Here is a 70,336-nt window from a genome sequence, read left to right as displayed (position 1 = left end):
GACAATTGATTTGACTCTGAATGTATCACTGTGACCTTGTTTAAGTTTCTTCCTAAACCCTAAACACAAAAGAGAATAAACTCTTGGTAGGCAGGGGAAGCTCTTGACATGTCTTTAAGAGCAGAGTGCTGCTCTCAGCTACTGCTGCCACTGTGAATTGGCTGTGATAGCAGCCCATGATAAGTTGAATAAATGATGGCTTTCTTCTTTTTGAAGTGGGAGTTGAAAACTCTGCTCCAGTCCCCAGTCACTTGGTGAAGGTAAAATACCTCATATCAGTCTATGAGGACTTGTCAAGACATGCATTTGTAAAAGAAAAATATCAGTAAGAATAGCCCTTTCCCTATTTCTACCATTTAACATATCACATATCATACAGGAACAAATTCAGAAACGTATTTGTGAATAACTGTACAACTGTGTGGTCTACTTGTCTATCAGGTCATAACTCAAGACTGCGTTAGAGAACAGGAACAACTCTCATCTCCTCACATCCTTACAGTAAATGCATTTATTTCTATGTCATTATCTCCTGCATATTATGAAGGAAATGGTCTCCACAATAGTAGTGGTATTTCTACGCTTAAGGTGACATTGTAATGACTCCAGTGTGTAAAATCAATAGCATAAGTTTTCATAGAAATAATTTCCTCTGTATTGTTGCTGATGGAGTCCATTTTTCCTATCTGTGAGTGGTACTGTGAACCCCCTGGTGTGCTGAGTGGACACCTGCCATCCACAGCTGAATCTGCAGTCTGGAGCTTTGAGTCTTTATCTCTGCCTTTACCTGTAATATTTAGCAGCTTGAAGTTTACAACCCCTCATCCAGCAAAACCCATAAAACAAACCAATCAAAAGCCCAGCACAACACTAAGGCTTAGAGAAATCCACTGGCTTTCCTGGGCTATTGATCTTGCCCTCAAGAGCCAGTGCCTTGGAGCCTTTATAAGAAAGATAGAGACACATCTACGCTGGTAAAAAAAACCCCTAAAATTTGAATAGATCTGCTTATTTCTTTAAGGGACATAAATTATCTGGTGATTATTAGCATGTATGGTCATGCAGCCCCGAGTGTGAGCCTGTAGCAATTTGGATTTAGCTAGTCTGAGATATTAAGTCTAAGGAAAATTAAACCTGGCTGGCTGTCAAAAAATGTCATTGGCGCGGGTTCGAATTTTGTCAGCCTGCAGAAAAGCTATTAAGACCAACTGCCTGTGCATCTATGACGTATGTATAGTGGGTATTCAGCACTCCATGCCAAATGACATGTGGACAGCCAATAAACACACTCTGAATGTTTCCATGTGATAACAACAAATTGCAATTGTAGAAAGCATGTTGTGCTCTTATTCACAGGGGCATCCATGGCAAATACTCATTTGCATGAAATTAATATGTGTATAGGGGAAGAAAATGGCTGAGCACTCAAGTTAAACTCATTAGCAAGCCCAGCAGGGGCATTTGTTCCAGAGCTATCAAGGAATCCTAGGCTGCTTTTCATTACGCGTTCCACCCTAATTTTTGACAGTCTCTTTTGTTGGATGCAGAGCATTTAACTACTAGAGATGGGGAGGTTTCAAGCAACATGCTTTTATATTTTGGTACGTTTTTTTGTGCTCTGTTTTACAGACAAGAGAAATTCGTAAAGTGAAAATTGTGTGAATTTGGTCATTCTAAAAAGAGTTTGAGGACAAGTTTTATGATGCCATTGTGGTTATTTATGTGTAATTAGTGCTTTATTGTCACCAAATTATGACCCAAACATGAGCTCTTTAAATTATTCAGCTATCTTTCTTATTCACAAGGCTATGTGCTTTGGTGACAGATCTGTCAATGACAGACCAATAACTTTAGAAATAGTTATGACCTCAATTACACCCATCAGTCTGGTTTATTTGAACATCCAGGTAGATGGTTGCCTTTTAACATAAGTAATGCATTCATTCCTGCTTATAATGATACGTGGATTGTCTGAAGTCCTGAGTTGCCTTTTTGCATCAGGGGTATGTCTATATGAAAGTATAACTGGATCTTGGATTCATTTTGTCACGTCTTGGCCGGCAGCACCCACACATTCCCAGCACATTCTTGTAAGGACAATGTCACTGTGAGAAAAGTGATGGGCAAAGACAACCACCTCTTTGCAGACTCTGATACTCAAAGGATAGATCAAGGGCAACACTGTCTGTAGTTAGTTTTGGCAGCACTCTTGTCTACAGATCAATATTTATCTGTTTATGATGCTATGAAAACAGCATTTCAACTTTTGGTTCTTGTGGCCAAGGATATAGATTTAAATTAAATTAAGTGTAGTTAAATGCAGTATAACATTCAGTTATATAAATCAAATTACATGTGCGCTCTTCCCTGAATGGTCAGTTATATATTAATGAAAAAAAGTTTCATGCAGAGTGCCCTTTGAGCTCTAATCCCCCAAATGTCAACAGTACTCTAATTGGCAAGTAAAAAAGGGCAAGAATTTGTCCTAGTACCTATACCTGCACCTAGTACCTGGATATGTTAATAGAGAAAGAGTGCACTTGAAATATCTTGGCAAAATCAATTAGTTTGCTTGCTTGCAGGGACATCGGAGTTAAACTTTGGTGAACTCTGACATGCATATTTGCCCCGTTGGCCTATAGCAAGCCAGCATGACCTTTTGAGGGCACGGAGATCCAGAGAATTTAAAACAGTTTTATGTTTTAATAGTTTATTAACTGTGTTGCACCATCCACTTTAATATAACCCTGTACTGTCAGAGTACAACCTGCTCGACAAAAGAGGCATGTTCTGCACATGCATGAAACAGGAGTCCGTGGTACAAATAAACTGTGAGAATTTATAGTTTTATTAGCGAGCCTGGGCTAATGGGGCAGTAAGCTGGAGGGAGTAAATGACACAGCACAGAAAATATATGGGCTTGGAGAGCTATCTGTCACTGACATGTTCTGGGCTTGCTAGTATGTTAGCTGGTAGCTCCTCAGTTATAGTAGTTCACCAACTACGAGTAGTCAACCCTAGTAGCATCTACTTTTGTGGAGAAAGTTTGCTGTGCCACTTTCTAGTGTGACCGGGCCCTTACTCTGTACTGCAATTGTGAATTTAAATTGTGGCTACTATGATTACACTGGGACCACGTTTGGTCCCTACACCCATAGCTGTGTCTGCACATTCTGCAATGAGTCAAGTGGATTGTCCGTGTCTACAAAACCATATTAACGTTGGGATATTCAAGAGAAGAGCATCCACTTTGGTATGCAGATGCAGTTCCGGCTTCTTCAACATTTTACTTAACATATATTGGAGTTGTTTACTGCCAAATGTAAATCAGCTGGCAGGAGGGTCAGCACTTTCAATATGAGGCCATAACAACAATTGCCCACCAGCAACTGCATCAGAGTGATTTTGCTTCCCCAGTTGTGGAAATCCTGTTTAATTATCTTGTTGAGGAATTAGAGTAAGATAGAGAACGAGACAGGCAGGCAGATGGGAACAGTCACTGTAGGTGTGTAGTTGTTGTAGTTCAACCATATGGTTGAAGGGAAACTGTCGATTTAGTGTACATTCTCTCTCTCACCATATGGTCACAACATTTGGGTACTGACCACAAGGAAACATTAGCGGTACAAGCAGCTAAAATGTATTGCTTTTCAAGAGGTCATGCTCTGTCAGTAGCTATGTTGGACTCGTTCAGTTAGACCTCTTTTTGCATTGAGCGCCAGATCAAGTGGCATGGGCATCTGATTAAGATGGCTCCTGGATGCGTTAGGTGGAGATATTGTGGATACATCACTTTGGGAGGACACCCCAGGGAAGAACCAGAACACAAAGGAGACTTAACATATCTCTAGTAGCTTGGAGGCATCATGGGAACCCACAGAAAAAGATGGAGAAAAGAAATTTAAGCACTATTTTGCTTGGTTAACCGCCATAAAAATGTATGGACTGGTAAAAATAAAAAAAAAAGGCAAAAATAGCAACAAATAGCAATAGCCATGGTTGTATGTACTTGGAGCTTCTCTACCCGAGTGTAAATATTTGCTCTTATAGCAATTGACTAGTGTGACCAGTTTTATTTAAGCCTTGACTATTGTAAATTGTTCCCTCAAAGGTCATATTCCTTAGGTTGGTGGTGCTATTTACTCCATGCAGTCAGTTAATCAACACAGGCCACAGCAGGGACAACATAACAGGTTTCATGGGAATGTTAAGTTAATCTGCTTAAAAGAGACTGAGGCAACATCAAGGTTGTCAACGCTAAAAAGGGCCTGGGTAAAAATTCAATTGGATGAGATGAGTTGCGACAGTTGATATAGAGAGCCGTTGTGCTGATGAAATGGATTCATTGTGACGGCTGAAGATAATGAGCTTTACTCAATCAGCTTGAGAGGGCATCCAACTGCTGTTTCACTTGCTACCTTGGTGACGTTCAGGGGTATATTGGGGACAGACATTACAGACAGGCAGAGCTGTAGTCCAGCTGTGGTGTGTAGAGAGACCTGCCACAATGTACTGAATGATTTCTCCTCAGGAAACACAGCTCACACTGCTCAGCTCTCCATGGGGACATTTTCATACTGTAACTGAGTAACATGTATTCTCAGGGTACATTTGTTGATTAGTGAAGTTTAAAGTTTAAAGCACTAATCAATATGTTTTATATTAACAATGGATCAAATCACTATGTGAGAATTATCACCCAGCTCAGCTCTATGGAGCCTCATAGCATCTTTCAGCTCATTGTTTTTAGATTTAGCAGCTTTACTATTTTTGTTTAAGCTCACCGCTGTCCTCTCTGTTTCCAGCAGCAATAGCAGTTTCAGTTGAACAAAGTTAATAGAGCATTTAGCCGCTAAAGAGCCAGGGAAAAACATCAAAAATAACACTGGAGAGGCTAAGATGCACACTGCTCATCAGAAACAGAAATTAACATTCACACACCGATGGAACAGCCATTGGGAGCAATTTGGGGTTCAGTATCTTGCCCAAGGACACTTCGACACGCACACCAGAGGAGTCGGGGGATCGAACCACCAATCGTCCAATTAGTGGGAAGCCCGCTCTACCTCCTGAGCCACAGCCTGACAGCTGGGCTGCTTTGTTCAACTAGCGAAATTGTACACTCCTCTGAGCTGCATTAGAAAGTGTGAGTCACAACTACTGTGTGGAGGTTGCTGACTAACAGCAAGATTAATTTCTCAAATGTTTGATGATATGATGTGATTTCTAGCCTTTCTTGTTATACATTACGAACATCACAACAGTCGTGTGATTGAGGAAGGATCATCTTCATTTGTTTTGTCCTTACCACAGATTGTTTACTCAGATTATTTTCTTTGTGTTTAATCAATATATAAATGCATAATATCAACAAAGTGGATCAAACAGTGGTGGGAGGAAACATGAATTCCCATTTTAGGAAGCCTTTTCTCTTTTTTGAGCCTAATTCATTCTGTGGTCACAGGATTATTTGTAACAGCTACTGCCAGCGACTTACATGTTTGCACCATATTTTGGTGTCTTACTAGGTTTGTGGTGCAATAATCATAAGTAATCTGTGCTTGCACTGTCAAACACATTAGCAGCAAAACCCAGAAATTCATTGTCATTGTCACACCTATGTCATTTGGTAGGAAACCCACAAAAATGTGCATTTAGAAAGGATTAAAAGCAGTTGGTTAAGCAATAAACAGTTCAGTATTGCTTATTCTTATTTTGCAACACAGAAGAGCTTCAGGGTAATTCATTTTAGTTCCACATCCACCACTATTTTTGTCCAGAGTGTTCTAGCAGTTTGCAGAGCCAAATAAATTCATGAGAAGATACATTTTAAACATTAGGATTAAATTTCTTTACATGTTACAGAAATGGTAAAATCATCATGAGTACAGAGGGAAGAGCTCCTATATTGTCCCAGGTGACTTAGTGGCAATTTACAATGTCACACGGCTATTTCATGTAAAGAATTTACCGCGTTCTCTTTTATAGTGAGTCAACATGTAGGGCACTCATTCTGGTACACGGTGGCTAAACTCAGTCAGCTGTACACAGTGTGGGTGCACAGGATTAGCAGCAAATACAATACCTTTCACAATGTCCCTGCATCACAGTGTTCTGACAATTCCCTTATAGGGAAGACAGTGTAGAGCAGATCTGTCACAAAAGCTCCCCCCAAAAAAGAAACTGGTGTCCTTGTGTGGGAGGTGCGGCATCAATCTAAGTGAACACAGTATCCAGCACCTTAAGTTAGCTTTGGAGAATATAATACATTGTGGGTACCCTATTTTTCTTGTCTATGAAGATCCGCTATCCAAAGAAAGAAAAGGTTTTATGACATTAAGGGATGAGCCAGTTGGCTGCAGAACCACAGGCACTGTTTTGTTAGAACAAGGTAACACCCTCCATCCCTGGAATTTCTAGACAATCCTCATGCAGTGCACATACATTTATTTGCATACAGTTAGCATGTAAATGTACTTGGTCTCAAATATTTTTTTTCATCCTGAAGGGGTTCATGTTGAATTCAAATCAATCATATCAAATGTATGACCTGGCAGGGCCATAAAAACAGTAGAGAAGTGGCAAAAGCATCACACTTTGTGATTCTTAACACCATAGAGTTGTGATAAAGTATGCCATTTAATTCTTACTGACACGCCTGCTACTGCACCTCATTCGACCTCTTAGGTGCAGTGAAGATCAGGGTAGCTCACAACAAGGGGGCACATTTTGGAAATGAGTTAAAATGTGTTAGGGTTCAAATTTAAAGACCTGGTTCATGGCAAGAATAAACTGTACAATGTTATTAATAGTTACAATACGTGTTCTGTGAAATAAAGGAATGTCAAACAAACAACTTTAAATATTCAAATATGGGCCCCTGGACACAGACATGAAAAAGGCACCCCACCTCCACAGGAGCAAGACAATGGGGGTTTTGTGTCTCACTTCGGGCCGCCTCTGCTCACGTGAGCATCATCTGAGAGATGATCTAATTGTATCTTAAATGGTAGTTATCTCCCTATGATACATGAAACTCTTATCCAGAGCGCTGCGCACCAAACGTAATCAAGCTTTAATTCTGGAGAAATGTTTTAAGGTAATCTAATCCTGACTAAGCTATTCATGCTGAGATAAATGCTACATTTGCAAAAGGGGAAACATATCACTGATTAAGAGGCATTCCTTTTGGGTTTGAATGCCTACATTATTTGTTGCTCTGCTTTTAAAGTATTATGTTTGCTCACGGTGGTCACAGCAAACAATTAGCCTATAAACATCACTGCAAACTGGAAACTGCACTTTTTCACAGAGAAGTAGCAGCGCCATGACAGTGTTACGATCCCCAAGCCTTGCCCCCCCGCCGTTGGCTCCTGGTTTATGAATGAGTGAGTTTTGATGCCTTTTTCCCTTTTGGTGCGACCGCAGGATGCTTGGTGTGTTTTGTTTTTTGTTGTCTGTCTGTGTTCTCCCCTTCTCTCGCACAGTCAGCGATAGGGAGGCGTGTCCAAGAATCCTGGGTCTACTCAGCCTTCTTAAACAGCCTCCAGCCATCCAGATTGTACCTCGCACCCACCAATTTGAGAGCTTGTAGTATTCAACTTGCTTATTGTGTTGGTTTGTTTTCGGTTCCTTAGTAACGTCGTTTCTCTCTGCCTCCAGATTCCTGCGCCTGCCTTTCAGCCTGAGATCCCTGGACCCAGACCCTATTACCTTGTCTGCCCCTCAGCCCCCACCTCTTGTAAAGCTCAGAGTTCACTACCTGCCTGCCGCCCTCCGCGATTGTGCATTACCTCCCACCTTTTGTCCGCAACAATAAACATCCTGAACTGCTTTCTGATGCAGGTCTGCTTCTGGGTTCTGCTTAGGAAATCCTGACAGACAATGATCCATCCTTCATGCTGGGAGGTCATTTGAGGTTTCACAATGTAATAAAATAAAATGTGTGCACAAAATACAGACCTTACTGCCAATGATTTCATGTTTTAGGCATGCATCACAGTGATCCATATTCTTTTATTATGAAAGATAGAGCTTATTAAAAATGTGTTTGTGAGTCCTGTTGTGACAAAACACAGTTACACTGTTATCAACACACACTGCAGCAGCAGTTAGTGGGTAACAACTCAAGAAAATTGAGTTAGGGGGCAAGCTCTAAATGTGTTGATAGCCCTATATGACTTTAGCCAAATGGTAAATGAACTCCCTTAATGTCTCTGGCAAAATGATAACCTTATTTTATCGAGTTTATAAAATCACTTGTGCTCAGGTTCTCTATTATAGTCTGCTTCATCCACTCAAGCTTTGTGCAATAAAAGCAGGCTGTGGGCTTAATGGAAAGAGGCAGGACGGACAGTGGTGTGAAGAGGTTAGACATTTTTTGGAGGGATGTTTGGAGAGTAAAGCCAAAGCCAGTCGGATCTGATATTTCCCCCAGGGGGCAGTTTGAACTTTAGCGTGCATAAACCAGGGACTCATTCATCTTCACTTCAATAAGATCACTTTGCGTGGATAAAGAAAAGATCAGGTTATGTGTTTTAAATAACATTTGCAAAACAAAATTGGAGAATTAAATATAATTCAGGTCACTCACTCCTATGACCATTAAGGTGTTGCAGTCCTTTAAATAAACTCTTCTTTAGGAGGCTCAACATGCTCTACCAATCAGTGTTGGCCAGCACTCTGTTCTTTGCAGTAGAGTGCTGGTGTGAAAACATCAAGGGCAGGGATGCAGACAGGATTAGCAAACTGGTGAAAAAGACATGGCTCTGTTGGAGAGCTGAGCCAGGACACCCTGGAGGATGTGAGCTGAACTGAACTCCATACTAGACAACATAAGATGCACATTTGCACACCAAGCACAGCTCGAAAGCCACAGCTTTGCTTCTTCAGTTTTCACATCTCTCACATTTGCAGTACACATATACTGTATATCTGTATATGTTTTCTCCTACATTCCAACATCAAGCAATTCAGGTGGCGTGGAGACACCAAAGGCATGTTTATATCTAGCCTTGTAGGTTCAATTCATCTAGACAGTTTCCTTTGTTTTGGCAGGGAAGAATGATTCCATTCAAAATCAGGTGTCCATGAAACAATCACACTGAGAAACTAATTCTGAGTGCTCTGCCGGTGTGCTGCTCCTCTTCTACTGGCTTATGGCACTTTAAAACAGTGTGTTTAATGTATACAAAATAGCATTTAAAATGGTATCATGGTACAGACGTACAATAAGAGCAGACATGATGAAAATCATCAAAGAAAGCTAGGAGGTAGCAATAAAGGAAGAATACATGGCTAAAGCAAAGCAAAAGTGACAATGTTAAAGGAATTGACAACAAGACAATAATAATAATAAAATAAATAAAACAATAAGAACATTTAAAACATTAAAAGCAATAATGATTACAATTAGGTCATCTTAAATTTTTTGAAGCAAATTCTAAGTATGTTGGGCACAGAAACAGAACTCAGATCTTAACACTGGGTATTAAGAGCAGGGTGAGCCAACAAATACAAATGCAGATCTCTCGAGATGTGACGATGCACAATATAGGGGTCACTGAAAGAAGACAAGAAGATATTTTAACACTATTTTAAAGAAATATTCAACACTGAAACATATGAGTGGGGGGTTTAGGGGTCTTCCCCCTGAAATGTTTGAGCATTAAACACATAATTCCCTGCATTCTGGAGAAGTTTTCTTCTCCAATTTATGGTGCAAATGTTTTTATTTATATAAAGGGATACACAAAATTCAATGGTGACAATTCAAAATATAAAAATATAATAGAACATAATGCAGTAATAAGTAGTTTGTTTTTTTTTTTGCTTAAGTTACTTTTACTTGAACAGTGCACATTGGTCTTTTACTGTATTTACATTGCATTGCATGTTTTCTTATTGTGCAAATAAACCTTTCTCAAAGCATTTTCATTTCTTAGTTAACATTTATTGTTGCAAGCTATTTTTCAAAACATTTTTAACAACAAATTCTGACATGGGTCAAAATCAGCCATTTCAAAAAGTGTTGGGGACATGTCCTCAGCGACCCAGTGTAAATGACACCTATGACAACCGAGTGCAGTGTGATTTGCTGTCAGTCACCACAGAACTTTTTTAATCTTTCTTTTTTCTTTATGCATCACCACAAAGTATGACAGAATAACAGGTCACCCAAACTATTGGGCAAATCAATTATTTGTCATTCAATCTGACTGACATAAGACATGGAGCTAAATGGCAGCCTGTCTCCAGTGTCCCACGTCTACTACCTTTTGTATAGGATAGAATACAGGCCCACCCAATAATTATTTTCAAATTCATTGAGTTAAAGTGATATTGTCTTTAATTCATCACACATTACCGCAAAATTCCACTCTTACCACGTGTGGATGTAACACCGTCTCCTAGAGGGTTCACTGTTGTCTGCTGCGATTAGGCAACAAAAGCACTTGGGTTTGTGAATCGTAAATGTTAATAAAAAAATCTTACGTCTCAAGTCACTGCTGACCTTTTCTGTATTTGTGCCACATCCTAAAAATAAAAAGTTAAATAATGCTGCAGTCATTATGAATGGACAGTGTATTGCAATGTTGCCTATTTTGGTGGTGAACAAATGAAATACATTGTCAGTGAACATTTTACTGATATGTTAAGTATCAACATGTTTGTGACTTGCCAGGCAACAACACTTCCTCATTCTGTTAACAGAAATGCCATTGAGTCGGCATTATGTTTCCCTTTGAATGTATTTGCTGTTTTGTATTTGGCTGTTACATTAAGCAGGACCCCAGCAACACCAGCAGCATGTGTTGGCAGCTAAACTGAATTTCAATCTTTCAGTACTAAGACTACCTTACATGCCTCGGAAGAGGCCTGGAAACAAGACAATTGGTGTAAGAGGAGGGGAAGGTGCAACAAAAACATTTACTCCAGGAGAAATCAGGGAATAATTACCTGTGTGTGGCTTGAAATGGAACAGTTGAACAGTACACAGATTAGAGTGCATCCTCCAGTGCCCATTAATCAAACACATTGGAATTAACTTTCAATTGACTTTCTTACCCTTCCGAATAAAATAGATGCCACGGCTGAAAAATGGAGTAAGCAAGCAATCTGTGGCTCAAACAGTTTGTCACGCCGGTTGAAAAAAGTAACAGAGGAGCTTCAAAATCCATTTGGGTTTCTAAGTAATAAGAGACAATCTGAAGCCCCAGTAAGACTTTCATTCCTTGAGGATTCTCCATAACAATGGACAGCATATTAAATGACTCAATACCAGGGAAGATGTTTTGTGATTTGTCTTAAGATCCATTTCCCTCCTTTGTCATTTCCTTTTGTTTAAGGCCTCTTTCAATAACACTTTTTTTGTGTGCTGTGGAAGCTCTTTTTATTATAATATATAAGACTCTACACTTGTAAACGCTTTAATGAGCAATGACATTAATTCTACTGTGGCTGTCTGTGACTAAAAGCAAATGTGATGATTCTGTTATTGATTCTGTCACCCCTCCTGAAACTTCTGTCCTTCTTTTATTGCCTTCAATTGCCATTTTATTCTTAAATACCCAGGGAGGCATTTAAAGGTCCAACATTTTCGGAAATATGCTTAAATGCTGTCTTGATGAGAGTTAAATCATAATATCCTTCTCATCACCTCATGTCCAGTAATTATGTGGCTACAGCCAGCAGCCGGTTATCTTTGCTTAGCATAAAACATAGCCTGGCATCACCAGATTAATTTGCAAATACTAGGTACTTTTCAGCTAAACAGTACACTTAATTGTGTTTCTGAAAATAATTGAAAATAGGCAATGGAGTAACTAAATATTGATTCATATTTGATCAGAAGTGCCTACTTTTACAGTTGAACAGATGTGCAGACTGGATGCAGGTCCAGACCTACAACCAATCAGAGCAGTGAAACATGTGACTTTGATTGATTGTGACAAATCTGCAACGATGACGCTCTTCTGTCAGTCATTGTATCAAACCACCATATTAGAAAAACGGTTGTGATTGGCCCGGCTGGATCCACTTCGGGCGGAAATCTGTCTGAGTGAGAGGCTGGCCAGACGAACCTGCCAGAGCAAATGAAACATGAACTATGCAGGTGTGTCTGGTTCCCAGGCTAATAAAGATTGAGAACAGCCCGTGCAGCTTCTTGAAGTCTTTTCCTCTCGGTGAGGTTGACAGGTAATTGGCAGAGAATTCAGGAAGTCGTTGCGCCTGGAGAAGAAATAGTCTGGCACTTAAACCCATGTAAAATTGTGACTTTTGTGTCTGGTCCCACCAGACAATGGCACAGGAAAATGTATCCCTGTGTAATATGGTTCTAGAGTCTTAGTGTTGTAGGGGCTAATCTCAAGGCTAGTTGGTGAACTAGTGAAGCTATTGAGCTATCCGCTAATGGGCTAGCCAGCCTGGGCATGCTAACGCTGTTAAGTCACTATAGCTCCCTGAAGACACATTTGTATTATCATTTGGTCTTGTAACTATCCGCAGACCTTTTGTCTTCTGTGGAGCAGAAAAGTAGATGATAGAACACATCTAATAATAAGGCTTCCTCCATTTTGAACTCTTCAAATCTCCCTTCCCTCATAGGTCAGGAGGTTGTACTCAACCTAAAACAACTTGAGCTTTCAGCATGGTCCATGCAGCGACCCACATGCAATCTTCTCTGCATGTGTGTGCGCACAGTCCGCAACAATTAGACAGACGTTTTTGTTAAATCTTGTACAGTCACTGTAGTATACTGTATGTTTCTACTTGCTTCCTTGTTCTTCTCATCAATTGACCTGGCGACAAATCGACTTTAAATTGATTTTCTTTCCCAAAATATCCCCATTTAAATGCTTGTATGACCTGGCATGATCTGTTTTGGTGTGAATTAATCAAACAAGATATATTTATGGTTAGTAAGCCTTACAGGTGCCAGTAGGGAGATTTTATTACCTTTGGACAGAGCAAGCTGTTTCCTCCTGTTTCCAGTCCTTTTGCTAAACACAACTAATCATCTGTTGGCTGTAGCTTCATACTTAGCACACAGGCATGAAATGGTTATCAATCTGCTCATCTAACTCTCTGCAAGAAAGCTAATAAGCCTTTCCAAAAATGTCAAACTATTCCTTAAAGGTAAAACTAATGTGAAGTGGAGTGTGAGGCATTCATGCAGATTATTCTACATGTATTACAGGAGCTTTTTAATAACATAACAAGCTCACCTACATCGAAAAATTCATATCCGGTAACCACAGATATATTGTTACACTACCATGCCCAATTCTCTAATGTCTACAATCGAATTTGTGGTGGAATAAGTAGGAGAGACTCAGTTCCACAACTTTTTTTGTGTCTGTATGTGTTCATGGTGTCTTATGTTTATTTCCAGTACACAACATGAAATGCACAAGCTCTAATCTCTGCTGATCCTGGCTGCATAATGTCTGCTTGATGGATCACCATCCTGCTCCACTGGCTCACTGGTTACCACCATGGATCACTATCAGGCTACACTCTCATTATGGGTACTGTCATGGACCACTATCTTGTTATGCTGCAAAAACATCAATGACAAGTCAAAGCCACAAACACATGAAATTAGCTTCATTAGCGTGTCTGTTAGTGATTTTACATGATGTTGATGTAATGTACTGTGCCACAATGCCAAATAGACAGTTTTCTGCTCACTGAAATAAATAATAAAAATAATCCTACCTCTCCTTTAGACATTCCACTCTTTCTGCCCTCTAATCAGCCATCAGGGAGTGTGTGTGTGTGTGTGTGTTGAGGGATTTTAAATGGAGAGCAGTGCAAAGAGGAGCGATGACCCACAGTCCTCTGCACCCGCTTCGACCTCAGCCACTGCAATCCCCTGTGGCCTCCCCTCCCTCCGCACACACCTCAGCTACTGCACGGCCTTACATTCATTCACCACCACCGGCCCCCCTCCTCTCTACACCCACCCACATGCCCTCTTCACTGGCAGAGTCACATAATTATTTTCTCTGGGAACTTCTTGCATGCGCCTCTATCTTTAATTACAATTGGGCTTTAATAGGAGGGACCAAGCGTGCTGCTTTGATGTCTGTTCCTGGTCCTCCACTTTTCCCTTTTATTCCCTGGCAAATGGCAGAATGCTTGCATGTCGACCCAACACAGCATCATGTTCTCTCTGGCAGTGATGGGATGTAAAAGCATGGTACCTTTGTCCAAAGCAGATTGCAAATGCTTGAATCTCGGGCTGGGTTACGGGCGGTGACGTTAGCTTAACAATGGTCAGCGTGTTGTTCTGCTCCGAAAGTAAATTCCAGTCTGGCCATCTGCATGCTTTGATCCCCGCTGCCAACTACGACTTTGTTCTTTTGGAGGAAACCCTGGCAGCAGGGATTAGTATGTGTGTGAGGAGAGTGTGGGCATCAGTGTGCCAGTACTGTATGATTTGAGGAGTGTCTTCTCTTAATGCTTGCATGCCGTATGTAAAATAAATTACACTGTGGTGAGATTAGGGGTTTTTTTAATGCCTGGCACAGACAATTTTAGATCAAAGCTGCCAAAGAACATGAATGTTCATAGAAAATACAAATATCCAGCAATAGCAAAACTTTTTTGAAAATAAAATCAATCTAAAGTGAGCCATCACACATGCTCATTTAATCTGCATTTGTATGCTGGACTGTTTGTGCAGACACTGGTTTGTATGCACATGCATGTAGGCTTGTTTGTGTGTGTGTTTGTGTAGACTGATTAGCGGCTAGTTCTGTGATTGCTGCTGTTAGCCTGTGATTAGAGTGTTGGCTGACATGTTGGCTGCTGGTTCTTTTTGGCCACAAATGGACAAGAAACTGGACTGAATCAGCTGTTCTTGAGTCTGCCACCTCCTACTGAGCAAGGCCGACCACTTTCTTTCCCTGAACCATGCCAGCAAACACTTTTCTGTGTAAATAAAGCAACAAAAACGAAAGCTGAAACAATGTCTGGCAGTTTCTAAAAATACATTAATATCCTCCTGGTATCGATTCAAAACATATCAGGCCATGCCACAGTTTAGTGAAACTTTGAAAGTCATTATAACACTGTCTCATTTTTCAGGCTGATTGTTGATGTCTCTTTTAACAACATCCATTTCCACACAAAATTGGTGTGATGCAAACCAAAAATCTGTTTTATACGAGAGTCAGCTGCAGATAAATTTACCTCAAAGGCACAGTTTAATATTTTGGGAAATAAGCTTTTTTTGCTGAGAGTGAGATTGATACCACTCTTTAATGTCTATATCCGAAGTATGTAGCTAGAGCCAGCAGGCCATTAGCTTAGCTTAGCATTAAGACTGGAAGCAAGGGGAAACAGCTAGCCGGTCTCTGTCCAACACTGAAAAATATACTTTCCATTGCCTCTTAAAATTAACATGTAATATCTATTCTTGCACTTCCACTCTGAAGTTGCCAGTCAATAAAGCAGGAAGTCACTGAAACCAACAAAACCAAAACTTTACAACACAACTGGTAGGCAGATCTTGACCTTCGGACAGAGCCAGGCTAGCTGTTTCACGTTTTTGCGCTAAGCTGAGATAACTGTCTCCTCTCATTATCATAATTTTTAGCAATAAAGCAAATATGTTTTTCCCCCCAAAATGTCAAACTATAAACTTTAAGCGAAGTAGAACAGATTTTTTTCACTTTTGGGCATTCTGTGCATCAATATTATTACCATATTACATCATACAGTATATGTGGTGAGCTAGTTCAGTCTTCATGCCCTCCTTAACACGTCTCAACACTGCTTGCAAACATTAGATTTTTGTAGAATAAAGCATACTTTTCTTCCATTTACATTTATTTTTGAAATTACATACAGGACTTTAAACACGTTTCAAAATTCCAGGAAGTCTCCGCAGCAGAAATATGGTATGGGAGTCCTTTGAGATGCAACTAAACAGTGTAGAGAACTGAACAGAGGATTTGTTTGTAATTACAGCGGATTCCGCTTTAAAGAGTTTAGCTTTGACGTTATAGAAATCCTAACAACAGTTCCGTCAGTGCACTTGAGTTGCACACTTGAATGTATTATTGATGTGTACGTATGTGTGCCTCTGTGTGAGCTCAAATGTATGCATTTGTGTGCATTTTAATAATGTTTATCTATTCTTTTATAAATCCATCAGAAGCTGTTTTTCTTTTGATATACCCCCACCCATTATCTCACCCACAAATTGAAAACATAAACTGAAGGAATGCTTACAAGCCATGGGACATCAATCAGTCTACAAACAAGTTGGAGGTGTCAGTAGAGTAATGGCTTTTGTTTGAGAAAGAGTCCGTAGCTGGTGCACACAGGGATTTAAAACAATAATCTTTCCGGCATAATGACTAGGTAATATGGATAGTCCATTTATCTTTGATTAGATTTTTCGATGCAGGGATTCATTCCCTTGGCTCCCTGTTTCATTATTCTTTCTAATTACCTGCACCGATTCGCCCATCAAGCATCGGTACACTGGCAAGATGTAATTGCTTCTGCCATAAATCAAGAAACATTTGGGGGCGTCTCGAGAGCTTCTTCTCCATTAAAACAAACACATTGAGAACCCAAGCTTATGTTCATATTGATAAATCCAATCATTCACTTTGACATTTTGATATTTGATGTGCTCAGTATCTCAGTCTTAACGTTTTGGTAGTTCTTACACTGATAATTCCTGTCGCTGTTTTGTTTGACAGCATGTGTACAGAAGCAGTGCCTGCCTCTTTCTTTCTCTCATTAACATCAAGATTTATCTTGTCCCCACTTCAGAAAAAGGACTTTGCATTTGTGATTGGGATGCCACTGAGTGATGCATTACGGGTACAGCCAGCCACAGTTGTCTGTCAGGGTCAAGGAGCATATTGTGTCTTAATGATGCCCTGGCACTGACACACATTCAGCTGCTGGGCCCCAGTGTTGCCTAATGTATGTTGTACAAAACCAAAAAACGTGTAAAAAATTTCCCCACGCTGAACAGCACCTATTCCAGTCCACAGGGTTATTATTCTAATTTTGTTAAGGCATTAGGCAAATCAACAGCTCCCGCAGCAGCACAGTGGGGAGAAGTGGCTGGAGGTGGAATGTGAATGAGCTAAGTTAAGGCAGACAGAACTGGGGCTTAGCTGTTAGCCTAGGGGTTAAAGTGATAATATATGAACTTAGCTCTGGCAGGCGAGCAGACAGCTCCCACATTAGTGACCAATGAGTGTCTTAGAGTGGGTGCTTTATTCTGAAAGCGACACAGCAAGTCTGCGCGTCAGCTGATCGGGGACAAACATGGATTATTTACTCAGCCACATTAGTACGGCTGTTCCTGCTGCATCAAATTTGCCAGTCGCTTGTTTTTCTTTTCACAGTGGTCACACTAACCTTGATGTAGTTTATGGTGAATAAGATCGTTTGGGTTTATGCCAAAGCGTTGTGAATATTAGGAATGGAGGAGACAATTTGGTCTCTAAGGAAAAAAACAACCTTGCATACTTTTATGAAAGTTGTTTGTGTCCAAAAGACACGCTTTAATAATTTAGCTTTTTAATATTGCATATTTTCATTTATATGCAGTGCTTGGTAATTATCTATTCTAATCGTTACACTGAATACAAACTACTTTACTTTTAAAGAAACCACCATGTCTTTCATTACATTCTGTCAACACACAACAGTACATGTACAATGGCAATTTGTCATGTGGTTAGTTGAAACCTGGATGACAAGTTAAATAAAAACATCACTACCAAAGACAAAAAAGCTGATGAAAAGTGATTTTGATCTCTCACTCTGCTGAAATGCAGTGGTTGTACATGATCTGTTGACTTCTGGCTGTCCTTGCTTAATAGCATCTTGTCTGAACACATTCCCTCTGCCTGGACATGCCGGCCTCTTGTGAACAGTGAAGAGCAGCTTCAGCTGACGAGTCTAGTGTACTAAAATCACTGGAGCGTAGCAAACTAAATGGTCCCCAACAAAGCACTTACTATCTTGGGTTTTACAGTAGTTAATATCCTCTCTGGTGCCAAGACTTCTCTAGGCTCTCACCTACCTGTATTTACAGAATGGTCCGTGTATAGTATATGTTAATTCACTTTTTTAAGCTGCACTAATCAATATGTTTATTTTAAATAGATCAAATTGCTATATGTAAAATTAAAGGCGTCGTCTAGTAGTGATGAACCTACAGAGAATTATTAGCTGGCTCTGCTGTTACTCAACTCTAGCCAGATATTTTTCTCAATTTTCAAATTGGAGTTAGACCTACATTTATCAGGTCTCCTGAAACATGACTCCAAATGAACGCTAATGTTACTCCATATCTGCTGGCTGTGTAAATAAGCAACCGTTTACTAACAAGTTTGCCACTTTTGGAAATGACAAAAAAAGCTAAAGGGAGAAATAAATCTTTTTCTCTCATTTGGTTTCTCTTCTCTGGTACAACATGAGACATGAATACATATAAAGAAGGGGAAACTGCAACCCACATTTGCTTTCCAGCTATAGTGTCTCCTTTTTGTCTTCCGGCATGGGCCCATGTCTTGACCCACACATTGTCCCACATGCTGTACAAGCTAGCAAACATCCACTGTAGGACACGTTCACTGCTAATTTAATTTTGTAGGCTAGATAGCAAGAAAGCTAGTCTAGCACATTGGGCATCTTAAAACCTTAACGGCAAATGTCAAAATGGGTTTGTTTTACATGCTTAATGGTTCCATATTCCAATACTTTAAGAAGGTACTTGTACTCTGCTTGTACTGTAAGCTACAGTTTACAGTACAAGTTTGATTAAGTTGTGAGTGTTTTGGATTTATCTCCAAATGCCTTTGTTCCTTCCTTTCAAAGATAAATAAATATTAGTTTGAGTGTTACTTTGACATTATTTAACCACAAAAAAAGATTGGCTTTATTTCATTTGGACTCTCATAATATTATTATGATGAACAAAACTACTTTAAGGGAATTTGATAACATTATCAACACTGATATTTGTGATTGGCTACAAGAGTGGTAATGTTCCACTCTTGTAGGGAATTTCTATGGAAGCTCCTAGTTTATGCTTCCTGTGAATACATGGTTATAGATATTTCCATCTGCCTTGCAGCAGTTCTAGATGCACACAGTGCTATCAAGCCTGTGTCCTCCCACTGAATATGTTTAAGTGGCTTATGTTGAAACACTGAGTAGGATGACTAAGGTGCAGCTGGCAGTGACCCAGGTTAATATGGTTAAAACACTCGAGTGCCAGTGTCTGCAGTCACAGAGGCATGCAGGGTGCTGAATGCAGAAAACAGAACAGAAGTCTTCAGAGAGTCTTATAGAGGAGCGTAGGGGGCAGTGATACTGTAGCTGCTGTATAAGCAGCTGTGCTGAGGCCTGCATGGCGGCTGAGGTGGCTGTAAGAGTGATTTCCCCACAGTCTGCCTGTTTCTGCAGGCCTTGAATTAAATCAGCACCTTTTGTAATGGGACTCACATGCAGCAGGAATCCTAATGAAACACTGCATACAAAGCCAATCATTTTAAATGTAAATGTCATACAGAGATGAGAAACACAAGAGCTGTAGGGCTGGAGATGAAGTGCATGGGCTACAATCATTAAAACACAAGGGGTTGATGATAGGAAATGCCGTGTACATCCACAACACAGAGAATGATACGATCATTGTGCTGTTTTGTATGATTCAACATAATCCTTGTCTCTCTTACACCCTTAAATGTAGAGACTTTGTGAAAAAACAAAGTTTTAGTGCTCTTCAGCATGTATAGTTTGTGTCTTGATAGATATGATGTTATGCTCTTCCATGAGCACCCTCAACACAACAGTGCACCACTTCTCCTCCAGCTCTGAAACTGATTTCCGAGAGTATTAAAAAGAAAAGCTCTTGAAACTGCTTTCAGTTAACCAGAATCGATTTCATCTTGAAGACGTATACCATCGTCATTTCAGCAGGTAAGACAATGCTTAAAAGATCACGTTTGTACCAGATGTCCTCTGACAAAGAGCTGTGCTGTCTATAAAGGGTTTTACAGTTACAGCCGCTATATCTGATTACAGTGAAGCAGCAAACAAAGTAAGTATAAATCTAAGGTCTTCTGGTCGGTGTGAAGTGGGATCAAAGTGCTTTGGGAAGCCTTGGTCATGCCTGGGTTTGCCTAATCAAGTCCACAGTTAGACCGAATCCTTTTACTTGAGCTATCATTCATTTGGAATCGGAGATGAGGAGTTCAATAGCAGGAGGGGTGTTCTGAATTGAGAGGAGGAAATGATTTGAACTGGCTGGTAATGGATTGAATCACTACTGTAGACTACTGAATGCTGTGGTCCTTACCATGTCCCTTGAGATATTTGTTCTTAACTGTGGGGTTTCTGTGGAGCACTTTACAACAACATAGGCTGCAATGTCAGGTGGATTTTATGTTGATAAAAGTTAAACTTCTGTTTAAAAATGGTCCAAATATAAATTTAAATGAATTTTGTCTCTTTCCCCCAAATTGGTTTGATTAAAAATAGGTTATTTATTCGGTGCAGGACATATTTGTTAGTTCTAGTATGATGGAGTTGAATCTTCCTCCAAGCATGTGATTCATGAAATGATAATTATCCTCCTGAAGTTGACCATGCATGTACAGTATGCAGGAGGAGTTTCATAACATGCAAATTAAAACCTATATGCAACATGGATGTGAGGCACTAGAGCTTTAAGCCCCTGACCGCGGCATCAGAAGAGAGATGGACTCTATTAACCATCGCATTACGGATCAAATGGCAAAAAAAAAAAAATCTGTTAACACATCTTTGCACACGTTTTCACAGTTCACTAACTGATACGGGGAGAAGGCTGCTCTGCCAAGTGGAATTATTTGCTGCTTTCATAGTGGTGCTGTTTATTTTATCCTGCGAGCCCAACACAGCTCCTGAATATTCATGATTGTGCCTCTGAACGTCAGGACGCAGCGGCGGCTTTTTCTCCCTGGCTGAGAGCGGGGAGGCTGGGAGAAGAGACAGCATGCCAGAGTCCGGCTGCGTCTCTCCCACCGCATTTGAGGGCAAATCAGCTCTCAACTCATCTTACTCTGCACCGCACAAGGGAAACAACAATGAACTGACGAAAGACAAACACACAGAGAAAAAGAGAGACAAGGAGGGAGAGAGAGAAAGAGAGAGAGAAACGCCGCCGTGTTTTTGAAGCATGCACATATTTTCTGGACATAAGCTCCTCTGGTTCATATTTGCAGAGCGGGACGGATCGAGTGACCACAACGCTTTTGAAAAAGCAGATGTCACAGCAAAGCAGTGGTAGCAGAAGGACGCTTCGATACAAGCGGTTATTACAGTGCATCTCCTGGAAGATGGACGAGACATATTGGGGCTAAGGAACTGGCGACTTATCACGGTGCAGAGGAGAGATGTTTTGCAACTGCCTCAGGCTGTTCAAGGGGATGAATGCCTTCCCTGGCGTCATTTCTCGCTTGCAATAGGCTATGTAGCTCAAACGACGGCAGAGCGTGTGCAGCTGTACCTCGGCTAGTTGAGTAAAAGCTTCGCTCACCGGCGGAAGCCGAGCACCGTGGCCGCCAGCAACCTTTCCTACCTCCAGTCTCCATGTGACGGATGTGATGCCCCACTAAGAGAAGAAGCGAGCGCAGCCTCCAGAGCTGTCCGCGGTGCTGAACGGATCCGTCAGCTCCCCGGGTCTTCACGAGTTGACCTTCTCTCCCCCTGAGCGGAAAACCATCCTCCTGCAACGCACAGTAAGGTGGCAAAGCAGGCCACCACACATGGACAGCTGCTGGGCTTGACTGAGTCGGCCGGACAATATTCTATTTCATGGCTGTGGCACGCAAAATCAAAACTTTGCTGACCGTCAACATTTTAGTGTTTGTGGGAATTATCCTGTTCTCGGTCTACTGCAGGATCCAGGACCGATCCGAGGAGCTCATCCAGCTAGGGCGTATGTCTGACCAGAGGCTGCGAGCCAGGAATGGCAAAGTTTCCAACTTGGTGGACAGACAGTCTATTCTCCAGAGGCTGGAGAGGCTGGAGGATGTGGTCTACAATCAATTAAACGGTAGGACACGGCTTGATTATTACATGGGCAGGATCTGTGATTTACTGGTTAAGAGGTAATCAATATAATGAGGCAAATAAACACTTTATGTATTGTGGCCATACCTCCTAAAACGACAGCCCGTGTGCAATGTAGAGGAGCGTACTTTGTTATCACTCAAAATTGACCAAACTGTCTTCCAAAATCTAAAAGGTATTCAGGCAGCATGATCTGAAGCATGACTCATAGTCTACATATTTCTCAGCATCGTTTCTTTGGTAAAGCGGTGAAAATTCTGCTTCATTTTACACATGGAACTATGTTAAACGTGTTGGTGAGTAAAGCTCTGCTGCCTTTAAAACACTAACCCTTCTTGTTAAGAAGCTAATGAAGCAGGGTGATGTATTACAGTGCAATACTTGGTGTACGTGCTTATACCGTTTGTGTTGATAGACTTTACTGGGCTGTTACTTTAACGACCTATCAGGCTGTGACACCCCTCACCCGTAATTGACTTGTTGTAAACTTCACATAAACTTATGCTTTAGGTGTTGATGTCTGCAGATCTGTATAGAATCTCACTTAGAGGAAGTCTGTCTCTCAGCAGCAGCTCATTTCACTGGAGGCACTGCTGGTGAAACATGTCGGATTTAACAAGCTGTCTGACTTTTGAAGGAGAGTCTCATGTAATGGCTCTATAACGGAATGACAGACTTGCATGTATTCACATGGCCATTAGTCTGTGGAGCAGATTTGTTCTTTTTCAGCAGAGCCGCAATCTTTAAAATCTGATTCTGTGTTACTCACGGTCCACCGCCTCCAAAGCCACACAATCGCAAAATGTTAAAGATCTGGTACATGGTGCATACAGATAGTTGAAAAGACTTAACTGGATACAGTACATGGAATATTCCAAGTTTATATACAGTATCTGATTATTATGTATATAGAGACATTAGTTACATCAGGGATAAAACGTAATGAAGCAAACCACTTTTTTCCTACCCTCTACCCCTATTTATTTTACCCCTAACACTTCATACTCCCATGCATTCAATTATATTCATTGAATTAGTGTTTAATATACATTGACCATTAAATTAACCAAACAAAATCAGTGGTGAGTCGGTGGGCTTTAAATGAATGACAATTAGGGCTGCAACAGAATTAGTTTCTCATTTAACCGATTAATCGTTTTGTCTCCTAAATGTCAAAATTGTGAAAAAGGCCTGTCAGGGTTTCCCAGTGCCCAAGGCCATGTCTCCTAATGTCTTTTTTTTACCGACCAAAACCCAACAAACATTTGTGCGCAAAACCAGCGTCAGATCGTAATGCATCTGGAGGGGGTTGATCAACTTGTTGATCTAAAGCAACTCAGTGATTGCAAAGTTTGCTTAATTTCAGCCTTTTGAAAAATATAATCTAGTCCAAATAAAACTTCTCACCCACAAGCATTTCAGCAAACTCAAAATAAACTCCACACTATTCACGCAACATTTCATATACAAAAGCTAAAACGTCTTGTTCTCAAGCCAAATAATGAGAAATCAGTATGGTGGAATGTTACTCCTTGGCAAGGTGGTAGCCTACTGATTGATTTCTAATCTATCAGTAAAGTCAGTTTCTATTTACTAGCTTACTGTTCACTCCTGGGGCATTGTGACTTTATCATCAGTATAAATTACAGGCTACTAAAGCTCAGGCTGAAGGAGGCTGTGAGGGATGTGGATTGTGTAGGAGGAGGCAGGTTGTGTTGTTGAATTTCATGCTGGCCACCAGTAGAGGTCACAGATATCTTAATACCCCTTTAACTACAATTCTACACTACAATGCTGAAAGCTCTTAAAACTCCAAATTCAAGAACATACAGAAAAGAAATTGATTGTTGAATTATCTCTATTTCTAACTGATTGTAAGGATCCAGAAAAAATGGTTTGACAGTCCATTTCATTGTTTACTCAATCACATTTTGTTTACTTGTTAAGGATGTTTCACAGGTTTATGGCCACAAAACAGTGCGAATGTGGGCTGTTTCGACACAATCTTTACTATTTTGCCCGACCTTCTGCAACTATTTGAAGGTCACTCTGTCACTTTGAGTTATGCTTGGCATCTGGCATCCAGCCAGCAGGCACCGCCTCTCAAAAAGTACAATACATCCTTTCAGTCACTTAGCTTTTTATAGAGACAATGCAACTGAGCCGGTCAGCCCCGTACAGTTTCCCTGCTGTGGGAAAGAAACACACTGTGTCTGCAAAATCCTTTAAAGTCTGAAGGACAATGTGTCTCGTCAATTTTGAGTGGGTGGATTTTAAAACATGAATTGCAGAGATTTTTTATTTGGCAAAGAGTAATTGGTAATTGACTTTTCTGAGTGTTGGTTGAATGGCATCCACCTTCTCTAAAGCTAGATATACACAGTCAAAATAACTGCATTTTGTGTCATTTGTTTTATGAACAGTAAGTGAACATCATATCAGCTTCATAAAGTATTCTCAAAACTGACTCCTCTTTCGGCACAGTTGAGTCCAAGTAGCTGGGACACAATTTGTAGGTCTTTCACAAGTGGAGAGAGTAACAGTCCATTATGGGTTGAAGAGAAGAACGAGCAATGAACTAAGTGCAAAGCTGGCACAGTGGCCTGGCTCCCAGTTAACAGCGTCTTGAACTTAGGTGTGAGTCTAAAATCCTGAATTCCAAATTGAGCTTCACGTCGCAAATTGCTTAATTCATCAATTCAACAAATTCCAGTTGTGAGCATGAAAAATTCATATTTACAATTCCCAAAACAAGCTCTACAGGCACATGTCTCTTTCTACGCAATTCAAGTGTGAAACAGAAAAAGAAATCAATTGCAGTTACATAATTTTTCTTTGACAGTGGCAATGTGTACCCAGGAGTGCACACAGGCTGGAAACGTTCGCTGGCTGTCACAATCCCTCCATGATTTGTCTTGAGCTCTTTAATGGCATACTTAATCATATCCTCATATCCCAGGTCACTGCCCCTTTTTCTAAATCGTGCACAGACCACAAATTGTATTCTATGACCATTGGGAATAACTATGGCGAGAGGAGAACTCAGTGCGCCAATAACTATTACCATGTCCGGCAGTGATATGAAGTAATTGCCCATTCCCTCTGTTGTTTATTGCCTACCAATGGCATTCCATGGGAGCTGCAGCAAGGTCCAATTAGATTTGAAGGACATAAACAAGTCGCAAAATTCCTCTTTTATGGCCGTCTGATGGATGGTCACCAGACTCCCAACAAGAAAACAACGGTCAAGCTTTATCAGCAGCCCATTTTGCGCAGAAAGGGCAACATGAGGGTTATCAGCCGCACTGCCTCTGCTGTGGATGCCACCGTCTTTGGCTAATCGGATGCGGTGGGTTTAAGCTTGTTCACAAGCTTATGAAGCACTGTTTTGACCTTAAGTACTGCATTAGAACCAGCAAATACCTCCTGACCGGTACTTACCTGCTGAAGCCCTGTGAGTCTGACTAAATTAACACTATGCACAGATAAGATTAGCTGCCATTATTGAGAAAGAGAGAAATGCACAAATTTTAACATTAGTTTGACTGAAAAGGTTTTTTAAGGTTAATGTTCATATGAACTTTTTGAACTAAGCTGTTGATGTTCAATTAGTGCAGAGAAAACATGATTAAAGAATTAATTCACAGTTTGCTAAGCCCTGTCCCTCTCCATTAGTGCTGCTACATCTTCCAAGATTTCTATTTATGCCTGACACATAATGCGGTTTACAATAAGTAGAATAGTGACAGATGTATCGCTTGAAATACTTTGTAATTTTTTAAACAATGGGTCCTTGATTTCAGGCAGAGGTAGACAAGAGCAGGCTTCTCATTTCTGGCTGGTAACAACTCTTGATATAGATTTTATCTGCTTAGCTAGCTAGCGAATTGCTCCATGAGTTGGTTAAAAAGGCCGTCTTAGGACTTTTTTAGCGTACTTGGACTTGATCCAAAGCTTGACAGACCTGCTGTGCCTAGGTAAAGGTGCAAAGGTATGAGTGGATAATCGCTGTTGAGGGGAGCAGTTTAGTGAAGGTAAACTAAGATGGAGATGTAAAGAACAAAATAGGCTAGTACAAGAACATCCAATAAATACAACACCAACTTAATCATTTTCATTCTGATGGTCTTACTATCACATTTAAATTGGAATACACTAACATAAAACTACCTCACTTTATTTTTCATCGCCTCTCTCCTTCTATTCTGTCACTCGAAGCAGAAATGCTCTAAAAATAAGCTTCTTAAAAAACAGATTGCTCTTAGCAAGTGAATGTGCTACTATTCAGTTTACTCCTCTGACCGGCACTGGATGTGTCATTGTTTGAGCTTGGCTGTTGTCCCTCAGCTCATGGTCCTACTGATGCTCGTCATCAGCCATGCATGTCACTCCCGGCCTTCTCCCGGTGCGTAGGTGCTGATTGGGTGGCAGCCTCACAGGCCCAGCTGCAGCACCAGATATGCTTCTTATCTATAATGCTCAATTATGGCAAAGAAACCAACGTTGTTTATATGCTAAGCCTGCTGGGGCAAAGACTTGATGAGAAAGGAGAAATGTCACACTCTCTCTCTCTTCCAAGCTGACACACACTTGATGCTCCGACTGTATCTTAATGATACATATCGCGGTGTGCCTACATATTGTTGTGCAGTGTGTAATGGCGGCGGCTGCAGGGACGCCACATCACAGCACGGTGAAGCCTGACAAAATGAAATATATTCTAATAATGATATGGAGATGAGGCTCTGGTCGACAAAACAGTTTCAGAAACAGATAAGAATCAATTCTGCTCAGCCTTGAGGAATCATGATAATGAATTCAGCGGCTAACCTGACAATCAGCAGTCAGCCACAGACAATAATGGCAATTTCAGATGGAGCGAGCAATCCTCTTATTTATACTGCTGGCCTAGAGTCATGCAGTGATTACATTACTAACATTTAATAATGGCATCTGATGAAGGAGGGACATATAGGCCAGTATGCCGGATAATTAATGATTTAAATTGATTTTCAATGCCTTTCTGCACTTTGATTGGTTATCCATCTTTTGAGAATTTTGACAGAATTCTCCAAAAAAGTGTTTTGAAATGTTTAGAGTGAACACTAAGGATGTATCCAAATACAAATACATTATTCAGATATGAAGAGATAATACACTTTGGAAGAGATAATACACTTTGAACAGATGCAAATGGCGTTAGAATATGTGCAGTAACTTTTGTTGTGCTGTGCTGAATAAAGCTTCACTGATGCTGCACCGGTGTAATTTATACCTCATGATGCTCTAGTTGAGCCTCACTCTTGCAAATGACCAAAAGAGCCTCTTTTTGTCAAAAGCTTACAAATTTTATTTCATAGACACTTCAACTTTATTTTGTCTTGACCTCCCCCTATTGCATGCACACTTCTATTTATTTTTAAATTAAGCATCATGTCACATTTAGCTATTATGGTGTTTGCCAAAAGCACATTACAGTTTTATTTGATTAAGTGGGGTACATGTTTTAAATATGATCATATTTTGTGTAGTCTGTGAACATCTAAACTCCTGCACACAGGAGTTTAAATGGCAGTAGGAAACAATTGGACAAAGAAATGAGAGGCAGTAGATAATTGGTTGTGTAAATCAGAACACAGATTAAAATGTAGATATCTGTAAATTACCTCTAGTAATTTGCTAATATTAGATTGAAGACGCTTTCTATTCCGTGTTACCAATATACACCATTTGCTGAGACTATGAATGGGGTCTTCTGTGGAAAATCTTTATGTAGCTACCTGACTACAGTTTTAAAAACATGCAAAATATATGAAAACAGATGAATAAAGCTTGGTAACACATAAAAGATTAACTAAATTTCCAGCCTCTGCAGCTTGTGCTCTTTATGCCCAGACCCTCTATATCTGGTGTACTCACACTGTAATGCAAACTCAGGTAGGGCTTTAATTTTTCAAAAAGGATGAACATCCTTTCTTTAGAAATATATTAGGGGTCTACTAATTTCTCGATCCGAACTGTTACCTCCTGACATGGCCTGCTGTTGTTATGAGTGGCAGTGCTAGAATGAAGGCAGCTCTTCTCCCAGCTCTCAATATTTCATAGATTTGTTTTGACCTTTGAAGGCTTTAAACCTCCCTAGAACAAGTTATTTTCCTCTTCTTGAAGAGATCACTGAAAACCACCACCCTCCCTTCTTCATCAATATTTAGAACTCTGCTGCATCACTTTGGACACACATAAATCCACTCTTTCTCTTAAATCATTCATTAAAAATGGGGTCATCTTTGAATCTGAGACTCTATCTTATAAAGGCCAAAACAGACACATCCTGAAGGTTGCTGTATAATTTATAGCTGTTATGGGTTTAATGTATCATGTCGGAGGGATTTGGACAAATGGATTGTGGGGAACGAGCACAGAGACAGATGTATACTTGGACACAATGAGATTCAAACTGGCACCTGACTTTTCAAGGATCCACATCCAGCTGCCACTTTGGATGGGAATGACGCTTGAGTGGAAGAAGCAGATGTTGGGCAGTAAATGATGATGAAAGTGCTAATGTGCAGCTTGGAGTGTGAATCCCGCATCGGAAATAGGGAATGAAAGAATGTTGTTCAGTCAAATTCCACAGGTATGATATTTTTTTTAGTTCATAAATCAACATTCATTGTGTCTTTGCTCTTGTTTCTCACAGTGAGAAGTGAGGTCATTGTCTTGGTTTTTTTTGACCAGAACATAACAGTCCACTTGCTGAATGCTTTTATACAAAGTGCCTCACAGGACCGTATGCACATACATTTTTAACTCAGGCAGTCGCCGTGGGAACAAAGCTCTTAATCCTCACGGTGTTAGCAAGGAATGTGTTAAAAGCTTCTATTTTTGTTTGTAAACAGTCTATTCTGGGGAAAAACGTCGCTATGTAAAAGAAGTATTTGGGTTTTGCTATTGATATAATTTACACACATTTGGTTTTTGTATGACTTTCTGCCTTCTTCCAAACAAATTGCACAAGAAGAAAAGACGAAATTGGGAATACATAAAAGATAAACCAGAGCCAGTCAGAGCAAACTCAAAACTACCTCAAATTACCGACCAGGCATTATCTTTATCAGCAGCTACATAAAAACTGAACCCTGCTAAAGATTTACAAAACTTTGTAGTCAAAGCTTCCAAATAGCATCAATTTGCTGCAGTACGTTTTTAATGTTACAAATACAAACTCTCCATGAGATTGCCCCTGCAGAATCTCTAAACTTATGTTGAAGTGCTACAGACAGGCAACAGTGGATCACATTTTCAGGTCTCTCATCCCATAATGGAATTTTGTTCAGTCAGACAGAGGAAGTGGAGGGCAGGGGCAAGCAAAACAAAATAACGCAGCTACCAGAAAACAAAGCTGGCGGGCATTGTCCTGCTTCCAAGACTCATGCAGAGACAGTGCGGCCCTCCAGACTCGAGTCTCCGGCTCTGGAGGGTATCTGTGTTGTTGTGTGACATGGCTCGCTATGCCAGATGGCTAGTCTGTGACGTGAACCCCCACCCATACTTGTCAAAATGCCACCACATTGACTGGTGCAGGGGATGCTAAATCCCTCTTGCGGGAGAAGCCAGTTTGCAACCATTCAGCTCCAATTACAAATCTTCAGTAGCACCCGAGGATTTGAGGCCATCCAAATATGGTGATTACTCCGTAGTTCCTGGAGGGGTGAAGCTGAGAGCTGAGCTCTTCATTGGTATGCGCTGTTTACTTACTGTCTGTGTGTCCATCTGTTGATATGGAGAACAGACGCAGCTCAATTTTTCTGTGGAGGCCACACTGGAAACTTGGCGCGCATAACAATTATCTGACATTATCCTGCAGTTTCATGGAATTTTAAATACTCAAACAATAGTCAAGCCGGCGGAGACAGATATGAATAAAGCTGACAACATGTTCTTGTTGGACAAAATTTTAACTTTGGGGAATATATGAGGGCGGTCAGGAAAGGGGTCAGGTTATGTTTTTATATGTATGTGAGGTGAAGTCAGCTAAAATAGGCCACTTATTGACTAATGACTAATAAGACTATCTAATAAGCTATGCATGAGATCTAATGATATTTTTATAAATTGGTATAGGTCTCTTAAATATTTATTTGTAAAAAAAAAAATAAATGTGAAAAAGTACAATTGTTTTGTAATTATGAGACTTTGAGTATCAGCATGTTGCCTCTGGCTCATTTTACCTGATCTCAGGCCTGCAGTTTAAGTTAAATGTAAAGAGAGAACAACACAGAAATTTTTGCTGAAATCATTTAAATGTTTGCAGGAAACTGGCATTAGTGTCTTTGGTGAGACAAAGTAACAACATATTAAATACATTTCATTCAATAAAAAGTTGAAAAAAAAATGCATTTAAAAATGAGCTGATTGTGTTGTGTTGTGTTGTTTCTGCACAGTTGTGTCTTGTGTCATAGTTTTGTGCGTAAATTAATTCAATTTTTATTAAATGTTTTTTTTAGGTTTTACATTGATATACACCTGTTTCCCCCCCCCCTCAATTTCTTAAAATAGTTCAGTAAGCCTGTGTGTACACGTGGCCCATTTTAGCTAGCTGGGTTAGCAAGCTAAAAAAGTCTAAAGCTAAAATGTATATTTTCACAAAAATCTAAGTTTCTTTACAAATTTGGACTTTTTTTATATTAAAGAGCCTTGCAAAATATCTTTCATAAACATTTAACTTTGTTGGTAAGGTTACTTATAATTGAAATTTGCTATGTCGAGCTCATTTTCCATAGGATTTCTCTTTTCTTCATGTAGGCTTTGCTCCGCCCACTATAGAAATCTCAAATCTCAAAACTATTTTTACATGTCAACTAGTGTTGTAGCAACAATTCAAGATCAGTATTTGTGATTGGCTGTAAAATTTTAGAGTGCCATAAAGCTCCAACCTTATTTAGCCCATTTTACCTGATGGCCCTGCATTGGTTTCTACTTGCTTCAGATTTATATTAAAATATACCTTTTGTGTGCATCATGGATCTTAAAAGTTGGTTTTACTAAATGCAGAGGACAACAATCATGTCTCTGTGTCAAGGCGTTATTTTTTAAGTAGCTAGTGGAATCAATACCAGTTGTAAGAAACAGTTGGTGTGGATCTTTATAGCTAGTAGTGATTAAGAGAATGTCATTTTTTCACTAGCCAACAGTCGCCTTCCCTTACTCTGTATTAACGCTGTACACTATCATTTAGAGTTTACCTATTTACCTCAGACTGACGCAGCCTCCTCTACTAATGGGTGAAGTTGTTGAAGCCCTTAGCAGGCACAGATCTGTCGCCTGTGCCCCATTTGTCTATTCATTTAGTAGCTCTTGGTTCAAAAATAGACAGCAGCAGGAATGCTTGGTAAACAAAACACATGTATTATGTTAGATAATGTGTTGTTATTTCCACTCTTAATATGTTATTCGGTTTAGGAAAAAATATTGTACCTTTTAACATATTGAGTTTTTAAATTACTTTGAGTTTTAAGTAACATCAGGGGTAAAAAGAAATCAGCCCCCCCACCCCAATAATGTTAATACTGTCCCTTAGAGGTATGAATCTGTGAACAGGCCTTTTCCCCCATTAGCCAAGATTTCATTTTTGACACTGCACCCAATTTTTATCCTTCCCTTTTTGAAAATGTCACTGTCACGGTACCAAAGTGACGGTCTGTTAAATCACAGTAATGAGTCATTTTAATGAGAGCAGAGGGGGTATTTTAAGTCTGACACATTAAATCCGGTGCTGAATTTAGTTGTGTTAGACCAAAGAAGCCTAACGTGATGGGGCTGACCAAGGACTAGCTCTCATTCACCACTAAGCAGACAGATACGCAATCTGGCCTCTCTTCAGGGATTCTCTGTGGATAAAAGGACCTGTGTGAAAAAACCACTTTACAGTTGTGGGGGCTGCTTCCATAATGCTTCTGTAATTAGCCCTATAGAGCCATTACTGGCTCAGTTAACATCTGGTGGTTTTTGTTGGACTAAAGGTCTCGGTAAAAATCAGTGTCTTAAATCTACAAATCCAAATTAACTACATGGCACCGTGTGCTTTATAAGCATTCTTGTTAGGACTAGTTAAGTCAGGTCAGAAACAAATTAACCCTTACAGTAATGCATGGGTGGGTCAAAGGTCTTCTGTGTATGATATTCCAGGCATTCCCCAAAATCTTGGTAATTTTCTCCTTTTCATCCTCTTTTACTTTTTGGGAAGATTTAACTTTTGTATTATTATCATAAAGTGGGCAAAACATGTCCTATGGAAATTCACAGGAATTCCCTTTTTTTCCAGACATAAAGCATACTATTCTATTCCTGTAATCATCACGCATAGACCAGTAACCCGAAATGTGCACAGAAATCTTAGTAATCTATTAAGGATTAGGACAATTACACCAACTCCAGCAGTACAAATACATTTAAAATGTGAGATAACTTTCAAGCAAGACTTTTATTTTAAATGATTTTATTTGGTCTGCAAATCTAGATTTTATGTTTTTAACTGAATCCTGGTTGCAAAATAATGACCATAGCCAACTAGCTGAACTGTGTCCACCTCAATATAATTGTTTCAGCAAACCCAAGGTCAGTGGTCGTGGTGGTAGGCTACTGAGCGTGCACAGGAAAAACTTTGAATATCATCAAGTACGCCGTGAAGAATTTACCTCCTTTGAAGCTCTCTTTTAAACTTGGTGGCCTGCAACCAATCAATCAATCATCATCAGTTTGTATCTACTCTTGTTTTAAATTATGAGAGTGTGGTTCTTTGTGGCAATTTTAATATTCATGTTGGTGACCCTAACAATGTTCATGCAACTGACTTTTTAAATAGTGCCACTTCTTTTAACTTTAAACAACATGTCCATGGGCAAACACATAACCTTGGTAATACACTGAACTTTGTTTTTTACCCTGGGTGTCAGCATTTCCTCGGTGGAATTAATGGACATGACCATATCTGACCACAAATGTGTAGTTTTTAACTGTGAATCACCTGTTACTCATACCGCCTCACCAAGCTCCTCATGTTCTCGATCCTTAATGAACAAAGTGTTTCAAAGTTTCCACATTGTTACAAAGCCAAAGTCAACACCTGTCTGATTCCCACACCAACGATCTGGCTTTCCACTTCAATCATATTTGCTTGTCATCACTAAATATTACTGCTCCTCTAAAGGTTAGGCCTAAGCCTACAGCTTGTAAGCAGCCCTGGATAAATGACAGCATTCGCAGGAAAGCAGAGTGCAGATGGAAAAAATCCAGTCTCCATGTCCATTACCTCAATATCAAGGATTTATTATCAAACTACAATAACTTGGTTAAGGATGCGAGAACACACTATTTTTCTGAACTTATTAATACACATTAACATAATCCTAGATTTCTACTTAAGACAGTGGATCAGCTGGTAAACCCAGCTTCTCCTTATGCCTCAGCTGAAAGTAATGATGATTGTGAATTGTTTTTACCTTATTTTACTGATAAGTTTGTGTCAATCAGAGCCTCTATTACCCCCTCTGCCTCTTACTCAGAGGTCCCTCACCAGCAACAAGATTGTTTTAACAAATTTTATCCCATCGACTTGTCTGAGCTTTTAAAAACAGTATCACAGAGTGTCTTCCAGCCCACTTGATGTAATACCAACAAAGTTTTTACTGAAAGTTATTGATTCTGTCGGCCCCCATTTGATTTCTGTTTTTAACGGCTCCCTATCTGGGTGTCTCTGATTATTGTAAAACTGCTTGTGTGAACCCACTTTAAAAAAAAACCTGGTTTAGATCCCTTCCAACCTCAAAATTTTAGACCAATTTCAAAATTTCCTTTTATAGCAAAGATTTTAGAAAAACTAGTGTCCAAACAGCTGCTCTCTGTACTGGAAAATAAGTTAAGTTTCAATCTGGTTTCCGTAAGTACCACAGCACTGAGACTGCCCTGCTTAGAGTCACCAATGACCTTTGTCTGCTGATGATGGTATGTGCTCAGTCCTGGTACTCCTGGACCTTAGCGCTGCATTTGACACCACTGATCACAACATCATGTTAGACAGACTGAGGCACTGGGTGGGGATCTCTGGTACTGCATTAGAATGGTTTTCATCGTACCTGTCCAATAGGAGGTTCTGTGTGTCTGTGAATAACTGTGCCTCTTCATTCTGTTCAGTTAAACATGGAGTGCCTCAGGGGCCAATCTTAGGACCCATTTTATTTTCCTTATATTTGCTTCCCCTTGGAGACATTATCCAGAAACATGGTGTTTCTTTTCATATTTATGATGATGTACCTGCCCGTCAGATCCACAGACCCTGGAATGAGTTCACTTACTTGATGTAAAATAATTTCCTCCAGCTGAACTCAGACGTAACAGAGATTCTGGTAATTGGGTCCCAGCAAATGGCAAAGAAAATACTGCCATCTACTGGTTCTCTAGTGAATCGCATTAAACCTTTTGCACCGGAACTGCAGTTGTAGGACCCTTGTTTACTTTGATACTGCCAGCTAGCTGGCTGGCTAGCTAGCTCTTGACAGCCTCCCGAAGCCAATTAACCTTACCCTAACCATCACAGGGTGTGTGCCTAAACCTAAGTTATTGATTATATGCATGTTGACCCGTTAACCCTACAGCTGCGCACATCGACCGTGTTTCTGTGCATTATCACCACCAATCCACTAGATGGCGCTGTTGCAAAAGAAGTACGGTCCTAGAACTGTGGTCCCAGGATTGCGGGGGGCCTGAAACTGCAGCCTCCGGTACTGCTGCTAGATAATATTGAAAAATCTTGGTGTCTGGTTTGACAGTAATTTAAGTTTTGAGCAGCACATCACAAAACTTGTACTATCATGTTTTTACCAGCTTAGCTATGTTAACTTTTAAGGACAGTGAGACCATTTTACACGCCTTCATCTCATCACGCCTGGATTACTGCAGCAGCCTTTTTACTTGCTTGACCCAAAATTCTGCCAGGCTTTTAACCAGAACAAAGAAATTTGACCACGTCATCCTTGTTTTAGCTGCATTACACTAGCTCCCAGTATGTTTTAGAATTGACTTTAAAATTCTATTGATCACTTTTAAAGCTCTTCATGGCCTCTCTCCCTGTTATATATCTGACCTTTTAGTCCCATACAAACCAGCACTAACCTTGAGATCCTCGGGCAGAGGTCTGCTGTTTGAGTCTCGACTGAAACTAAAGGGGACAGAGCGTTTGCAGTCAGGGCCCCGAGGCTCTGGAACAGCCTGCCCAAGGAAATCAGGTCGACTGAGTCAGTGAACTCTTTTAAGTCCCTTCTTTGAACATACTTTTATAGGAGAGCCTTTCCAGATATATATTTTATATTCCCGGCCTTTCTGTGTGGAGTTTGCATGTTCTCCCCGTGTCTGCGTGGGTTCTCTCCAGGTGCTCCAGCTTCCTCCCACCGTTCAGACATGCCGACTAGGTTAATTGGTGACCCTAAATTGTCCTTAGGTGTGAGTGTGAGTGGTTGTCTGTCTTTGTGTGACCCTGCGATGGACTGGCGACCTGTCCAGGGTCTACCCCGCCTTTCGCTCGATGTCAGCTGGGATTGGCTCCAGCCCCCCGCGACGCAGGATAAGCAGTTGACGATGGATGGATGGATGGATGCATAGATGTATTTTAGTGTTGTCTTGCTTTTATCAATTATTTGTTTTATTGTCTTTACACCTGTTAAAGCACTTTGTAACTAGTCTTTGAAAAGTGCTCTACAAATAAAGATTATTATTATTATTATTATTGACCAAATCTCAACTGTCCAAAGCATCACCAGGCTTACTTGATAAGGCTGCACTGACATTTTATATAACATTTATACTTTAATCACACTAATTTGAAAGAGAAGCGCTCTCAAATAATACCTGCATGACACACAACTGCACAGTGTGAGGTACTTTCAACATTGTAAATGACATAATGACAGCACCATATGATATTACGTTTGCCAAACAATATAACAGTAAGAAAACAGCAGGGTTAGGAAATGTATTTTTCTCATCAACATAATGCTGGCAGCACAGGGTCCCTCATCATGACAATACCACACAGTACTGTAAACATTACAAACTTTAAATAACACTAGTGTGGAATTCATATAATTTAAAGAAATGATTAAAATAGATAAAGATTGCAGATTAATTGTTAACAAAACCTTTTATTCTAATAGGGTTCATTTTGGACCTACTTATGGAAGAGTGTAGGTCACAATGGTCTATATACAGTATCTAAGGGTAGACTTATGAGAGACTAATGGACTAACATGATTGAGATCTCTGGAAAACATATCTTATTCTAGAATTTGCCAGTTTTTAAATTAAACAAAAATGCCTGATAATAACTAAAAAGTGATATCACACAGCAACAGGTGCAACAAGCAATATTAAGCCACATAAATTAAGCAACATTTCTTATGAATTAACAACAGAGTGAGCAACACCAAGGCAGCCAACATGGAGATGTATACACAATGTAAACTCCACTGCAGCTACAGCCCACAAACACATACATAAAAGCAAAATGAGAGCCAACCTGGTTTTTACACATGGAATAGCGCACACGCACACGTTAGGCAACGTGCAGTGGTTGCTGACGTTCTCCTATGTGCAGTTTATTGCAACAATCACTGAGTTTGCTTTTGTACTCAAACGTCTGAACATCATTCTGAGTCTTGTGCACCACAAAGTCCCCCACAATCTGCTCTAGGTTCAACTTCACTGCTCGTTCATGCTCAACTCATTATTTAAGCACTCAGCTTCTCTGTGCCACTTCGCTTCCTCAAAGTTTTCAAAAGTTTTGAGCCAAACCCTCGGCAGTCAGCTGTGACAGAGATTGTCAAAAGTTCCTAAGTGAGCGTAGAAGTCACAGATGGAGGATCCACCATGAGCATCATAGCCAGACCCAGCACGAACCTGTTGGTGGTTTGATTTGTGTCACTTAGTTCTTGCCTGGTGGTGCATTAAGTCAGTGATTCATTAAGGTAGTTTTTTAACTATGCTGGGGTACAAGCGCTCAGTGTGTGAGTGATGTAGTGTAAAAGCACTTTGAGTGGTTGTAAAGACTAGAAAGATGCTATACAAGTACAGAGCATTTACATTTACAACAATACTAACCATAATCATAACCCATGATGATGCCATTCTTAATTTTATTGCATTGTTGTGCATGTTGTTTACTAACTGCAAGCCCCGACCTGGGTGCAACCACACCCATCATATCCCCCAACGCTCTGCCAGTGAATGTATGTCATTACACATTACAGCAGGTATCTTTTCCACTGTGTCACCTCTCTGGAGCTCTTCCCCTTCTGCACCGGCAGACATACCAGCAGCTTCCTCTCTGATTTCTCTCTGTTCTCATGTACACTGTTCATCACGACTTCAAGTGAGTGAGGGAGGTGATGGAGCAGTGGATAAGACATACCTTTGGTGTGAGAGACCCGGGTTCAACTCCCCACTGTGATCATCCACCATTGTGTCCCTGAGTAAGACACTTAACCCCTAGTTGCTCCAAAGGCGTGCGACCTCTGACATATATAGCAATTGTAAGTTGCTTTGGATAAAAGCATCAGCTAAATGTAATATGACTTCAGTTTTTACTCTGTGTCTTGAAATGTAACAGTACAATACCTGAAAATAAAAAATTCATGAGTAAAAGTAAAGTGACAGACTATTACAGTACACAAAAAAAGATTTTGTTACAACAAGAGTGAATGTAATTTGTTACTTCCACACCAACCTACAGCTGTGCGCTATAACTCACATATTACAGTATATGCTATAGTGTTATACTACTGTGTCTCTCAGCTTCTGCTCTACTCACATCTGTGAAACCTGTGTCCATGTGGGTGTTTTTGCAGCTTTTTCATTGACAGACAGTGTAATGATGACAGTATGAATGAGCCCCGCTGGGTCTCGCAGCTGCCATACACTAGTCTCCTCACACTACTGGAGAATGTCAATCAGCTGCCCCCCTGCATGGCCTCTCTTATCACCTGTGTGTGTGTGTGTGTGTGTGTGTGGGTGCCTACACACACACACACACACACACACACACACACACACACACACGTACAGCTGTATGATTGTCACTCTGGTTTGTCATTTTCTTGGCAGGTTTGGCAAAGCCTATGGGGCTAGTTGAGGGGCCAGGAGGCCTTGGCCAGGGGGGAGCTGCTGCCACTCTGGGAGAGGACAGTCATGACGCCGAGGGGAAATATGAGGAGTATGGCTACAACGCTCAGCTCAGTGACCGCATTTCCCTCGACAGAAGTATCCCCGACTACAGGCCTAAAAAGTATGTCCACCTCCTGTTTCTTCTCATTTTCTGTCATGTACATTCTCCTTCCAACCACAGCTCTACACCTGTTTTTCCCCCTGGCAGGGTTGTGTAAAGCTAGAAAGACTTGTAACTTGAAGGTTTGCCAGTTTAATCCCTGCTGCTGTTTAAAGGCTCTGTTTTTGTAAAGGCACTCAACGTACAGCAGGACTTTTTGCCAGCATACTGGCATTTTCATCAAGTTTTTTATCCTCGTCTTTTTTAGGTATTTATTGGTATTTTGGTGATTGTCCAGGACATTTACTGATAGATTTGAGTTGCAGTACAAGGTGAGTCAGAAATTATAAGCTTTTCTCATGCTTTTGCTAAGTGATGAGATCTGAAAACATACTCTTCCACAGTTCACTATCTCTTCTTTGGTTTTATTCCCTTATGGAGAAATATGAGAAATATATTTTTCTAAATACATGTAGCAGTGATGTGAACCGTTGTTGATCCAACAAAGGACTGTCAGTATGCACTTGGTGAGTATGCACTTCGTCGAATTTGTTATGTCCCCCACAGATCAGGGAGAGGTTGGTGGATGGATCACTTGAGGCCAATGCAACATGATACCCAAATTAACTTTAAGTATTTCCTAATGTCCTCATCTTTTTTCAAGACTTACTTTGCAAAACACTGGATTTGGTACCTGAGTGCTAATGAGATGTATGGCATGTCATGTGGATCAAAAACTGCCTCTCCTTGATTTCCAAAAAGAGAAATGCAAATGTCACCCTTGTAAATTTAATGGCTTCCAGTGGGGAACATTCCTGTACACCTGGTGGTTTATGATTTTGCACTGACCACCCCCAGTTTCCCAGTGGCAAAAGGCATGTTGTAAACTTGCACAAACCCAAGATATCACGAGTCACAGAGCAGTGCATTGCATCTAAAAAACATAATTCAAACAAGTACACTTCTGTGATGTTTGGAGTTCATTTTGCAATGGCCAGCATTAATGTTGTTAGCAGATAACATGTTAGCAGTGTAAATAAACTGTTTGTGACCCATTGGTGTTGAAAAGAGCAGCCTTGGACTTTACACCTTTTAACATTTGATATTTCTTTAACATTTGAGGGAAAAAACTGAAATACATCAACTGTAAGGTAACTTATATCAGAGGGCTCCTGTGATTTTTCAAAATCATTTGATAGATAGATTGGCTTGCTACAAGTCTTTAGTTAGAATCTCTCATATAACATCTTTGTTCAATTCGGACATGTTTGCATTAAATACACTGATGAGACACTGCTTCGTTCAAACCAAATAGAGATGAAAGAGGAGCGAAATGCATCAAGCTGATTAACAAGTTGTGTTTGTCACTTTGCTGTGGAGAGTTTTGAGAAACCCAAAACACAAGTAGAAGAGCTAGCAAGGCTACCAAAATGTAGCTACAGTACGTCATCTCCAGCTTTCTCCGTCTGTCACGTGACTTCTCCCTTGCACATCATAATGGTTCCTAGAGTCTCCCCTTTCACAAGCCATCCTTACTTCCTGATTCTTCCTCTTTGTCTGTCTTATTGCCTAAATGCACTTAATCCGTCTGTCATGCAGTACAGTCATTTTGGCCATAGGGTATCTTAGAGCCATGGGGAGTCACACAAAAGAAAATTACTTCCGACACGCCTAATCCTAACATGAAAGAACATGCACAAGATGATGGGGATAGTTGAAGAGCTATGTTACAATGCTGCAATTAAAGGAAACTTGAATTACCAATTTTTTTATGAAAGGGACCCAGTGGACACCCAGCAAGCCTCAATGGTTCTTTTAAAATACATTTTATATTTATAAAGTGAACTACAGCTGTGATACAGTGAGTGGTGCAGGAGATGGACTGGGGAGGGGGGTAATCAGAGCTGCCAGCGGCATTTATATCACACAGTGTCAAAGAACAATGGCGACGGGCAGAGAAACTGGGAGGAAATCTGACGGCCAAGAGAGGTTTCTAAGGGCTTTAGCAGGGATAACAATTCATTTCATCCACCCGGCTTTGTTTCGAGCTCTTTTTCACGCCCAGAAAAATTAGACAAGAGTGGAACAGGGAGGAGGGGAGCTAGTAAAAAGGAGCTCGCTAATTAATAAGAGAGTGCCTGTGGAATTGAAGGATTTTAAGAAATTCTTTTTTATCAACGGATTTAACAAAAAATGTGACTTAAAGCAAAAGGAAAGTGAGTGTTGGGGGTTTGCTGAAGTGATTGTAACGGCGCTGTCTTTGTGATGTGTCTTCGCGTGTGGATTTAGGGCTAGTTTCATGGGTTGTGACTAGATTCTGCAGGTCTGTCTTCATTCACTCTCTGTTAAACAGTAAGATTCTTCCTTCTTCCGTGCTCAGGCTACAATAATCCATCATGTGTCAATTTCTGATATACCAAGTATATTTTGTGCCCATATATACAAGCACATAGTCTCCAAGCACAAACACAACATGTCGTGTTAAACAAGACAAAGCTTCGGTCTATGACAGCTATCCAATAGGCACACTGTATAATAAAGACTTAGTACATTTGTTGTGAAATCAAATACAATGAAAAGTGCAAACATAGTCTTCACTGCTTTTTGTGTTTATGTCACTGAAGCAGCTCTTTGGAGAACAAGAGAAACATCAAAGCTCTGTATGTAAAGGAATTGTTCTCAGAAAGAAAACGGATATGAAATAGCCAAGCGCAATACTGTTGCTGCCAGCATTGTTGTGGCACTGGTGAGGACTTCAAGGTTGCCTTAACACCTAACTTGTTTGTTTCAGTTTAAGCAAACTGGTGCGTTTGTGCAGGAGGTTTGGTTCGTTGATGCTGGCGTGATAGTTGTAAGTCGATCTCGAACAGCGACCGCCCGGTGTCGTACTTTTGTGGTGTAAAATCAAAATGGATGATAAGTATGATATGTGATTTAGCATGAATTTAATATTCCAATATATCCTATTGAATCCATCTTCTGGCTGTGAACTGTCAAGGAAGGAATCTCATAAATTATCTATATATGCAATCTACAGTATATATTTATGGAAATCATTTTGTAACCATGGTAACACATATGCACATCAGCACGTGAGCGTGGTGAGATTCAGTCAGAATACGAAATGATGCTGTGCTTGTGTCCTACCTACAATCCCCTCGTGGTATCACCTCTTTTTTGGGCCTGTTTCTTCCTGGTCATCTTCATTTATTAAATTGCAGATTAATAATGTTCACAACCAATCAGTTATTTCTTGAGGTCTTTGGGACACCAGAGAACATAAATAGCTCTTTGTTCGTTTGTGAAGAGCTGGTGTGAAAATGAACTGGACCAGAACTAAAAGGCATCAATGTATCACGGTGCTGAACCTTGGTCCAGACCACATGAACCGAATTATGCCCTCAGTTTAAGCTGCTACAGCTCTCTGCCTCATACAATATTCAGCACTGTTACATATTTCTGATTTCTAAATCTGATTCTATAATTATGTCCTGCGGGCAAAAGGTGACTGCAGCACTGCAGAAGTGAGGTTAAATGCAGGAACCAGGCACCTCCTGTCTAATGGGCTTTTAATTGAACAGTAGTCATTGTGATGAGGACTTTGATGACTACAGGGAAGCGCAGTCCATCACAACGACTGAACAATCCGCACTTTCTCAAGCCTCTGTCTTTCCAAAACCAATTCATAATAATAATTATAGCCTCAATTGTTGGCTTGCCTCTCGCACAAAAACTTGTAATCCCCTTTCACTGCCCGCTAGCCTGTATTTCTCTCTTTTGTCCTTCACTTCTGCAAGTGATATTCTTAACTGCGATACCAAGGGACTTATGTAGGCTCTACATTATGGTGACTGAGGCTGCCATTCGCTGTCCTTGGGAGGCTTAGGTATGATAACAGCTCATCGGCTGTGAAGAGAAAAAACAATAAAGGCAAGCAAGCTGGTAAGATTACTGATGCAGACAAAAGAAACAAACAGATGTTAAATGTAACTTGTGTCACTCACAAATAGAAAAATGCTATTCGAGGCATGAAACCTGCCCTCCATTTCTCCTCCAAGAGGATTCTTATTCAATTACACCTAATCGCATCTCTATCTCTGTCATCACTTTGTCGAAGATTTGATTTATATTTTGCCAAAATAGTTGTTAAACCCAAAACTATATTGAAGCACAACAGATGCTCAGCTTGCCCACGGACACTTCATTGTGTGTTTGTCTGCCTGTTTGAGGGTGATAACCAGAAAGGGAGGCTAAAGAAACAGTCTTACCTCATCTCCTAAGCGTCTGATACAGCAGAATGGGATCGGAAGGTCTCCGCGGTGCAGGAGCTCCTGCAGCAAATTGTTGCTCTTTCCACTGCTAGAGTTTATCTCCTTGATGTGGGAGGGGAGGGAGGGGGGGAAGAGAAATGACAACGCAAACGATTATCTTTCTGAGAGGAGTGCTCGCGGATTGGAAAGTCGTTTTGGTGTTGCCTGCACTGGGTGGGTTATTGGAGGTTAATGTGAAATTTCACAGCAAATAAGAGCGGCCAGTGGGGAAAAAGTCAGAGGGAGCGACCGGGGCTGCAGGCTGGTGGAGTAGGAGAAGGGGGAGGTGTGATAGGAATTCATCTTAATCTGCCGCTCTGTTTCTGTCAAAACTTGTTCCGGGTCAAATTATGAGTGCTGTCCAGTGAGCTCAGTCCCATTACAAACAGATGAGTCGATCGCTCATCCTGTTACGGCTTTACTAGGCTTCCCCGCTACTGCAGACAGGTACAAATTTAAGGCTGAGCGATGCCCTAAATTGGATCCAGTAACTAGGGCAATGGAACTACAATATTACTTTACGATCTCGACACTGACACAGCCTCACACCACATCTCAACTAGAAGCGATGAGGCTGCTTTGCCCTGTCTGACATTTTCAAGATATTACTCTGGTAATAATCATTAAACACAGCCTCTCTACTAGTCGTATACGTGAACAGGAGTGAAATATGCATTGCACTTTATTTTGCACAGTTGCCATGCTGTGTCTCTGCAAAGGAGTGCCATGGTGCAAAAAGTCCCCCGTTCAAAATCACTGCCAGATTTGTCATTGTATTTATAGACTTGGCAAGGTTGATTGAGAGAGGCAATAGAAAAAGCTGTGAGAGGGAACAAAGGAGTTGCTGAGGGAGAGCATAAATGCACAGGGAAGGACTGAAATGATACAGTGGAGGGGTTATCAATCAAAACACTTGTGAATTTACTCTTAAGAATAGAGCGCGAGAGCAGGGCTTAAAGTATAGATAGACGTACGCAGTGTGCTCCATCATAAACACTCTGTGGTTTAGTTTTCCTTTTATTACCTCTGCTGTCAAATGCATGTGGGCTGCGGTAATGGATGTGATTGATAACAGTGCATGGAATTATAAGCTTTCCCAGTCCACAACAGCAAGCACTAGCCGACTTGGCCAGTGAGATCATATGCAGCAGATTGTCATTCCTATGCATGAATCAATGCCAATATTTAGTTATGATGTCATGCAAGAAATTGTTGCCGTAGTGTCACACAAAAGAGGTGATTTAGGCAGATTTTTATTCAACTGAAAAGTCAAAAAATAAAATAAAAGGTGCGGAGACTAAAGGGGTCTGACTATTAGGCTTAAACTATTGATTTTAATATGAAATCATGGAAATAACATTCGGGATATTACAAAAGCAGAAGAATTATATAATAATCAGTATTTTTATAGAAACATTGGCTAACAAGGAAACTATGTGAAATAGTTTGCTTGTAGTGAGGAACCCAGAGAGAATAACATCCCGACTTTGCTCTACAAGACGTAAGCTATGGCTCACACTTACTGCTCCCCCATGTAGTTTTAGGCCACTGCAGCTATTTTTTGCAGCAAAAAAATTGTACACACCACCAGTCCAGCACCAAACTGCAGACTAGCAAAGTTAATGACTAGTCGACATAGTGAAACAGCTAAATAGCCAGGTATTTTTCGCAAGAGTTGGTGAAGACCAAAACAGAGCTAAAAGGAGAGTGAATATTGAACTTTACATTACATTTATTCATTTAGCTGACTTACAACTGCTATATATGTCAGAGGTCACAGGCCTCAGTGTCTTGCTCAGGGCATGCGTCTTATCCATTGCGCCATCACCACACCACTGAACTTAAATAAATCAGTTAGGTACTCCAGCTAACAGTACTGCAACACTGCCGGATGTGTAAATAGCCAAATGCTTGGTAACAAGCTCACTAATTAACAAGAATTAGTAGGTGAAAAACAACAAAGATAAGGCTCCTTTTATTACTTCTGCTGTCAAATGCATGTGGGCTGCGGTAATGGATGTGATTGATAACAGTGCATGGAATTATAAGCTTTCCACAACAGTCCACAACATGTCTGCTCTCTGCATGTCAGTGAATAAACACTTCTAAAAATGGACTAGTGAATGGACTGTGTCTCGTTATTGTGGTATTTTTCTACATAAACAATCTAGGAAGGTGACATCAAGGTGCCTCTCATTTATTTCAGAGAAGTATCTAGTAGCAGGTAACTTGGCAGGTGTGAATTGCAAATTACCGTAAGCTGGTGAACTGTGTCCTAAGTACATTTTCAAGCAGATCAATATCATCAGTCTAACTTCTCAACAAAAGCTCTGAAGTGAGACCTGCTACGATTTAGGGCTGTGAAGCTAACCTTAGCTACAGTGCAGAGCGGTCACCTTTAGTTAGGAAGGTGTCATCAGTCTAGGGTTGCCAACTGTCCCGTAAAATACAGAATTGTCCTAACTAAAAGGTGTGCTTTGTTCTGTATTTTTATCAATTCAGTGGAAGTCTGTGGTAGAGAAATATGTCTAGCACCTAATCACCATAGCAAATACCTCCTATGTGTAAAATACTACTTAGTAATAAAGCTCCTTCTGATTCTGATGGTGATTTTACAGGTTAGACTATTTGATTTGAAATAGATAGAAGCAAACCCTCCTGCTCTGTTTTAACATCATAAGGCTTCTGTTTCAAAATCATAGAATACATTTATTAATCAGAGCACTCACATAAGAATGTAGCACTATCAGATCTCTTTTTTGAGTTTATGAACGATTCCCTGTCAAAATCAGCAGGGGGAGGTGTGTAGAAACAGCTGTTTGTGGCTTGCATCTCTCCCTCTCTTTGACTGTCCCTTCACTTCCCTGCTGTTTGCCTTCTGTCTGTGGACTGCTACTCACAAAAGTTGGCAACCCTCCATCAGTCAGATATTAAAATATTGTACAATGTGACTTACCAGCAGTTTGTTACTATAAGTTGCTGACTATCTAAATACATCACTACTTTTCATTATTAAACTTTAATATTATCGAACAATGTCGCCGATTTCTTACAATCTTACAATCAATGTGTAAGAATTCACCTGTCGAATTCACACTTCCAAAAAATTAGAGGAGATCAGGAGTCTGGTGTGGGCACCAGAACCAGAACCAGAACCGGGTGAGCATCCAACAGACCCAGGCTCAGCAGCCTCCCAGTGAACCAGGCACAAACAGCCTCCGAGAACAACAGACGCCAGTTTGAGGACAGGGAACAGTACATGGAGTTTATTGGAGTTGGGTTCAGGTGGGGAGAAGTCAGGGATAGATAGATAGATGTATACTTTATTTATCACGAGGGAAATTCAAGTATCCAGTAGCATACGAAACATACATACATTAAACATACATTAAACCTATATTAAAATAAAATTAAAATAACTTATAACACAGTAGCCACAGTAAAACAGTGCAAAAACAGTAAACAGTGCAAATGGAGTGCAGATGGAAGTAAAGAGTACAGATTTTGTCTATTGTCCTCCCTGCCATGGCTAGGAGCTGTTGTACAGTCTAATGGCCAGGGGGACGAAAGAGTTTTTAAGTCTGTTGGTGGAGCTGGGCTGGGAGAGCAGTCTGCCACTGAACACACTCCTCTGCCCTGGACAACAGTTTGTCCAGGGTCCTTCTTTCTGCCACTGTCACCAGAGAGTCCAGCTCTGAGCCCACCACTGAGCCAGCTCTCCTCACCAGTCTGTCCAGTCGACCGGCATCTCTCTTCTTGCTGCTTCCTCCCCAGCAAACTATAGCATAAAAGAGGACGCTGGCCACCACAGACTGGTAAAACATCTGCAGCAGTTTTTTGCAGATGTTGAAGGACCCCAGCCTTCTCAGGAAGTACAGACGGCTCTGCCCTTTCCTGTGGAGAGTGTCCATATTTTCTGTCCAGTCCAGCTTGTCATCCAGCTGCAGCCCCAGATATTTGTAGGTCCTGACCACCTCCACATCGACCCCCTCGATGGACACAGGTTGGAGGTGTGGTTTCTTCCTTCTGAAGTCCACCACCTCACAAAGTCCTCTACCAGGTTCCTGTACTCCTCCTCCTGTCCATCCTTGATGCAGCCAACTATCACAGTATCATCCGAGTATTTCTGCATGTGGCAGAGCCCGGTGTTATACTGGAAGTCAGATGTGTACAAGGTGAAGAGGACGGGAGAGAGCACGGTCCCCTGTGGTGCTCCGGAGCTGCTGACCACAGTGTCTGACGTGTGGCCCTTCAGTCTGACATACTGTGGTCTCTCTGTGAGGCAGTCCGTAATCCATGTCACCAAGCGTGGGTCCACCCTCATCTCTGTCAGCTTGTCTCTCAGCAGGAGCGGCCGGATGGTGTCAAAGGCACTGGAGAAATCAAAAAAGGCCATTCTCACAGCGCCGCTCACATTGTCCAGATGTGAGTAGGCCCTGTGGAGCAGATAGAGGATGGCATCCTCCACGCCCACCTTCTCCCGGTATCCAAACTGCAGTGGATCTTGTGCATGGTGAACCTGGGGTCTGAGGACATGTAGCAGCAGCCGTTCAAAGGTCTTCATGATGCTACTGGTCTGAAGTCACCCGGCTCCCTGGGGTGTTTTTTCTTGGGCATGAAGTTTTCCAGAGCCCTGGGACCCTCCCCAGCTGCAGGCTCAGGTTGAAGACATGCTGGAGTGGCTCCCCCAGTTCAGCAGAACAGGCTTGCTTTCCTTGGATGGAGCCTCCTCAGCTCTCTGCTCACTTGATCCTTGGTGATGGTGGTGGGGAGGGGTGTTGAACTGTTCATGTGTGTGGAGGGTGGGGGTGGTCTGCAGTCTGAGGTGGTGATGGACATGGTGGTGGCATTGGGGGAGGTGATGGACACGGGGGTGTGAAGTGGGCCGTCGCTGGTTGTGGGAGCTGGAGTATCAAACCTGTTAAAAAACAGGTTTAGCTGGTTTGCTCTCCCAGCATCCCCCTCTCCACTACTTGCTGCCTGTGATGGTTTTCATGCCATCCTAGACCTCCCTCTTGTTGTTGTGCTGCAGCTTCTGTACTACCTTCCTTCTGTAGTCCTTCGCCCTGTTCCCCCTGTACGCGCTTAAGCTCATCTCTGTCCCCATCCTTGAATGCCCTCTTCTTCCTATTCAGGATGTCCTTGACATTACTGTTGATCCAGGGCTTGTTGTTGGGGAAGCAGCGTACTGTTCTGGTGGGGACCACAACGTCAATGCAGAAGTTCAGGTAGTCAGTAGTGCAGTGTGTGACCCACTCGATGTCCTCACCATGTGCTTCCTGCAGGACGCTCCAGTCAGTACATTCAAAGCAGTCTCTCAGAGCCTCCGCTGCCTCAGGAGACCATTTCCTGAAGGAGCGTTTGGTCATGGACTGTCTCTGGATCTGTGGTTTGTACTGTGGCGTGAGCAGGACCAGGTTATGATCAGATTTTCCCAGTGGGGGCAGAGCAGTGGCAATGTAAGCTTCCCTCACGTTGGCATACAGGAGGTCTAATGTCCTGTTCTTCCTGGTGGGGCAGCTTACAAACTGGTGAAAGTCTGACAGTGTGGAGTCCAGTGTCACGTGGTAGAAATCCCCAGAGATGGCGATGAATGTATCTGGTTGTTGTGTTTGCAGCCTCGCGATGGTGGCGTGTATTACATCACACGCGGTCTCTGCGTGCGCACGGGACGCAAACAACAACAGCAATGGTGTGGGAGAACTCTCTAGGCATGTAGTACGGTCTGAGACCTACCGCCAGCAACTCAATGTCTCTGTTGCACACGATCTCCTTCATCGTAACATGCCCCTGGAACCGTGGGCTTGTACTTCCACCGCTTAGTCGCTAGCCTAACCTTCACCTTCGCTCCGGCTCTGCAGCCTCGGCGCTTCTTCCTCAGCTCCTCAGGTATGTGGTGGAAAATGCCGGCTCGTTGGAATGAAAGCAGCTTCTCCCTTGAATAAACAAGTTGTCCACTGCTATGTTGTCCGTAAAAAGTAATTGTATCCATAGGATATATAAAGTTTTACACAGCTAGTGTTATATAAAGAGTTAATGTTAAAGTTTAAAAAAACACACTTAAAGTATTAAAAACAACACGACACATACGGAGCTACTGGATCAGCGTCCTGCTTGCGCCGGCATCAGAAGGGAAACCGCCATCTTTGCCGTTATGAGCTTTCCCCATAGAATTCGCATGTCTCCTCTAAAATGTCTCTGGTACCGCTCAGCGACAACAACAGCCTGGTAACATGCTTCAGGTCTTGGCCAATCAGAAGACAGTGGGGGCCTTAAAAAGACAGGAGCATCTACAGCTTGTTTCAGACAGAGGCTGAAATGAAGGCCTATATGAAAAGCCAGTAAAAGATAGAAATTTTTTTTTTTGAACTTTGAATCATGCAAAGCTGCCATTCAGGAGTCAAAAAACAACAATATAAGACTGGAAATGCAGTCTAATAGGTCTCCTTTGAGAAACCTGGATAAGGTGTCCCAGGTTTCTACAAGACTACCCCAGCTAGCGTATTCAGTTTTCTCTAATTCAAGATAAGAATTTATGCTAATTTGCTTAGCCAAGAACATTTTGGTCATTTCTACCTGGACGATCACTGAATAGTTTTTTTTTTTGTGTGTGTGACATATTTATAGATCACAGAAGTTTAAGGGCATAAAATGTAAATGTTTATCAGTAGGCAACTCTGTTATGTTCATCTACTTTCGACGGAGGACAGGCTATGGCTAGCTGGTTAGCATGCTAACTTAAATAACACTGATAGACCTCTGTGACACCAAGACTGTTACTCCTTCACATTTTGTTGATAAAGTTTTAACAATTTTTTTATGTTTTAAACTAAAATTCCAGCCACATTGCACCTAAATGACAGCTAAACTAGAGATTTGGGATTGACAATTTGGTAAATCAGAGTTATGCAGGGGCAACATGTTTTAATTGTACAATCATATTTGGTTTATACAATACAGGCCTGTAGTTTGATTTATCCAAAATAATCACAATTTCAGCCACTGTCAGTATCAGCCCTCTTTCCTCGTTCTAGTATTTCTGTTACGTTCAGCTTGAGCACTGACATATGAAAACAAACAATTTGGGCCCAGATGCAGAACAGAAGGCTTAGTAGATGTAGTTTGCAACTTTTAACAACTAAAAGGGTTAACTTACAAGGAATTTGAGGCAGACAGCCCAACACAAAGCACAAACAAATCCACCACAAGAAGCCAGGGAACACAAGAAACAGTGCTGAATGCTCAACATAAAGTAAGTACTGTCAATCAGGATAGAAAGTAAGCAAAGTAAGACAATGACAAAAGAGCCAGCGCAACTTCAAAATAAAACAGGAAACAGAAAACACAAACTTCAACACCCAGAACTGTGTCAATTTCTTTGCATTTCTATCATCTTTACAGGGCTAAAAAAAAACAACATATGAGCTAGTGTGCAAAATATTTTAGTATGTTTTTTCTTGTCTTCCATCTGTCTAGTCTCTTCCCAGTTATGTACACACCCTCTTTGCATTTAAAGTTCAGACATTTAACTGAACTGACAGTTTAAAGCAGAGTGCAACACTATGCAATAAATTTAAATTCTGACACAATTAATATTAAAAGCAACCAGTTCAAATTTCAAGGGATTAATTTACCATGAAAGTTGATATGACTGGGGAAGTATACCTTCCCTGGGGAAGTATACCTTCCCCAGTTATGCTGTATTACATAGATGTGCAAAGTAAACCCAAAAAGTAAAGTAGAAATAGTCATTTTGGAACTCACATTCTTTATTGTGATATGCAAGGCATTTACTACATAATTTCAGTAAGTAAATAAGATACCATCTGTTGTACCGTCCTACATAATTGCTATATCTTCTCTTGCCAATTCTCATTGTTGAAAGGTGAGAACCTGCTAACACATGCCCGCCACATGCACACACTCACACAAACCAGTGGCTGTGAAGTCAGAGGAGGGTTCCAGTGGGTGGAGAAAGGAGGTCGTAACTTTAGTACCGTGCTGGGATCCATCTGCTGTGTGGCCGTCCCCCATGCGGCCTGACCCCATGGATGCTGCTGACTCAAGCTGACATCCCAGTTCACCGGAGTATCGGGCCACCGAGCACCAGTAGAGTTCAGATGGCTCACACCACAGGTGGAAGAGCAGCAAACGTGCAGTCTTTGAACACAATATGTTAAAGGTAGCAATGCCACACTGGAATTTTGACTTTCAAAGCATCGCTACCAGTAACTATAAATAAATAAAAAACTACACGGTGAACATCAAGAGTGCCTTAACCACTGTTCCATTTATTCAAAGCTGAGCTTTTTAATTTCACGTGCTTCTGTATGCAGAAATAATACAGTATGACATCACATAGTACATTTGGCCACTGCTTAAACCTTCCTATGGGCAGTGATGGCAGTTTATTTGTTGAGATTATGGAGGCTCTTTTCTGTAGCAGCCCTAATTTGTGTTTCAGGATGATGACACAGTTAATTTTGAAATAACACCCTAGCGCAGATTTTTGTTGTCTCTATCACATCTAATAATGGGTGATAGCATGGGAGACTGATACACTTTGACAAATCAATATATTCTCTCATTAATAATTGTAGCGTGGATGGTATTTCACCTGGCAAATGCAATACGTCATTTCAACATCTTTAACACTACTCTACTCTGCCTTGATGTTTAGCAAAAGAGTTTGAAAACTTAACAGGATTTACAGCAGCTAAACAAAACACATAGATTTGTTTACACTATAGTTGATTCATGTCAATTTGATATTCTAATATAGAACAATATTACAAGTGTTCCATTGCAGCCAAAATCTCTTGTAAATAATTCAACCACAACAATTACAATAGCCACCTCATTATCCCTACATAATGAGTCAGCGCTGCTGAATAAGATATGTGAAAACATGGAAGGCAGAAGAGAGTGAAATGCGTTTGTCAGCTTTTGCGTTTGGAGCCTAATTGGAGCAGTGTGGAAAGATTCACAAGATGCTGGCTGTATGTGTGTTCACAGTTGCCACAGGAGTCAGCTGAGTGCTTTCGTCCAGTCAACGCTGTTATTTCTGACTTCAAAGCCACAGTATATCTGTGAGAAAAAAAACGTATTTTACTGGAAATGACAGGGAACTTTGACAGACTTGAGATTAACAACAGAAGAGAGTAACAGAATTGTTGTGAATTTGTAAGGGGGACAGAAAGTGAATGCACTAGGTAGGGATGAGCGAGAACACCACCTTCTGTATCTCTCTCCGTACTTAACATGGACGTGGGTTAAGTTATTTAAGACATGGTATGGGTTAATGAGAACTTGTGATACTTATTAGAAAACTTCATCAGAATTGAGCTTTTTGACTATAATAGTAAAAAACTATTTTTCATAGTTTATTAGAAAACACATTTTACTTGTTACACATGATACTCGTTTTACACATGATACTCGTAAAACATACATTATCTGTACCCGCTACTCATTTCAACCGAGTATGCACTCAACAAGAGTACTAGGGCTGTCACTTTTTTCAAAAATCAAGTTCTAATGAATTTGAAATTACGCGCAATTCGTTTGAATGAATTAAACAAACACATTATTAATTAATAACATCAGTATTTTAATTAACGTTTTAACTACAGTGAATAAAATACACCCGTCTAAGCTAGCAGATGAGTCTGCAGATTTTTTGTCGCTGCAGATAAAGTCATCCAGCAGGAAAAATATATAGGTCGAGCTAATGGATCACAAGACAAACTACTTCAAAGGGTCTGTTGTGCTTGTACATTTTGAATTTGTCATTAATGTTCAACTGTTAACTTTTCTCCATGTGCAAACAGACAGACTGTACTGTATATTTATTTGCACAGCATAATGTACATTTTATTAATTGGGTCAGAGTCATTTACTAAATTTCAAGTATATTCGTCATGCAGTTTTGCTTTTTTTAAACTGGTTTTGATCATGTTTACATGGACCATAGAGAAACCTTATTATGTATCTCCCTGTATAACATTTATCCAGGTTTCGTTCTATGTCATTAGAGGCATGTGTTTGAATTCTCCACATACAGCCACCCTCTATCATTTCTGTTCTGAATTCCCACAGTAGTTGAGAACAAACCCAGTTTGTGCTTTTGGCTGCCTGGAGTCTGCTGCATTTACAACTCTGACAGGATCTGGCTTCTCCAACGGACCATTAGTTATGGAAGATGAATGTAACAATGCAGTTTATTCTCTACATTCCCAAAGTAATATTTTGTTTCAGCTTTTAGAGAAATTACATCAATTATAATTTTTAGTTTTTAGCCTCACTAGCTGTTTATGTCCAAATATCTATTAAACTAAAGACATTCCTGTTGGCATCAAGTGCACTTTGTTTTTTTTTGTTAATTCTCAAATGTTTGCATGCTAAGAAGTTAAACCAAGATGATGAACACAATAAATATTATAGCTGCTAACATCAACATTGTGAGTGCATTAACATGGTGACTTTAACATTTAGCCCAAAGCGCTAAGTACGGCCTCACAGAAATGCTAATATGGCTATTGACTTGTAGTTTTAGTAATTAATGTTATATAAAATAAATCAGATTAGAAACCTGGATAAGGTGTTTACATGCCACAGGATCCAGGCTTCTACGAGACTACCCCCGCTAGCATTTTCCGTTTTCTCTATTTTAAGATTAAGATTTTAAGAACTTATGCTAATTGGCTTAGCCAAGAACATTTTGGATAGTAATTTCTACCTTGGCGATCACTGGCAATGTTTTAGTTTTTTTTCTTCTATTCGGGAAGTGTGACGTAGTTCACAGAAGGTTAGCTTTCCGCATCCCATTGCCATGGTGATGTCTGTACATGCAGACCTCGCGATGATCACTACTCACAACATCTTCTGACAACCCAGCCAGACCACACGCCACCAAAAGCAGTGCGACTGACCCAGGAAGATAGGAAAGAGAGCCGGGATAAGAGCTGAGCTAACCCAGCTTGGACCTAAGGCTATTCCACTACTCAGCCTGTTCTTGGCTAATGTATGGTTGCAGGAATATAAAATAGGTGAACACTACTCAGCAACGGGAAAACTGTAGTGCCCTCATCTTTACAGTACAACATCCCTGACCAAGCTTCTCCACGCTGTCAGAACAAAAGACTCCAGTAAGAAGAGGGGAGGCGGCCTCTGTGCTTAAATGAATTGGACGATGTTGAGTTTTTTAATACTAAGGGAGCTTTCACACCTGTAAGTCCACACTAAGGTCCGAACCAAAGTTCATGTTTTGATAAATTTTGATACATTCAGTTAGTTTTGGTTTTGTTTCACACAAAACCAACCCCGCAATGCTCTCTCTCTCTCTAAAGGGCTCTGGCAATGCTTTTCAGAATGCGCAGATTTGTTTGGCTGAGCAGCATCACATGAGACGATTGGAAAACATGCCATTGGTCTGTGAGTTTCCTGTGCCGCTAAACCAGTATAGTAAATGCAACCCCCGTTGCGCGGGTTAAAATAGAATACTCCATCACAAGTTAGTAATTCTCAATAATAGACCGGTTGTAGGTCCAGAGAGGACGGCGGCTGAGTCCGGATCCGGACCACGGCCGCCAATTAATGACCTCTGCTGTAAATGGTCTGAAAGTCTGAACCATCCACAAAATGCGTTCATACTAGAAACGAACTGAACCATGGTTCAATTTGATCCGGACTGAGGCTAACTCTTTTCGTCTGACCAAATTATGTCTGTTTGGTCCAAACCTTAGTACGGGGGAGGTTTCACACCTGTAATTGTGGTTCAGATCAAACTGAAAATCCGGTCCAAACGAGGTAGGTGTGAAAGCCCTCTAAGATGTAGGCCATATTGCTTGCCCAGACAATTCACCAGGGTTTTCATGAAAAAAGAAGTTGTCCCAATTAGTCTCATACGCACAAAAAAATGGGAAAACAAGATCCAGGTTGAAAAATACCAAGTGCGAAGTTCTCAGCTTTTTAAAGAGACCCAACAGAAAGCATACTGACATACTGAAAAAATCACTAATTGACATTGTTTGTGCATGGTCTTCCACAGGATGCCTTTGCAGCGGGTGATTAAAACCACCCAGAATATCATTGGTACCCATATCAGTGAGGTGAGGTACCTGCACAGAGCCCAAAGGATACTAAAAGGCAATACACACCCAGCCACAGCCATCTGGCAAGCCGCTTCTTTCCCCAAATATTTATGTTCTTTGGTGTGACAAAGAGCTCGCGAAGGAATAACTCATTATAAGCATTATTACTGCATGTAGACGTAGAGACAGGACAAAAACGAGGGGCTTATTACTGTTATTATTTTTTATTAAACCATTATTTAAACAAACATTCAGTGTTAATGAACAGACAAGGCAATAACATACAGAGACTAAAAGACGAAGGTACCAATACAGTGGGGGATAAACAATGCAGTGTAGCAGACAGAATAAATAGCTTTGAGAGAGTGCAACAGCGTTGCAATACACTCTGTGTATTGATCTTAAAAGATAAGGACTTAGCATAATAACAGTTTTCAATAGGCCTAAAAACACTAAATTATTATGCACTTGCATGTGTCTTTGAAAATGTCCATAATGTCATTTTTAAAAGCTGTTAGAGAGATAAATTGGTTCAGTTTTAGGGCTTAGCCCCCCCCCCATTTACAGCAGCTAAATGCACTTTTCAAGCCGTTTTATATAAATAAATGCCTAAAAATCTGTATATCATTGGGGGAAAAAACCTGATAGTTGACCAGGAAAAAAAGCATCCTAAAGAGCCTACATCCTATTTTGTATGTGATTGTTCTCCAACTGTCTTCATCATTCTGAAACCATAACACAACAAATGCTGAGGATAATTAATTTTCACTCCTGCTACCTAAAAACAGGCAGAAATTGTCTGATGTACTATTTATAATTTACAAAACATGTGTAGGGTAGGAATTGGTATAAACAGCTATACTAATCTTGAAACTACTGTTATACTGGAGTAGAGTTAACAGAATTAATGGTTAGCTGACAAATGTTCTACATCTGAATCCGTGCCATAAAAAACTGGGCTGCTCTAATAGCAAATCAAGGATCCCCAACATGCCAAGTAAATGTGCTCTTCAACACTCTGAAGTGAATACTAGACAAATAACATTTACTCAGCAAACACAGTGACATCTGGAGGCTTGTAATTATTATTGCTGATATTAATAGTTATAGTCTCATACGTGTGCTGTAAAAGCCAAAGAAGCCTGCATGTTATTATTAAACCTGGGTACTTTTGTTCACAAGTGCAGCATTAAATATAGATGGTATTTTGAATAGGCCTGGATAAAATATTTTTGCTGACACGATCATGAATATACCTTTTTAGTGTACTTTAGTTTGAGTGCCACTGTTCTTATGTTTTAAAACGTCATGGTTGATACTAACGTGACATTTCATGAGTGACACAGTGTTGTGTGATTGGAGAATGAAATTTAAGTTGTTATTTTTGCTATCACACTTATGATTACGCCTTACTATACATTAATCTATTTCTCTATTATCCTACTCTCTTCTTTTCCCACTAATGTGCCAGTCGCAGAGTTTAGCTGTAAAACTTCAAAACGGTCAAACTTCATGAAGGGCTTTCTGAATTATCAGTGACTTTTGAAATTTCAGACTGCATTATCTCCAGCTAACCGCAGCTAACGTTAGGTAGCTAGCCAGCAATACATCACCTCACCAACTCACTACTAGTGTTACAGCTGTGGATTCACACACCTGAAACAACACATCTGAGGTTTACTCCTTGTGAAAACTGTTATTTCCATTGTCCATATGCTCGTTAGCAACTAGCTAGCAAGCTATTTTTTCACATGCGGCCCTTATCCTCTTCTGTAGAGGGGAAATTAAACTAAGTTGAAGTTATTTTAAAAATCTAAAAGATTTTGAGAAAGCAGTCAGGGCTCAACCCTATTACAAAATATATCTGCTAATGCAAAAACACATTTTTAGGAGACTGTAATGAACATTAAATGGTCTTATGCTAATAATATTATAGCAAGGATACTGTGGTGGGTGCGACTAAATGTTTTTTGGTCATGAACCTGTCAAACTGAGTAGAAAAATACACACATTCTTTTCCTGACCCTGGAGAAATATACTTTTATCTCAGCATATTGCAGTATGGCAGCTATACTGCAGTAGTAGTCACATACAGTATATAATATCCAGGTCTGGGAGCTCCAGCTTCACCATCAAATGGTTGTGTGCCTTCAAATGATATCTTAGAGGAGTGCTATTTTTTGCCTTGTTGTTTGATGCAGTGAGGAAAAATTTATCCAGAATACGTCTCTTTGTTCTTGGTGAGAAACGTAATGCTGTATGTACCACAGGAATACACTGGGAATGTGACACAGAATATTTTCTTTAATTGTAAAAAGGAGAAAGCGTTAAACTCCCACCGGTTATAGGAAACTATGATGCTGATTTCTCAACATATCCACCTCGTAGACATTTCTAGGTGAACATTTAGATTTTTCACACAGGTGTAACTAATCACATTATGTTTGCATGCTATTTAATGCAGGTGTGCCAGTCTCAGAGGCCTGCTACTGCACATGTTTACTGGCACAAATAGAACAGAGCCATTGTTAATATTATTAGTCAAAATGGCTGCTGTGAGAAAGTTTTATACCATTGCTGTCAAAGTGGTGTTGAGGGCCACACAGAGACTCTTTTTAAGGTATCGGAGGACCACAAGGGGGTTCCTGCTGCTTTCTAAAGGGTTTTTATTTAAGAGGTTTCAGGGATCTTTTAGGAAGCTCCAGGGTGTCCCAGAAAAATTGTTAATCTTATTATAATCTTAATTGCACTTGTCTTTTACACAGTCTATTATAAAGTTAGATGAAGTTTCATGATTACAAACTGCATAGTTGGATTTTTATTTTTACTTTTTCTTATAAGTGTTGAGACTTTCACATTTTAGAGTGCAGAAGTCACAATTTCTCACATTTGTTCTGCTACATATATTCCTGGAATCATTACACAATAACTTTTTTATATAGCACACCTGCTGGGCTTTAAGAAAAGACTTTCTCATGTCTGTAAAGTAAATATGAAGCTAAAGCCAGCAGCCGCTTAGCATAGCTTGGCAAAAATCCTAAAAATGGAGAAAGGGCTAACCGGTAACAAAATCTGCTGATAGGTAGACTTTTAGCAGATTTTATTATCTTTGGCCATAGCTAAGCTAGCTGTTTCCCCTTTGTTTTCAGTCTATAAACTAACCATCTTCTGGATGCTCCTGAGAGTGGTATTAATCTTCTCATCTACCTCTTGGCAAAAAAGCATAGCGTAACATTATCTATTATCTGTTCACATGAAACGCATCCAGAGAGTGTTTTTCTCATTGAATGATATGCAGTCATCCAGGTAGTTTTAGCACTGGCTAATAATCTTTAATTTATCTTAACAGGTGTAAACTGTTGACATATGCGGAGGACCTTCCTCAGATCTCTGTGGTCTTCATCTTCGTGAATGAGGCACTTTCAGTGATCCTGCGCTCCGTCCACAGTGTGGTCAACCACACACCGGCACACTTGCTCAAGGAGATCATCCTGGTGGATGACAACAGTGACAGCGGTAAGACCTTTTACAGCTTTACTAATAGGATAAAAAAAGAACTAGGCAGTATGTGTAACCAGCCTTTAATCCCTGGTCTCTTACTGTATGTGCTCTGCTGAACTTTAATTGATGGTAGTCACTGAGATTTTTCAAGTCACCATGGAGGTATCTCTCTTAATCGTTTCTCATCTACAAGTTTACCCTCTCACACTTTAATTCATAAAACCTGTAGACTATGCAGTTTATCATTTTGTAATGCTGTAGGTTTGCTTTTTCAGGTCAGACAGTCACCCAATTGATTGATGTTTTGTCTTCCATACTAGAAGGTGAACTAAGCCGTCATACACAAAGGAGTTAGTGTGATGTTTTTGGACTCTTGCCAGAGAACTCAGTCTTCTTATGTTATATTAGTATGGGCGTGTGTGTGTGTGTGTGTGTGTGACAGGTTTCTGAGCTTTCTGCGTGTGTTTGGTTTTGTGAGTAACAGTTGAAGGGATAGAGAACCCCTGAGGCTAGCCTCTTGAACAGCAGGTTTTAAAATAGCTTAAAAACAAAAGAGGAAAGAGGATGGGATTTGTCCTTTTCTAAACTGCTGCGTACTACTGTCTCCATGGTGATGTGGGCAAATGCTTCAGTTGCCTCCACACCATGACGCCCACAGCAGCTGACGGTGCTCAGCTCCACATCCCAAAAGCTTTCCCGTTTGGATAAGGAGGGACAATGAGCTAGATTCCAGACGACACTTGGCCCTCCTTCACTTGGCACAGACTAACAGGCCTGCCTCCCTCAGGCTGGCAGAGGAAAAGGGTGCATGAATAACATACTGAAAGAAGGCTGAGCAAGAGTCACCACTGGCACATCTCCGTTCCCCGCTGAGGCTCTAACTGCCTACCATTAAACAGGGAGCCGTTAAAAGTCAGACAAAAAAGGAAGCCGACCCCTCCCCTCATTATGTCATAGCATCAGTCTGCCCCACACGTTTTGACTCTCACAAGGGTTTTCCTGAAATAGATCTTTGAACAAACCCTATTTTCACCACAAAGACTACAATATAACACAAAATACCAATTTTTTATTTATACAAATATTTTATTTTCTCCTACGTCCCACAAAGTGTTATTATTGCAAGGGTCTAAAAGACACTGTTCAGCATTTGGACTGAAGTTGCCCTCAGCTCCACCGAGCGTTTTACCTGTTTATCTGTAAAATTCATTTTTTGGTTGAGACCTCCGCAACCGCTTTGTTTCACTCTCATCGGTGTTATTTCCAGCAGTCAGCCGTTTTTAGCAAAAAGGCTCTAAAAACCCACAATACTAAATACCCAGCACCAAATTAGCGACTAGCTGGTGAACATAGTGGAGCATTTAGCAGCTAAAGAGACAGATGTTTCCATTTAGTGGAGAACATAACAGAACTAAAAATATAGTGATTATTCGGCTTACATTCACCAGTTGGCCAGATACATTTTCTAAATTTCAATCTGTTGTGTTCTAAAAGCAAATCTTCACCGTGTCAACTTTATAAGGTAATAATAATTCAATGTTGTATTTACAGTTTGTTGCAATGCCTCCATGTGGCAAAAAAAAGAAAGAGAGGAAAGCACAACTGAGCAATGAATAGATAAACTATTTAAGAAAAAGAAATTCAATTGCAAGTTTAGTTACAAGTTTTTGTGTTTTTTATGACGTTTTTGACACCAAAAGATGATGTGGCTGCTAATTGAACCCTGAATAGTCACTAAATTTGCCAAAATAGCGCTTCAGGCTAGAAAACTGGATCAGAACTGTGTAGACAACTGAATGAAGTGGGCGGAGACAACTTTATTCAGAAGAAGAGACAAATTAAATATGATGTACCAGGAGCGAAAAAGCTGCAGTTACAACTTCTGCTTCTGTTACATCTTTAGTAGCATTTAGCATTAGTGTTGCTGAATGCAGTTCACTGATATCACGGTACATGACTACTAGGCGCTAATGTTTTCAGTGTCCACTTGCCTTGTGCATGTTTAATATAAGTTCAAATTCTGGTCACTCTCTGCAAACCCACACATCCGTCAGCAGCTCTTAGTGTATGTTTACCAACAGTGATGATAATTTGTGCAGATGAGTGTGTGCTGTTTCTGGGGAGCCGCTCTGCTGTGACATAAGACAATTAACATGCAGGCTGGGCTGCTTGACCTTTTCTGGATGGCTCTGTCTGTCCCCTCTCATTTAAACAAGGCTCAGTGAGATGAGTGGAGGTACAGCCACACTCACTCCTGGCATAATAAATCATGCACAGGAAGCATGTTTGCCTTGTCGGCGTGACACATTTCCTTTGCTGGGACAGCCGGTGACATTTATTGGTGGCTGAGAGGTTTATTCGCAGCAGTGGTTCCAGCAGTCTGAACTAAATTCCCATCCCCATTGATGAGCTTTGACTGTGTGTGTGTATGTGTCAGAAAAGCCGATTCCACTTCATTGTTGTTTGCCATGTTAGCAGCAAGGAAAGGCTTAATGAGCCCTACAGGATTCAATTCCAGCAAATACCACCACCAAATTGATAACTTAATGATTCATATAATCAAAACAGGATATAAACTGAGGACGAGTTGAGTGCAGCTTGTAATATTAATTTCACGTGGAGCAGAATTACTTTAAACATTGCATACATTAAATCTGATTAAAGCTTCTGAATTGAGGATTTACAGATCAACATACTGCTGGAAATCTATCTGACACATTGTGACGCTTGCAAAAAAAAAGTAATTTTGAGAAAGACACTGTTTCTATTTATTATGCAGTGATATCCTTTTGTTCTTCATTTAATCCAATTAAGCTTGTTGGGGTTCTCTAATTGTATGTTTCATTACAAATCTGTTGCCTCTAAATGAAGGATTGACTCAGTTGCAATAAACAATTAATGAGCAAGAATTTGCCTTAGTTGCACTCAAGTTGAGACACTCAATCACACATCACTAAAGCTTTACATACAGCATTCAGTCACTACTTGCCAGAAAGCAGTGTACAGTATGTTTATAAATGTTGAGCAGGTAATACAATTGCCTAGTTTTAAAAGAAACATATGAAAAGCAATGAGGAGGAGCGATGATTCAGATTTCAGAACATGACTGGTGTTTAAGGGAAAGTGGGGTACAATTTGTCAGAAGTAACGTCATTCAGCTGCACTATTATCTACAGTATAACAATATATATTTAACGCTTGCCAGTATTGGTGTTAGATTAGATCTGCTATCATTTAGGATGGGAGAAACTTGTTAACATTTAGAAAATGATGGTGACTGAGGACATTTAGGCTTCAAACTAACCTTTTCACCACCTTCCCAAAACTCACATGGGGGAACGCTAACATTGTTCCACTGCAGCTCAGTGACAAGGCTGCCTGCGGGCATTGGCTGATGCAGATTATCTCAAAATGGCAGATATTGGCCTGAATGATTAATCGATATATCACTAGCATAATGTTACCTAAGCAGAATTTTAAATCAAGTGGATGTAACAATGTTCAGAGTGGGTTAAGGGCGGAGGAGTCAAAAAACGGGAAGAACTTACCATCGTGCTGTTTCCAGTAAATGTGTGAGAGGTGGAAAACCTCCATATTGCTGCTGCACAGGTTATTTCCGCAGTGCATAGGTTGATTGTCACAATGTTTCCCACTTACAATGAGGGGCTTATGCTGTAGCATCCGGATGGTATTCCTGAAAAGCTACTCTGCCAGGATTAGGTGTATCATTTTACTTGGCTACAGTTTTTTTGAATATTTAATGAAAATCACACTTGTGGTGAGCCAGTTAGGCAACTTCAAAGCAATCAATTTCCGACCTGTTTCCATATCAGTCCATAAGAATGTGGCCTGTGGTTTGTGTAGCAGAAGTAATGTCTTTTCTCTGAGGGTGATCATTTTTCTCTACCAGACCCTTTGTAAATATACAGCCAAACACAGCTGACGGGTGTTGTGAGGCTGATCTTACTAAATCGGAAACACAGAAAATCCTGCAAGTTATTTTTAATACAGGTATCCTGTAATTTATTGAGCACATAGAAAGCAGTATGTGGGAGGCCATAATTCAAGCATTGCAGCATGGAAGTTTTAAATCAAAGGCTTTGCCACCGTTTAAATAACCAAAAGCCTGTTTAGTACCTCACTAGCATCTATCCTTAACACAGCGGCTTCCATAATCTCCCATGTTGCCAAAGGAATTCATGGTGCTCCTCGCACAGCCTACTATGCATTCATTTTAAATTCATATATGATGGATAGTTATTTATCCTCTGCTATGTTGCACTGCCAGTCCTTTTAAAATGTATTCCCTGTTCCATAACTCTCCTGTCATGGATGCAGTCCATGCTTTATTTGCTCAGGATCAGAGGGAGGCCCATAACTTTTCTCTTTCCCGGCAAAGCACAGTAATTATTACACTCTAATAGCTTTTATCATATTGTTGCTGCAGGATACGCTGATGATGAAGGAGACCCATTGCATAGGTTTGAAACCTTCAACAGAACCAAACTGCAAACATCTTTGAACCCTCAAAGAGGCACAATGCAACCCCTCACAGTGACTCATTCAAATGGGAATAGAGTACAGTTAAAGCTCATTATTCATAAATCTATATTACGTGACATAAGTACTAAATGCTAACAGCCTGCTCATTTGTACCCACCTCTGTGAGATGCTTTTTACCAAAGACATGAGAAAAGAGGAACGGTCTAACTTTGATGAGTCCGGCTCTTTGTGGGTAGAGTGCTAACTGCCATTTAGGAGACAATTTGTATTTTAAAGTTTTGGGATTGACTTCTTGTGGGTGGGTCACCCAACATCGGAGATTCCTTTGGATAAAAGTGAACCTACATCATCTCCAGAAATGCACTAAAATCAGTACTATTAGAGCAACACGTTCTCACTCCCAAGTCGTCACATATGCACAGTCTTTGTAATGCCCTGGACTGGGGGAAGCCCTGTAGTGTCATTTTTGAACGCTGAAGGTAGGTGTATAATATATAACTGTAAAGTCTGAGTAAGGAGGTGGTTGGGGTGGATGGGTGGGCCAGAAATTGGACTTTCACCCAGGAGACTGGTGTTCGTTTCCCATGAGAATTAAAAAGTCAACAGTGAGTGTTATTCCTTACATAGTAAGTTGCGTAAGTTACGTTATTTACTCTAAAGCCAAACCATGATGTTTTCCTAAACCTAACCAAGTACTTTTGGTGCCTAAACCTAACAAAATGTTTACAATGTCATTTAAACACAACGTTAAATAGTAGCTTAATTTTGAAAGTGTAACCGGACGTGCAGATTTATTGTTGCTAACTTAACCGCGGAGCCCGACGTGTTGAAAAACAATGCTAAAGGGGTACCCAGGGCATCAAAGCGACACCAAGAGGTCTTGACCAAGCGTCCATATGTGATGAGCTGGGAGTGAAATTATGTTGACAGTATGGAAGAACGACTCAGATCCTTTCCTTTAAACTTAACTAAAATACTCTATTCCAAGTAAAAATACAGAAGAATTATCAACACAAAGTAACTGTTCAACAGACAAATACCCGTTTGACTGATATTATGAATATATGATACATTATTAGACGTTGACAATGATGCATCAATGTGCAACTCCCATTTTACAGTTGTGGGAGGTGGAGCTAGTTCTTACTTTATATATACTTCAGTAGCTTAGTCCAGTGATTCCCAACCTAGGGCCATGAGATAATTAGTGGGAGAGAGAAAAACACCAAGCAATAGATTCTTTATATCTAATCTTAATTTTTTTGTGAAATATTGAAAAATTACAAATAATTAAACCTCACTAGGCCTCAAACAGTTATTTAAATGAAACCATCTGAGAAGTTTAGGGGGGAAACAACTCTTTGTTGGAACTGTTAACAATTTATAGACATTTTAACTGTGACAAGTGGCCCCAACCAGACACAAGGTTGGAAACCAATCTTTAACAAAGAAATGTATTTTATAAGCTTATAATGTATTTTATAAGCTTATAATGTATTTTTTATGTAAAAATGTTAATCTATGAAGTAAGTTATTACAGTTTCCCTGAAATATAGTGCAGTAGAAGTTTAAAGTAGCACAAATGGAAATACTCAAGTAAATTACATGTACCTAACAAAGCACTGTAGGTACAGTAGAAGTTGACTGTTGACAGTTGACTGAGCCACCCTGCAGCCCATTTCTTCATCACTTCATTAAAATAGAAAACAATAAATCCACAAACCGAGAAAACAGAAACCAAGTTACCATGCCTCAGTGGTTGCTTTAATTTGGTGTCCAATGCTAACACCCACTTTGCTTCAAGGGTCACTGCTTCCAAATTCACCCTCTCTTCCTGCAGCAGGAGCTGTTATATGTTAAGACCTTCAGCTAGAAAAATATTCCTGACAACACCTCTACTCACTGCCTCTCTTCAGTCACACAGACAGGGGATTAGACTGCCATTTTTTTCTTTTACTTTCTCTGGCTGATTTATGTTGCGAGCCGCAGTCAGAAGCTAGGTGTAGATGCTGTTCAGAGCCACGAGCGTCCTTATTAATCTCTTCCTCAGAAAGTGGAACGCTCAGCAGTAACCCAGAGGAGAAGCTCAAACAGCCATCTATCCTCCAACGAAACACAGACAGCAATTTGTGCAACTGGCTGTTTACCTGGCAAACGTTGTTTCCAGTGATGACAGCCAGCCTCATCTGTGAGGAGCAGAGGAAGAGAGATGTTACAATCCAGCTGGAATAAAGACATCAGCAGTGGAATGCAATAGATAGTCACACTGAACAGCAACCTGTATAGTAACCTTGAAGAGTGTCTCAGTTAGGCTAATCAAATGAATGCTGCCTTTCTTGATTTAGTTGCATTTGATACAGTTTGAGTTAAGAAACCAATCTAAGCTGCTAAAGATCAAAACAATTTTCTGCAAAAATACATGATCTAGGTAGGTGTAGGTCTGTAACCATTCATATTTGTTTTGTATCCTTTTTATAAAGCAGTAAAAGGTTGTGATAAGATGCTATTTCTCTCACTATTTGGAGCTGCCATTATGTACATAAAGTTGGCAGTTACCAACTGCCATAAGTGTTGGGCACTAATGCATTATTTAATAATGCCTTACAGTAATGTGATTACTATTTTCTGTTACAAGTACTATAAGGGGATACAATTTGAAATTCAGTAATTGGATTACTCAGGTTGGCTTGTTTGATGTGTAACAATATAAATACGCTAACCTCCACAACATTGTGGCATTGACAGGAGATGGACGTTACGGTGGACAAGATGTTTTTGTCTCTGAATCCCGTGGTTCTGTAACTCTACACTGTGATTCCACTGAGACTTGAGTAAAAAGTGTCAAAGAGGGCGAGGATAGAATTACAAAGAGAAGAAATGTAACTCCAGATATCTACAAAATAGTCTTAATTACATGTTGTGCTGCCTTGCTAACGTTGGTACGCCCACATTCAGAAATCGCCCGGTTTTGTTTAGAGTTGGAGGGTATATAAACCCTGCAGCTTCACTGTGAGGTTAAGAGACTATTGGAGTTGCTGGGGATAACGTTAAGTTGGTCTCCTCTCTATTTGTGGGTGTGTCATGTGGGTATGGAGGCTTTGATGTTGTTAAAAACGGCCTCTGATGGGGCTCAGCTGCGTAACGAAAGTAAAGTTGGTTTCATTTTTCATTGAGAATATGTAATGAGTAATTTATTACATCTTTGAAGCTACTTGCACGACACTAGTTACCATCATTTTACACTTTATTAGCTAAGAGGGTAAAAATTATCAGAATGAACACTCCTTTTCTCCACAGTCCTGACAGAAGGAGTCTAAGGCAAGTGAGGCCATTTGCTGCAGCTGCCTGGTTAATGTTCTCACACTGCCTTTTCGATGTCAATTAAAGGAAGATTCTCTCTAATCTGCCCTCTTTCAGTGGAGCTGAAATTCAACTTGGACCAATATGTGAACAAACGCTACCCAGGCCTGGTAAAGATTGTGAGGAACAGCAAGCGGGAAGGCCTGATCAGAGCCAGAATACACGGCTGGAACGCGGCCACGGCTCCTGTCGTCGGCTTCTTTGATGCTCACGTCGAGTTCAACACTGGCTGGTAAGAAAAGGTCATGTTTAACACAAGAAGGTCTGAGCTGTTACTCTGTCCTTTCTCACCTTTGCCTTTGTGTTTTGCTTTTTATGTTTCAGTACAGAAGGATGTCATGCAAGATTATTATCGTTGAAATATGCAGTTTAGTCTGCCCTAAGCATTTTGATATATTACCAGGCCAAATTTAACTGAGACAGCACTTTTCAGCAGAATGACTCTTATTATTAGTAAGGTGTTATCATTAATAAGCTTTTCTCTCTTGCATCTCCTTTTACATTGTGAGTAATGGGCTTTGGTTAGAGCTGAATAAAAAGACATCCCAATTTAAGTGACACTACCTGTCCAGCAAATTCACACTTATGACAAGAGAGAGAGCCAAACAGTGTGAAAGGCAGGAGAGCGAGTGTAATTAAAGAGGGAGCTCAAATGTTGAGCGTTTCGACATTATTTTACCTGCAGGCTCTGAGCTTATTTTGCGATATGAAATTACTTCTGGGGGTCTCAGTCCAATGTCTGCCTGCTGCTAAGGTTTACCAGCAAACAAGTCACTCAAATACATGTAATTGGCACCTAATTTGAGCCTGTCATGCTGTCAGTGTTTGAAGATGAAGTGTCGCGTTTGTTCCTTGGGAAGCTGCCTGGGAGGCAAGAGGGGGACAAGGAGGGATGGAGGAATAGGAGGGGGGATGGTGGAGGATAGCAGAAAGAAATATTTTAGTTATAAATTCTTTACAGAGTCTCTGGATGCAGGTCAGCCATTTTGACTTACTACATTCTGGGAATGTAAATGAATACTATTATATTTTTCTTATATAAAAAGTTATGAACAGCGTAAGCAGTAGAGCTTTTGTTGAAATTTTGTTTTTTAGCCATACAGACCAGTCACAGGATATGCAACAAATGTCACGCCATGTTCTTAGAGTCCTAACTGTCAAGTGGAAGCATACAGAAATCATACATACAGTGCAAAAAGTGTTGACTTATAACTTTAGATCTTGGCTTGTAGTCATTAGATTTGAACTTTTTCTTTGATATCCATGTAATTCAGCAGGTTGTTGTCTGTACAGTGTAAAAAGGAGTTGCTAGTAGTGAAAGCAGGATGACTTCTCATGATGGTGTTTGTTTTTTAAAGACAACTTTACTTTCATCTGGACCTTTTTTCAATAATGCAATATGGCCAGATGAGTTATTACATTACAATATACATATAGATATATATATTTTTTTGTTGTTATCATAGATACAATCTCCAGTTTTGTGTATATACAAATCCTGGAATATAATAATTAATATATTCCAACCTTTTATTTAGAATCAGTTTAGAATTACAATTACATTTTTTGAAGGTGTATTTCAAATAAAATTCATGCTTAAATATTTGATTAATTAAGGTTATTATGTATGTTTTGTCAACAGCTTATTGCATACATACACTATATGTATATATTATGAACATATATATATGTATATGTATAATGGCAGTAGAATACAATATTACATAGGAAATGAAGCAGTCTGGATAATTTCTTCTTTTTATATAATTTTTGGGGCTTTTTTTTAGCCTTTATTGATAGGAGAGCGGATAACGATGAAACGAGGGAGAGAGAGAGATAGAGGGCGACACGCAGCAAAGAGCTGTAGGTAGGATTTGAACCCGGACAGATACGTATAGTATTTGGTAAGGGTGTAACACAATGCTACTGTCAGTTACAACAAACATTTTATTAACTTGGATAGTACTTAAGAGGGTTGCTGTCTCTCTCTCGGTTTATAACGATGACATCACAGCGCTAAAGGTAAGGGTGAGCATGACCCTGCTTATAAAATGAATAGAGCATTCATATACTATACTATCTACCAACCATTTACTGTTACAAAGGAGTGATTTGATATAACCTGATTATTGCTGCTCAGCATTTTTTTTTTTTGGTAGAATGAGGACCTGGAGGCAGTCCAACCAACAAACAGGGAGAATCATTGTTGCATCATTGCCTCGGTGCAATATTGGTGATAATTGATACCCTGGCGGTTCCCTCATCTGTTTCCCCCATCTGTTCTTGCTCAAAAACAGACGTACCTTTCACACCCCCCACATAACCCATTCACCTTCGTATAGGTTACCTCCTCGTCAGTTCCCGTGCCATCCCATCACCTCCCCCCACAGCTCTACACAGTTCTTAGTTTAGCTGCTGCTATCGTGTGAATTTCACACACCTCTCTCTTCTGTTTCTCCCCACACACCGTCACCCACATACCCGCCTCAGTCTTCCTTTGATAGCCTGCTGCCTTCATTTTTTGTTTTGCTGCCTCACATTTGCTTTTACGTTAGCTTTTATTTACAGGAGTACAGTAGGAGTGCAGAATCCCTGTGATTTTTCTACAAGTACATGCTGGGTAAAGAGAGATAGCAATGGAGGAGATGACAGGGATCTTCTAGCAGCGTTACATATATTTTGTGTGTGTGTGTGTGTGTGTGTGTGTGTGTGTGTGTGTGTGTGTGTGTGTGTGTGTGTGTGTGTGTGTGTGTGTGTGTGTGTGTGTGTGTGTGTGTGTCCGCAAACATCCTGTTCTTCTTCTTTATTCAGATAGATTCACTCGTGGTCTCTACACAATCTATTTATTACAATGGAAGAAGCCCCCTATTTATCATAATGTGATTATTCACCATTGCACATACAGTGATAAGTATGATGGATGGTTCGTCTAGATGTTGTGTTGAGTCTCCCTCACTGACCTTGTACACACCGCCTGTGCATACTGAGCCAGAGACAATGCTGCCAACTCTTAGCTGCAGTGCTGTGATTCATTGGCATGGCGTTTCCCGGGGGTGCTGTACATTTGCAGCTGAAATGTAATGCTGGTTCGCATTACTGTTACAGCAGACATAATTGTATCATGCTGTATGGTGCACTTGACAGCTGTTTCCCATTCCTTCACACCATGTTGGTTTATGAAGAACTAAGAAGTGAGCGCTTTCCACCGGAGGAGTGATGGAATCTGATTTCCACGGCTTTGCTCTGCTTTAATATGAGGATATGAAACCATTGCGTGTCATTAATGTGGTATTGCATCAGCTAAATGTTCACAATCTATCTCCTCTAACGCTATATATCCATCCATCCCCGATACAGAGGTTGTCCATTCTGCTCTAAACAGGGCCTGTTTCCATCTGCATGCTCTGTAAATAAACAGGACTAATGGCAGGAAATAGGAGTGTTGTAATTATGACCTACTGTATGCATGCAGCTGCTGAGGGGAGGGAAATTGATATTTATTTGGTTTTTGAAGCCCCTGCACAGTTGCAATCTCAGATTATTAACGATTGATGATTAGAAGTGTAGCAGACACTCCCTGCTGAGGGTGTGTTGGAGATAAAATTGTCATAGCAGGGAGGTTGTAATGAAATATATGCTTCAGAAAGCAACACATTGAATAATTTTGAATGCTCCGCTGCTATGTGACCTGGTGAGTTTTTCTAAGAATAAGACAAACTGGTGGCAATCATAAAAGTAAGACACAGATAAAACAAACCTTTGCCTCCTGTAATTATGAAATATGTAATATTTTTCAGACCCATATTTGATATCAGTCCTTTGTTAATATCATGGAGCTCTATCTGTTTATAAAGCAGCCCAGGCGGCATTATATTAAATTCAAGGTAAAGTTCAGAGTTGTTGAAGATTGAGGAAATATATTTTTTAGCCAAAATAAATCATGCCTTTTCTCTCGCTTACTGTGTCTGGCGGTGGCTCAGTGTTTGTATCTGTCTGGAGACGAGAAAGGAGGCTGAAGCCATACTGAGTGCTTCACAGAGTATAGGCCAGGCAGACTTCCAAAACCACAGAAAAGACAGAGATGTATGCCCCCTTTATATTTTTACATTATCAACCACATCCTGTGTAAATGCATTTAGAAGTAGTGTGTTATC

General features: G+C 40.4%; 1 protein-coding gene across 1 annotated transcript; it reads left to right on the top strand.

Moving 5' to 3' along the window:
- Positions 1–21,846: 21,846 nt before the first annotated feature.
- galnt9 (polypeptide N-acetylgalactosaminyltransferase 9) lies at positions 21,847–66,418 on the top strand. Its single transcript, XM_046035805.1, has 4 exons — positions 21,847–22,087; positions 38,257–38,437; positions 58,168–58,334; positions 66,240–66,418. Exons 1-4 carry the CDS (start codon positions 21,847–21,849, stop codon positions 66,416–66,418), a joined length of 768 nt encoding a protein of 255 aa, XP_045891761.1.
- The last annotated feature ends 3,918 nt before the right edge of the window (positions 66,419–70,336 follow it).

The sequence above is a fragment of the Micropterus dolomieu genome, linkage group LG21 (assembly GCF_021292245.1).
Source record: "Micropterus dolomieu isolate WLL.071019.BEF.003 ecotype Adirondacks linkage group LG21, ASM2129224v1, whole genome shotgun sequence".
Lineage (NCBI taxonomy): Eukaryota > Metazoa > Chordata > Actinopteri > Centrarchiformes > Centrarchidae > Micropterus > Micropterus dolomieu.
The sequence above is the reverse complement of the archived record's forward strand: the minus strand, read 5'-3'. Positions and strand labels throughout refer to the sequence as shown.

What these genes read in the sequence shown, in the direction of transcription:
- galnt9 (XM_046035805.1), top strand. Translation starts at nt 21,847, where the DNA reads ATGGCTGTGGCACGCAAAATCAAAACTTTGCTGACCGTCAACATTTTA. An exon ending in GGTCTACAATCAATTAAACG is followed by an intron (nt 22,088 to 38,256) that starts GTAGGACACGGC and finishes TTTTCTTGGCAG; the next exon opens with GTTTGGCAAAGCCTATGGGG. An exon ending in CCCGACTACAGGCCTAAAAA is followed by an intron (nt 38,438 to 58,167) that starts GTATGTCCACCT and finishes TTATCTTAACAG; the next exon opens with GTGTAAACTGTTGACATATG.